This window comes from Trachemys scripta, chromosome 1, assembly GCF_013100865.1.
Source record: "Trachemys scripta elegans isolate TJP31775 chromosome 1, CAS_Tse_1.0, whole genome shotgun sequence".
Lineage (NCBI taxonomy): Eukaryota > Metazoa > Chordata > Testudines > Emydidae > Trachemys > Trachemys scripta.
This window is the reverse complement of record NC_048298.1, coordinates 217669554-217741642: the sequence shown is the minus strand read 5'-3', so window position 1 is coordinate 217741642 and position 72089 is coordinate 217669554. Positions and strand designations below refer to the sequence as shown.

At 43.3% G+C, this 72089-nt stretch overlaps 2 protein-coding genes across 15 annotated transcripts in view; one reads left to right on the top strand and one right to left on the bottom strand.

Annotated features, from left to right (window-relative positions):
* TBL1X (transducin beta like 1 X-linked) overlaps positions 1–4772 on the top strand; it is a 256261-nt gene extending 251489 nt beyond the window's left edge. For all 8 annotated transcript variants that reach the window (XM_034757315.1, XM_034757332.1, XM_034757327.1 and 5 more), the window contains 2 exons: positions 488–589; positions 1136–4772. In XM_034757315.1, coding sequence (XP_034613206.1) covers positions 488–589; positions 1136–1162 — 129 coding nt within the window. In that variant the 3' untranslated portion in view covers positions 1163–4772. The remainder of the gene's footprint in view (positions 1–487; positions 590–1135) is intronic.
* Positions 4773–21220: 16448 nt separating this feature from the next.
* GPR143 (G protein-coupled receptor 143) lies at positions 21221–71557 on the bottom strand. 7 transcript variants are annotated; one of them, XM_034757307.1, is made up of 11 exons: positions 71267–71557; positions 70274–70441; positions 65317–65564; positions 63585–63694; positions 57212–57306; positions 54036–54128; positions 51598–51707; positions 46233–46341; positions 43291–43408; positions 40572–40824; positions 21221–21871 (listed from the first exon to the last, which is right to left on the bottom strand). In XM_034757307.1, the coding sequence occupies exons 3-11, from the start codon at positions 65555–65557 to the stop codon at positions 21792–21794; spliced, it is 1209 nt and encodes a 402-aa protein (XP_034613198.1). In that variant the 5' UTR covers positions 65558–65564; positions 70274–70441; positions 71267–71557; the 3' UTR covers positions 21221–21791. The 7 variants fall into 7 exon arrangements, with proteins under 7 accessions (XP_034613198.1, XP_034613197.1, XP_034613200.1 ...); XM_034757306.1 differs by having other exon boundaries at positions 71275–71557; XM_034757309.1 differs by lacking the exon at positions 70274–70441.
* Between the last annotated feature and the right edge of the window lie 532 nt (positions 71558–72089).

Sequence of the window (72089 nt, the reverse complement as noted above, 5' to 3'; positions counted from 1 at the left end):
AATGCCCAGAAAGCTTTTGGGGCTCATAGTGACTTCCTAGCAGTGCTTGCTCCAGGAACAAGCTGAATGATTTGAGCTATGCTTGTTTGTACACAGCATTCTTTTTTTCCCCTAAGAAGTAAAAATGTTCAGGACATGAATTTTCAATATTTCTTTCTGTATTAGAAATCGCAGGGACCCTCCTGGCAGTGAAACTGGTGTGGTTCCCACCAGTCGGTGGGGATGGTGGATTTGGGATGGGGCTACAGACAAGTATGTATACACGATGGATCCCAACTCTTCAGAGGACAATTGGGTGAAATCCTGGTCCTATTGAAGTCAATGGCAAAACTCTCATTGACCTGAATAGTTCCAGGATTTCACCCCTGGTATTTGTGCCTCACAGTGTAGACACCAATGCACCTCATAGCAAACCCACAATCATAAGTGCCCACATAAAAATAAAATATCTTAAAAGTCAAATCTTGCAAATTGGTTTGCTTTCTAGAGCGGAACTCTAGTACATAGCTACAGAGGCACTGGAGGGATCTTTGAAGTCTGTTGGAATGCGAGAGGAGACAAAGTGGGAGCAAGTGCATCAGATGGATCGGTAAACATTTGTATTCATTCATTGTAAATATTTTGGGGAAAATCCTGTGCCGAGGCCAACACAAGTTCTGTGCCCTGTTGCCTTCTCTGGACAAAGCTCAGAGGTGGGTGGGTGTGTTCCCTTATTTAGGGCCCAGTTCAATGCCCCATGAAGTAGATGGTGTCTTTCCATTTACTTGAAGGGGCTTTATATCAGGCCCCTCAATGCACAGTTCCTTGATTGCCACCCTTTATTTGAAATATGTTTATGATTAAAGAAACACAAACACTACTGTTTCTTTCTCCTCCATGACCCTTGAAGTGTAAATCCTGCAGATTATCATGCAGAACCATAACAAGTAGAGATGAGAAACAACTTTTACATCTTCCAGCTCATTAGCTGGTGAATGCAGAATTCTCCCCCAGTCAGTATTCCATGATGCATTATCTAACTTATTGGTAAATTACTTTATTATAAGATTAGAATCTGAGCATGCACACATTAAGAATCCAGAATACCCTTCAGAAATGTTTCTAACTCTTGGGTCTTTTCTTTCTACACCTCTAGGTTTGTGTTCTAGATCTGCGGAAGTAAAGGTGAAGTGTTTTAGAAGAAATTTCAAATGGACCAGCAGTGAATGTGTGGGGAGAAGCACTCTTCAAAACTATTCTTAACAGCTCCAGAACTGTACAAACTTGAAAAAAGTTAGTGTGTACAATGAAACCAACTCTCCCTGGCCACAGAAGTCTAGTATTTTGCCCATAACCCACATCAAGGAGTAAAAACACAGTCACTTCAAAGGGGGAGAGTATGGTTTTCACCTGGAATATTCAGCCTTGGAAGCATGAAGCCACCAACTAGAGACTGCACTGTTTGGTTTGCATCTGAGAACTTGCTTTGATGGCTGAAAAAAAAAAAAAAGCTGTGCCAAAAAATAATAATAAAGAAACAAACTAAGCAAAATGCTGTGATAAACCAAAAGGGAAAAAAAAATCCTCCTCCATGTGGTGGTGTATTTTTTTCCTTCCAATTTGGACACTACAGTTGCTCTCCCAAAGGACATTCAAAGACCAGTTTGTACTGATGACATGCGCAACTTTGTAATCACAACACTTTCTATTTTCTAGACTACTTTTTTGTTCAGTGGTTTTTCTATCAGCTGGAATATTATGTCCTGGAGTATCCCGGGCTTAGGTTGGAACTGATTTTTTTTTCTTTTTCTTTTTCCTTCCCTTTTCCTTCTTGTTTCTCTCTCTCTCTCTCTCTCTCTCTCTCTCTCTCTCTCTCTCCCTCCTTCCCCCTCCTGTGTGCCCACAGTAGATGCAGCCAGTTGGACATGACAACAAAAACTTTCGACAGTCTGCTTCTCCTCTTTCTCCACCCTCCCTCCTGCCCTGCCTATTTTTTTAAAATCCTCCATGCTTCAGATCTTAGCATCTCAAGGGCACTTTCAGCAAATTGTGTAATAAGTGCTTTATAGAAGAATGCAGTGCTGGGGAAGATTTTTACAGGCGAAAGATGACTTTTAAGAGAAAGAACCCAGTGTATTTTTGGAAAAAAATATTTTTTATGTTAAACATAATTTTAAAAGCCTAAAATAGCCACCAAACGTAGACTGCTTTGTGTAATTCAAGCAAAAGAATGACTCAAGTGGAAGCCAAGGTACATTAAAGATGCAGTATCATTTTCCTCTCCTTTGTCTCATAAAGTGCTGTAAGAAAATGTCATTTCATACAACAACTATCAGGTTTTAAGCAACAATAACCTCTTCCTGCAGCCAGAAGTTTACATGGACTAATTTTTATTTTTGTAGTGGTATGATTATGTACATTTATTAAAAGAATACAGAAGTTTGAGGTTATATATACAGAATTCATATATTTGGGTCCATATACCCAAATACCTGTAATAGTTAAAGGAAAACAATTGTGTATGCTCTTTCCTGGAGAAATGGTCCCAAATTCATATTAATGCTGCATTCTGTCACTCTCAGTCATGTTCATAGGAATGGAAGGGATCTTGAGAGGTCATCTAGTCCAGTCCTCTGCACTCATGGGAGGACTAAGTATTATCTAGACCATGCGGACTAGTACCTCATTCCACTAGTCATCACATTGGGCTGATCCTCTTCCCATTAAGTCAATGGGACTTTTACCAGAGATTTAATAGGATCACTCCTTCCCCTTTGGATTCCCCTCGTGTAGGCACTGCAGAAGACAGCTATCGGATTGCCTTCTGGGATGCTTTGCAAATCATGATGACAGAGGGCACAGGGTTGGGGGGCAGAAAAGATGTGCCGTGGGCAGGGTTGCAGCATACGGTGCTGTGGAGATTCCCGGCAGTGCTGTAGACCATGGAGCAGCTCAAGGAGGTGGCCATAACTTAGACAGGCCCTAAGAGCTAAACCATGCCAGGGCCCTCTCCATCCCGTGGAGTAGCCCAGGATCAGAACAGTGCAAAAGTGGCTTAAAGCCACCATAGCACCTCCATAGCGAGTTGAGTGCTGTGCCTCTCAAGAGGTGCCGCACAGAATCTCACCCGTTTCTTTCAGTGGGGCTGCCCAACAGGAGTAATTTGTAAGACCCTGACCCATAATGCTTGAAGTGGTGTGAAAATTCCCAAGTTACTTAGTATATGGAATTAATATTTTATTTCATCTGAGGTTTTTCTCTCTTTACTATGACACACTGACAGTATCTTGGCCTTTTCACAGGAACTAACCACGGCTCACACATTGCAAGCCCTGTGATGTACCATTGGAGATCAGAAAGTACTTAAAAGAATTAAACTATTAAGATTTTTCAGTGCTGAAGTAGAAACGTTTATGTGGAACATTGGTTATTAATTGCTATTGCTCCTTTTTACCCCCAAAGAATGGAAGGTGGGTTCTTTTCCTTGCGGTAATAAAGCCGTAGAGAATTAGACTTTAGGATGCCCAGATGACATTTTTGAACTGTTTTATAATAGCTGCCTAGGCTGACCTGTTTAAGCTCAAGATAGGAAAAAGAGTACTTGTTAGAGAATTACTCACTAGTGGCATTGTGTGTGTTTATGGTTAGCATTTTAAGCCTGTGTCTATGATGCCCGGTAGCCTTGGGTTGAATTTTCAAGGATAACAGGAAAGCAGCATCTGTTTTGCGGGGCTGCAGAAGACATGCTCAGAAGTGTGCTTCTTTTGGGTCTGCAGTTTGCGTGACTCTTGATCCGGCCAAACATCAAGATGTGGTGATGTCAAGATAGGTGATTTTAGTTCAGTTGCTTTTGTTGCCTGGCTTTCTTGCTACACAGACATATCTAAATCTGATGGAGCCTGTTCCAGGAATTTTAACTGGGAGATACTTTGTGGGTGTCAAAAAAGCATGTTTCGTTTTTGAAATCATCTGAATTAGCACCATCTTCTCTCTGCTGAGTTACATAAAGGAAAGAAGGCAAGTAAAGCACAGTTTCAGAATTTGGCAAGTATCAAATTCTCACATGTGAAAGGCGCTGTTGTCCCAAAGAAGAATTCTGTATACATACACATTTTGTTAGCCTTCTGCAGCCTGGCCCATTAACCTTCCTGGAGGCTTACAGGAATTGTACCTTTACTGGCTGCATGGAACTGGCCTTGAGATAAAATGGCAACCTTTGAATACGTGCTCAAGCTCTGCATCTTTAATGTAGGTTACTGCATCTTTAATGTAGAAAACACTGGGTCCCTTGTGGGGCATTAAAGGGCCTGACAGTTACAGGGTTAAACACGCACTAACCCCATGCTACATCTTAGGAATTTCCTTTTGATTTGTTTTTAAAAAGAAAGAAAAAACAAACCTAGGTAATTTTAGAGCCAAGTGAAGTGCACTTTGTCAAATGTAAGGGTCTGCTTTGGTTTTGGGGTTTACTTTTTCTTTTTCTTTTTTTTACTTTTTTTTTTTTTTTTTAATTGTGGTTCTTTGTCAATTGCAGAAATGTTCTTTCAGCCACTCACTGAAATTTTGAATTCTGGCTTCTGCAGTTTTTATTGTCTGTGTCAGACTTGCAGCCAGACTTGGTTCTCATTTCAGCATTTCCCAGATTCCGTTGAAACAACATCAACCCCTATTTTGTTTCCCCTCCACCTGCACTCTCTCAGAAATCACCTTGTGTATTGTAGCTCATTTGTTTCAAGGAGAGAATCAACAGATCATATTCAGTGTCTTGAATAAATTGCTATATTTTGATATTAGAGAACTCTGCGCGTGTTGTTCCTTTTTCTTTCTTGGCTATTAACTTTTTGCTTCTCACATTCAGGAGCTGGGAGGAATGTGTCAGAATGCAGCATATTTATTGTAGAATTTTGTTTTCCCCAAATGGCCCTTCTATTTAAAAAACACTCTATTTCAAAAGGGGCATAACTAAATATTGAGCAGTCCAGATGGTAAAGAATCAACTTAAGTGAAATGCGTATAAAGCACTTTTATACCAAAATAAGTGTCCATAAAAAGGGGGTAACTAAATCAATGTGGTTAAATTGTATAATTTTCTCACATAGACAAGGCTTTAAATCCACCACGTTGCTTGAGGTGAGGCACCACAACCAGTATAGATGTCATAAATGCAGATGGGACATGCCCTTGACTACAAGTGCCAGTTGAGGTTTTCACAGCTCTCTAGAACATGTAGACAGACATCTTACATTAGTTTTAATGTTTGCAGTGTTGTTGTAGCCGTGTTGGTCCCAGGATATAAGACAGACATGGTGAAAGAGACCAGCTTTTGATCTCCATGGACTTGAAGAAGAGCTCTGTGGCTCTCGAAAGCTTGTCTCTTTCACCAAAAGAAGTTGGTCCACTAGAACATTTTATCTTACTCACCTTGTGTGTCTCATTAATTTTAAGAGAAGATGTGTATAAATCCCCTAGATGATTTAAAAAAATGTAACCACAGTACTTAAGTTCATGCAGTAAGCATGTAAATTCTTTTCTGTTAGCGATATCTAGACGTGGCTAGCAGAGCTGTTTATTAATCTACCCATCCCTACTGTGTTAAAAGCATCTTGGTGCTCCTATGAGCGTGGTCCTCAAGCAAAGTGGAGTTGTTCTGATCCTCCTATCAGTTCCTTCTAATGATTCTCTTAGCGGCTAACCTATGAGGGGTCCTATATGTTAACCCATCTGGGTTTTCCGAATATGTAGAGTGCCTTAAAATGTACATATCATAGCTAGAGTTCTGGGATAGTAAAAAGTTTTATACCATGCAAGCTGGTATCTGCAGTGCACATAAGATGCCCCGTGTGACATATGAGAACATAATCAATAAAAGATTTTGCGTGACAGCCTCACTGCACTGTCTGTTCACTCAAGCAAAAAGTAGGATATTGTCAGAAGCCTCCAAAGGAATTAGCTGCCTAACTTATTAACTCCAGCACCAACAACTCACAACCATCTCTAGCAGCATGCTCTATCATCTGGCCTGTCCTTGGTTACCTAATATTCTCTATCAACACATTGTCTAGTCACTGGAGGAGGCTACACTTAGTGGGCATGGTATGCATCTTGGTCATAGTCCATCATCACTTCCATCTTACCCTAACTATCATGCCCAATGATCTCCTTTCACAAGTTACATCCTTCCTGGGCTCTGGTTTTGATATAGTGTATTTTCATAGAATTATAAATGTTGGGCTGGAAGGGACCTTGAGAACTCATCAAGTCCTGCCAGCTGCACTGAGGCAGGACCAAATAAGCCTAGAACATCCCTGACCAGGTGTTTGTCCAACCTGTTCTTTAAAACTTCCAATAACAGAGATTCCACAAACTCCCTTGGAAGCCTATTCCAGAGCTTAACTACCCTTACAGTAAGAATTTTTTTGTAATTTTTATTTTTTTTAGTAGACACTCAAGAAAAGGCAAGCGATGTCCTCAAACATTTTTGTTACATTGTTTTTCGTGCAGTTTGTTTCAACCCACACTAAGACGTATACTGTGAGTTAAAACTAGAAATGTATTAATTTGGACTACTAGTGAAAATGAGTTCAGTGGGTCTCTCAGAAATCTTGTTAGCAGCCAATAGTCTACATAACAAACACTCCTCCAAACATTAGGCCTAACTGCCATTCTTGATTCAAGAGAGGACTGGTAATGTAACATCTGGGCAGGGTGGAAAGTTTGGTCTGAATCTGTAATTTGCAGCAGTATGGAAAGTTTGACTAATACCTGTTTGCACTATAGTTGGTTCTTTAGTCAGCACTGTATTACATTAGTACTTTTTTGAGCAACAATTTCAGAGAAATTTTAAGAAATTAATTACTATTAAGCTAAAAATGTAATTTGTTTCTGCTTTTCCATTTACTTAGCAAGAAAAATACCATTTACAAGTAGCACTTACAACAATGAGCCCGCATAAAAAAGGTACTTCTGGCAGATGCTCATATCTTTAAAGCAATAGAATAAAAAATAAAAGGTGTAATTTATGATACCTATGGCTATGAATATGTAATAGTGCAGCTGTCTCATTCCATGTAGTGGCCTTTCCAGAGCCACCCCTGCTTTCTTCCCAGCCCTGTATATACATCCATTTTCATAGTTCAGTAAACACTAGCAATGAAAGGACAAGAACATCTTCACCCATTAAGGTCTCATGCAACTTCATGGATAAAGACTCAAGCTACCCAAAAGCATCTTTAAAAGTTTTAAGGCTCCATCCCAGGTTCTTACATGAGTAAATGAGTCACTTGGCAAGGAATTTGTCATTTTTACAGCCTCCCCTTGTTCCTGACAGAGATATTTCTTTTGTTACCAAAAAGGGAACACCTGGCAAGAAAAGAGACCAGCCTTTCATGTGAAAAACTAAAATCTGTCCAAAAGATGACAAAAATGTTCACAAAAAGGCAAAGAACAAAATCTAAAAACAACAGGAAAAGAAGTAACAATCCATCTAGGTCCTATTTTCCTGCCATCAGCTCTAACGCCTTTCTCCAGAAAGCAGAACTTTTGGCTTCAGCCCATAATAACACTGAGATAGAAGAACAGGAAGAGGTTTTTACACACAGAGAGAGATGTGTTTGAACCCATGGGGAAGAAAGTGATGGGTGCTACTGCTATCTAGCTAGAGAGAACAAGTGGCTAAAGACCACGGCAAAAATCTCCTATCAAGAACTGAGACAGAATTCGCCATCCCTCTACACCACTCCTTCAAAGAGGTCTTTAGAGACGAGTGTATAAATGCACAACAAAGGGGAGAAGGCTTAGTTGATGAGCCCTGAAATCCTAGCATCCGAGAAACCAAAGATTCTCTCTCCACCCTGAAAGTGTAGACTAGGGCTATTTCCCCCCTCAAAGATTCCAGGGACAGAAAGATAGAATTCAACCAGAGAAGGGACTTGGAGGCTTCCGGAGCAGCCTCTAAAGCCATAATGTCCTGGTACAAAGACCTAATAAGCCTGACTAATTCAAGTCACCACTTTGAAAAAAGATACTCTGAACTACTGCATTTGACATGGACTGATTCATGAACTCCGTGAGGCTGGCAGTGAGAGCCCTGATAGAAAATTCAGTGGCCAGGTGTCAGCCCTGTTTTAAATTCTGGACTGTGGATAATTGAACAATGCCTCAGTTCTCAGTTCGATCCTGTTTGGGGAGAAATTCGAGAAAGTGGTGCTCAATAACACGGACAGGCCAAATCATCTAGCCTCCATTCCAGCAAAAATCCAAGGACTACGAATCCTACATACACAAAAGATCCTTTTGTTCCTACCCACAACAAAGGCAGCAGAGAAGGGTCTCCTCTTTTTCCACAGTTTTGACCTGGACCTGCTACACCAGAGGGCAACACAGAAGAGTTACAGAGCTTAGGTATGGGTCCAATCACCGCTTTCTAAATTGCAACCAGCCCTGCTTCCATCCAAGTGTAGGCCTGTATCAAGAAAGTGAAATATCCCATTTCTCAGATGAGAAACATCACATTTTCTTGAAGGAAATCTCACACCTGCTAAAGGTAGGGGCAATAGAGCTTGTCCCTCAAGACAAATGATACATAGGGCTTGAGTCCATCTTCAGAGTCAGAAGAAGACCAAGAAGAGTCCAGGGTATCTCAGTTCAATAAAGGGTGAGCCAGAGAACGAAGAAAATAAAATTCAGGATGGGAAACTATCTTCTGCTATCACTACAGTCTCTTCATGAGACCTCACATTGATGGAGCTGACAAAAGATTAGCTGCATATTCCATTCAAGCTCTGTCACCAGCAATTTCTTTGGGTCACCTTTGGAAATTGTCACTATCAGTACAAAAGTTTACCCTTTAGCCTGTTTTGTGCCCTATCATGTTCACAATAGTACTGATGATGACCACAGCCCAGCTGAGAAAACCAAGGGACTCCTGTGTATCCATTCTTACACAGAGCATGGTCCCCTGAGATTTCATAGGAAATTGCCCATAGGAATTTCTCCACACTTCAGGCACATGGGGATGTGATAAACTTAAAAGAAGAGACCCCCTGATCCACTTCAGAGGATTGTATGCCTGCTGTTCTATAAATGAAGAATACCAGCCACTGGTAGGCTGATTCCAGAAGAAACCAGAGCCCATAGAAGTATCCCTGGCAGAAAGGGCATCCATCACCACAGAGGAAATCTTTAAAGCTGCCTTCCAGCAACATTTTCTAAAGCAAAACATACTTGACATTCATTCTTATGCAGAAAGAACAGGAGTACTTGTAAATTTGTTAGTCTCTAAGGTGCCACAAGTATTCCTGTTCTTTTTGTAGATACAGACTAACACGGCTGCTACTCTGAAACCTATTCTTATGCAGAAATATCCTTCAGCAGGGATGTATCCAAAGAACTGCACCCAAAATTACCACTAATTTGACAGAGGGATGAACATTTTGCCTTCTGTCCTACTTAGGTCTCCCACACAACTAATATTTTCTTCCTCCTTGCTATTCCTCATTTGTCATGGGCTACGTGAGAGGTTATGATCCAGAATGAACAGTTTACCTGATTTATTTTCTGGGGCTGACCTCTCTCTCAGTCCGCTCCTCCTGATACAAGTTCTTTGGGTATCTTTACAATGGCCTCTTCAGGGGCCATGTATAAGATTATCACAGTGCTGGTAGAAAGTGTTTTTTGTTGAACACTGGCCTTTGGAAAATGAGAATTTTCATGATTCAGCATCAGCAATGTTATCATCTAGTAAGTCGTGTAGCTCACTTGAGCTGTGGATTTCAATGGTGCTAGAATCAGTAGCTAGCAAAACAAAAGAGAAAGGCCTGTGTTTTATTGAGAGGTATGTGGAAAAAAAATTGTTGTTGAAAAATTGGTTGTTAAAAAAAATAATTGTACAAGATACATAAGGTGGTACTGTTCCTTCGAGCAACTATTTTGTTATTTTTGATATCAAATTGTCAATAAAAATGTTGAGTACAAAATTGAAATGGCACAAAAATGAAAATGGCATAAAAATGTGCCATTATTTCAATCTTTTTTCTCAACATTTTGATTAACATTATCGAAAAGGCTATTACAGTATTTTGTTTATCAAAAATTAGGCTTTGGGTAATATTAAATTTTTATAATCTCAATATTTTTATTAAAAAATTAAATCTGTGAAAAAATCATAAAACATTTTAAAAAAAAACTTTGAAATCAACTTTGAAATTTAGAAACTTTAACCATCCCTTGCTAACTCAGTTGAATAAGGTTGATATGGTCAAGAAATGTAAAGTTAATCAAAAATAAATTGTATTGTGTTCATTCAGCTTTGGCAGTACTCATCCTGCAAGGGAGAAGAAGGGGGGAGCCCAGGTTCTTCAGCACCATGGACAAGTCTGAAGTGTCCTGTTTTTTGCACAAAAAGAGGCGTAGTCCAAATATCCTGTGTTTGGGAGACAGCTCAGTTGCACAAAGGAAATCATCGGTAAGGCTAAGATTTTTGTCATGGATATTTTTAGGTAAAGGCAGGGACAGGTCACAGGCAATAAAGAAAAAGTCACAGAATCCCATGACCTGACTTTTACTAAAAATATCCATGACGAAATGGGAAGGGACTGGGCAGCTGCAGGGTGGCTAGGAGCATTGGGACCCTCACCACCCGTGAGGACTCAGAGCTCCAGGATCCCTCTGCCCCCAGCAGCGGAAGGGAGCAGCAGGGTCCCCCTGCCCCCCCTCCAGCAGGGGGGAGCTGTGGGAATCCCCCTGCTGACACCATAGTGGGAAGCTGCCTGAGTCCCCTTGCCCCATCCTGTGGTGGAGGGGAGCTGCCAGGTTGTTCTCCGCCCCCCCCCCCCCCCCCCCCGTGGTGGAGAGGAGCTGCTGGAGTCCCGCTGCCAGGGTCCCCGCTGCCCCGGACCCCCCTGTCCCCTGCAGAGGCCAGGAGCTGCAGGGTACCCCTCCTGCCCATGGCGGCTGGAGCTTGGGGGCCCACTGCCTCAGGTGGTGGCAGTACCTTACATCTCTCTGCCACTGTGGGAGGCAGCGGGACCCTGCAGCTCCCAGCCTCAGGGGGCTGCAGTCATGGAGGTCTTTGGAACCATGGTGACCTCCCTGACAAAATTGTTGCCTTAATCATGGGGTTACAAATTCTCCATTTCCCGCTGTTCTGAAACATCTTATCATGCATCACTGCTGGTATGGGCGGCGGGTATCATAGGCTGGGGGAGGCTGTGCCTCCCCAAATAGCCTGGTGTGGCCCCACCCATGCTCTGCACACAGGCCCCTCCTGCCATTCCCAGTGTTCTACCGTGGTCCAGGGGGGCTTGGGCTGGGGCTGGCTGGCCTGCTGTGGGGACTTGGGGCAGCTGGTTCTTGGGCCGCGCCGCCCGGCTGCCCAGTGCACTGGGCCTGGGGGCCACGGAGGGGGTGCTCTGGGATCCTGAAGGGGAGAGGGCGGGAGGGGGAGGGGCAGGGCTTTGGACAGAAGGGGAGGGGCCGGGGCTAGCCTCCCACAACCGCTGGATCATGACTGCCCATGACTTCTGAGCTGATTTATTTTGTTGGCTTATAAAAATGTTGTAAATGCTGTTAAAATCCAGTGCAAGATGAGCTAGAAGTTTTCTCGCTACTCCATGAAACAAAGGCCCAAATGAGGAAATACTCTCCCTTTGTATAAATACTTATTCGGTTATTAAACAGCACAGTGGCGACTATGCTAGCAACTCCAATGCAAGGTTTTTTGTTTTTGTTTTTAAAGCCCTTAAATGATTTATATAGGGCACTGTTTAGCTGGATAATACAGCTACATGAAGTTTGCTACTTAAAACCAATATTCTGAGCTTTTCCAAATGGTGTCAATTGTCTTCTCATGCCCATTTCTCTTAGCAGACCCGGCAGACAAAAAGACCAGACAAACTTATACTCAGAGATACAAATGTACAAATGTAGGCATGTATAGATAAGCACTTACATTCATATTTTGAGAACAATCTGTCACTTTTTCTTTCTATCAATTTAGGTGCTTGGGTAGCCCCCCTTAATGTACCATGTGAGCACCTTGCAAATGTTAATGAACCAATTCTCACAGCATGTCTAAGAAGTAAGGACATTTTATCCCCATTTACGGATGGAGAACTGAGGCACAAAGAGTTTAAATGTTTTCCCCAAAATCATGCCGAAAGCCTAAGGCAAAATGGGAAATTAAGAACATAAGAATGGCCATGCTGGGTAAGACCAATGGTCAGTCTAGCCGGTCCCAGCATCTGGCAGTCAGAGGCTTAGAGACACTCAGAGCTTGGGGTTGCACCCAGACCATCCTGACTAATAACCATTGATGGACCTATCTTCCATGAACTGGTCTAATTCTTTTTTGAACCCAGTTATACCTTTGGCCTTCACATCATCCCCTGGCAATGAGTTCCACAGCCTGGCTGTGCATTGTGTGGAAGAAGTACTTCCTTATCTTTGTTTTAAACGTGGCGGCCTATTCATTTTATTGGGTGACCCCTGGTTCTTGTGTCATGTGAAGGAGTAAATACTTCCTTATTCACTTTCTCCACACCATTCATGATCCCCCTGTAATGGGGTGCACACCGTGCCCCTTCGGCTAGGCCCTGCTCTCCCTCTTCTCAGAGACCCTTCAGGCTGGTGCAATACCCGTCCTCTTACAGCTTACAGTCTTACAGCTCCTGCTAACGAGGCTGGCAGGTATGGTCAGTTACCAGGCAAGCGTCAGGCTACCTACCCAGTTCCAATTCAATCCCCCTGATTGGGGCTGGAGTGACAGGAGCTGATTAAGGCCTCTCTAGCAGCATCGTGCCACACCCCTCCTTAGTTATCTCTTTTCTAAACTGAACAGTCCCAGTCTTTTTATTCTCTCCTTATATGGAAGCTGTTCCTTATCCCTAATCATTTTTGTTGCCCTTCTCTGTACTGTTTCCACTTCTAATGTATCTTTTTTGAGATGGGGTGACCAAAACTGCACGCTGTATTTGAGGTGTAGGCATGCCATGGATTTATATAGTGGCATTATGATACTGACCATCTTACCTATCCCTTTCCCAATGTTTCTGAACATTCTGTTTGCTTTTTTGACTGCCACTGCACATTGAGTGGATGTTTTCAGAGAACTATCCACAGTGACTCCAAGATCTCTTTCTTGAGTGGTAACAGCTAATTTAGACTCCATCATTTCATGAGTATAGTTGGGATTGTTTTCCACTGTGCATTGCTTTGTATTATTTAACACTGAATTTCATCTGCAATTTTGTTACCCAGTCACTCAATGTTGTGACTCTTTCCAGTCAGCTTTGGACTTAACCTGAGTAATTTTGTATCATCTGCAAACATTGCCACCTCACTGTTTACCCCATTTTCCAGATCATTTATGAATATGTTGAATAGCATTGGTCCCAGTACTGATCTTTGAGGGATCCTGCTACTTGTCTCCATTGTGAAAACTGGCCATTTATTCCTATCCTTTGTTTTCTATCTTTTAGTCAGTTACTGATAGATGAAAGGACTTTCCCTTTTGTCCTATGACTGCCTACTTTTCTTAAGAGCCTTTGGTGAGTGAACTTCTGAAAGTCCAAGTACCCTATATCCACTGAATCACCTCTGTACACGTTTGTTGACCTCAACAATTCTTATAGATTGGTGAGGCATGATTTCCCTTTACAAAAGCCGTGTTGACTCTTCCCCAACAAATGGTGTTCATCTATGTGTCTGATCATTCTGTTCTTTACTATAGTTTCAACCAGTTTGCCTGGTACTGAAGTTAGACTTATTGGCCTGTAATTTCCAGGATCGCCTCTGAAGCCCTTTTTTAAAAATTGGCATCACATTAAGGCTCTGTAGTCGTTTGGTACAGAGACTGATTTGAGCAATAGTTTACATACCACAGTTAGTAGTTCTGCATTTTCATATTTGGAGTTCCTTCAGAATTCTTGGGTGACTCCCATCTGTTCCTGGTGACTCGTTGCTGTTTAATTTATCAATTTGTTCCAAAACCTCCTCTAATGACACCGCAATCTGGGACAGCTCCTCAGATTTGACACCTACAAAGAATGGCTCAGGTGGGGGTAATACATGTAATTTGATCCTTTACTGTGGTCTTTTTAAAAAGTTTTCATGCAGTTTGCAGACATGTCAGGCTTGTGAGTGTTCCTTTTAATTTCTGTTTAGCTGGCCTTATTTTTGTGTAGTTCCCCTTTTTGAAATTAAATGCTACTGTGGTGAGTTTGTTTGGTAATTTTCCCCTACAAGGATGTTAAATTTAATTACACTATGGTCACAATGACCAAACTGTTCAGCTATATTTACTTCTTGGACCGATCCTGTGCGACACTTAGAACTAAATCAAGAATTGCTTCTTCCCTTGTGGGTACCAAGACTAGCTGCTTCAAGAAGCAGTCATTAATGGTGTCTAGAAATTTTATCTCTGCATCCCAACCTAAGGTGACATGTTCCCTTTGAGATCCCCCATTATTATTGGGTTTTCTGGTTTTGTAGCCATTCTGATCTCCCTGAGCATTTCACAATCACTGTCACCATCCTGGTCAGGTGGTGAATAGTATATTCCTACTGCCATACTCTTATTATTCAAGCAAGGAATTTCTATTCATAGAGAGTCTATGGTACCGTTTGATTCATTTAAGATTTTTATTATATTTGACTCTGTGCTTTCTTTCACATATAGTGCCTCTACCCCACCAACACAACCTACTCTGTCATTCCTATATATTTTGTACCTGGTATTACTATGTCCCATCAATTATCATTCTTCCATCAAGTTTCTGTGATGTCTATTATTATATCAATATCCTCATTTAATTCCAGGTACTCAAGTTCACCTACCTTAGAATATAGACTTCTTGAATTTGTATACTTATAAAATTTGTCAATATTTAGTTGTCTGCCGCCATGTGATGTAACTGAATGGGACTTTTTCATTCAACTTTTTCTCTTCAGTTCCTATCTGTACTTTATCAACTTCTATCATCTCCTCTTTATTGGGAGTATCCCCTTTAATAACTGCTCCCCTAAGGGATATATGTCTGTCAGAATCATCTTCTCCTCCATACCTGTCGGCTTCCTCCCTCCCCCAGGCCTTAGTTTAAAAACTTCTCTATGGCCTTTTTAGTTTTACATGCCAGTGATCTGGTTCTGTTTTAGTTTACGTGGCGCCCATACTTCCTGTGAAGGCTCGGCTGTTCCCAAAAGGTTCCCCTGTTCCTAATGAAGCTAAATCCCTTCTCTGAACATCATCATCTCATCCAGGCATTGAGACCCTGCAGTTCTGCCTGTCTAACTGACCCTGTGCTTTAATCTCTTACCTAACCATCTAAATTTGTCCTCCAGAACCTCACTCCTACCTTTCCCTATATCACTGGTACCTACATATACCATGACCGTTGGCCCTCCCTAGCACTGCACATAAGTCTGACTAGATTTCTCGAGAGGTCCATGACCTTTGCATCCAACAGGCAATTCACCATGCAGTTCTCTCAGTCATCACAAATCCAGTATCTATATTTCTAATAATTGAATCCCCCATTACTATTACCTCTCTTTTCTTAATAACAGCGATCCTCTTCCCCAGAGAGGTATTCTCAGTGTGAGAGGTTACCATGACGTCATCTTGAGAGAGAGTCCCAACTATGGATTGTTTCCCTCTGCTCCAGTTGGATGTTCTCCTTCCCTGAGACTTTCATCCTCCTCAACAGCACAGAGGCTGTTAGACTAGGGATGGGACCGTTCTATTGAGTCCCTGAAAGTCTCGTTTATGTACCTCTGTCTCCCCGAGCTCCTCCAATTCAGCCACTCTGGTCTCAAGAGCCTGTATTTGGTCTCTGAGGGCCAGGATCTCCTTGCACCGAATGTACACCCATGCCACCTGCCCATAGGGCAGGTATTCATATATGCTGTGTTCAGTTCAATAAACTAGATAGCCCCCACTGTGCTGCTGCCTGCATTATTTTTACTCTTGCAGAGGTTTTGTTTGTTTGTATGTGAGGAGGAGTTATGGGGGGGGCAGGGAGGGTGTTATTTGTCTACATTTAGAGAATGTTTATTAGGTGTATTTCGTACTCACATTTTCTCTCTAAACTCACAAAACTCCCCTGCTCACTAGCTCTTCTGGTCACTTAGGAGCTGGCTTTTTAAACCCCTGTTCTTCCTGAATTAGCCCCACCCCCTAGTCAAGGGATCCTAAAGGGACTAGAGATCAAAGGATGGCAGGCTAGAGCCTCACTAAGAAGCTCTCAGCCTTGCCGAAGGAGGCTGCTCAACACACAGCCCCCCCAAACAGAGCACATTATAAACGTCAATCCAATAGGCACATGAGGGCAAGCAAACAAGCACACAACAACAAACAGACAGACAATAAACTCATTCCAACAGTCACATATTTGCTTCTCCTTTACCTGGAGAACTCCCTCATTCTCTAGCTCCTTTCATCGCTTAGGAGCTGGCTTTTTAAACCCCTTTTGTCCCTGAGTTAACCCCACCCCCTTGGCAATGGATTCTAAAGAGATTTGGGATCAAATTGGAAATTCTTCTCCTTCTTTCTTTTTTTTTTCTTTTCTGACACTTTTCCAAGTGAGGGTCATGGCAGCAGCATGGAGAGTAGGGAAGATGAGACCTCCTTTTCCTCTGCAATAGGTTCCAGCTCCTCCTGGGGGGTTCCCCAGCATTTCCAGGCCATCCGGGAGATATAATCCCTCCAGCGTGTCCTGGGTCAGCCTCGGGGCTTCTGCCCAATGGGATGTGCCTTATCAGGTGCCCGAACCACCTCAACTGGCTCCTCTCGATCCGGAGGAATAGCAGCTCTACTCTGAGGCTCTCCCGAATAGCCGAGCTCCTCACCCTGTCTCAGAGAGTAAGCCCAGCCACCCTGAGGAGAAATGTCATTTCCACCGCTTGTACCCATGAACTCGTCCTTTTGGTCATTACCCAAAGTTCATGACCATAGGTGAGGATGGGGACGTAGAGTGACCTGTAAACACAGAGATTCATCCGAGAACTGAGTTCTCACTTTACCACCACGGATCGGTACAGTGCCCTCCTCACTACCGCCGCCACACCCATCTGCCGGTTTAGATTCCGCTCCCACTTGCCATTATTTGTGAACAAGACCCATAGATACTTAAACTCATCTACTAAGGACCGCTGCTCCCCCGTCACCTGGAGAGAGCAGTCCACTTTCTTCCCAGAGAGGACCATGACCTCTGATTTGGAGGTGCTGATTCTCATCCCAGCCGCTTCACACTCAGCAGTGAAACGTTTGAATGCACATCAGAGATTGCAGTCTGAAGGACACCATCTGCAAACAGTAGAGATGCCACCCCCAAGTCCTCACCCACAGCTTAGCTGCACCCTGATATCATGTCCATGAACATAACAAACAGGAGTGGGGACAAGACACATCGTTGGTGGAGTCCAACACCCACCTTGAACAAACTCGAGAATGCTGAGAATAGGAATGCAACTCTCACTCCGAGAATAGGGGGACTGGATAGCACGCAAAAGCAGCACCGGCACCTCATACTCCCACAGCACTTCCCACAAGACATACCTGTGAACGCAGTCATATGCCTTCTCCGGGTCTACAAAACAAAGGTAGACCGGATTAGCAAACTCCCACAACCCTTCGAGTTTCTGTGAGACAGCCAAGAGTTGGTCCGGTGTTCCATGGCCAGCAGGGAATCTGCACTGTTCCTCCTGAATGTGAGGTTAAACTAATGGGCATAACCTCCTCTCCGGCCCCCTGGCATAGGCTTTGCCGGGGAGGCTGAGGAGTGTGATCCCCCTATAGTTGGAACACACCCTCTGTTCTCCTTTCTTAAAGATTGGGACCACCACCCTAGTTTGCTAGTCCAGAGGTGCTGCACCCGCCTTCCACGTAACATTGAAGGGGTGTGTTAAACATGACACCCAAATTGGAATTAAGCCTCCTAATTAGCCCAGTGCCCTACCTAGAAAATCATCTTTCTTTCTGCTATAGTGTCTAAGTGCAGGTAAATGTATCTTCATTACGATGACCCAATGGCTTTTGCAGAGAATTTAGATCTTATCACATCCAGGTTTTAGGACATTCTGTGTGTGTGGTTTATTTTTGTCCTTTCCTGAATTTGATTATGTATCAGGAACACTTTGGCAAATACATTTGTTTTGAAGCATGGCTTCAGTGAGAGCTGTAGGTGTTTCTGGAAATCAGCATCCTTCCATTTAGGTACTCACATTTGGTACTTCCATGCATATCAGCTGCTCATAGGCTAAAACCTTCTACAGTTTGAAAGAATACTTTAGAACATCAGTCAATATTTTCAATTTCAAAATATGTTTTTGTTGTAGATAATTTACGTCTTGATATTAATTAGTATTTACTCCATTTTGAGGATCTGTGGCAGGCTGATCTCCATTTGGCAAACTTGTCGTGACTGAGAGGAACATCAAGTAATAGGAATTTGTTATATGTTGAGAAGTTTCTGCACATTCGCTGCAAAGTTTACTGCAACACACAGTCATACAGCTTTCTCCCTCTTGACCATTTCAAAAACTACTTTTCAGTAAAGAAACAGACACACGGATAATGTGAAACAACTCACTATTAATCATTTGTATTATGGTAGTTGCCAAAGGTCCCAAACCAGGATGGGAGCCCAGTACAAACACAGATGAATACACAGTCCATGCCCTGGAAAGCTTCAAATGTCTGCCATTCTGACAGGAGTGTAATAATAATAATTAATGGAGATATCCCATCTCCTACAACTGGAAGGGACCTTGAAAGGTCATCGAGTCCAGCCCCCTGCCTTCACTAGCAGGACCATGTACTGATTTTGCCCCAGATCCCCAAGTAGCCCCCTCAAGGATTGAACTCACAACCCTGGCTTTAGCAGGCCAATGCTCAAACCACTGAGCTATCCCTCCCCCCATGTTACAGTATGCCTCAAATTAGTTTTTTAACTGGCTTTCTCCAACCAGTGTCATTGGTAGATGACCTTAAGCTGTCTTGTGCAGTGACTAGGTGCCTATTTTAAGTACAATTTGTTGAAGAGAAGCTGTATATTGTTTTTCAATCTGTGGAAGTGAATTACTTTTTCTCTGATCTTCTCTACAGCAGTGGATGGATTACTTGTTGATGAAATACTTCTGTTGAGGCACTGTGAATCTGAGGACTTTCTACATCAACCTCTGGTAAGATTCCAGGAGGAGAATGTCACTATTCCAGTTATGTTCAGTATTTATCTGTATAAAGTACTGCTGAGCTAAAATCAGTGTGGTGATTTCCAGTGCAGATTACAGATGGTTAGGGATTAACCTCCTCTTCCATCCCACTGCAAACACTCCTAAAATGAATACACTACTCAGATCTTGGGAAAGGTATATTATCTCCTCTGCCTCTACACCAAGAAGTGTTTCCCCAAAGAGTTCTTTCTAACATCACAAAGTAACACCTACAGTAATTTCAAATACTCATTTGGTTGGTTAGGGATATGCTGCATTTGAGGTAAATGAAAAAAGCAGCTATTGGCTTTTTCACTTCTTCCTGAGTCAACCTATCCAGAAAGGAAAAAAATGTCCCTTCTACTCAGCCAAAAGAATGGTTCCTGTCATAATCTGAAAATATAACTATCTTCAAAGAGGAGTCCAAACTCAATACATAGGGCCAAATTCTGTCTCTGTTACACCAGAGTAACTCCACCCACTCCATCAACTCTACTGAGTTACACTAGTGTCACTGACAACACAATTTGACCTATAGCTCCTTCATCTTTATAAGGTTCAAAGTCTTAGTGTGAACATTAAAGGACAATACATACATAAAAGCTGCAGTTAATTTTATAACAACCAATTAAAAGGACTTTAACCAGAAGGAATGTCTCACTGAGCCAGATCTTCAGTTGGTGTAAATTGGAATAGCTTAATTGATTTCAAGATGAAGATCTGGCCCATGGCATTTTAACAAAACCAAAAGAAGCAAAGCTATATCAATAAAAGCATGGCATTTTCCACCAGCAGGAAAGGTACCATACATACAGTGCATGAGGTACAAATTCAAATTGACCAGATTTTTCCCTCTAAAAATACACCCAGCTTGTGCCAGAAACCATTTTTTTTACAATCAACCAGTATGCTGAATTAATCAGTCACCCTAAGACAACCTAAATCATGCTAATCTAGATTTGACAGGAATTTGCATTAAATTTCCTTGAGTACATAATCATAATCATAATTACATCCATCAGTCTCAACATCAGTCTTCTATTTTTTATTTTTTTGGCAAATGAATCATCTCTTTGGACCATGTGGACCAAATTCAGAGATGAGTTTAAGTAAATGAAGAGGGAGTATAAGTGAGTATAATTTACATCCAGCCCTTCAATGTGTATGTTACGCCAACTTAGATTCCATCTAGACTCCCTTGATTTACTTGCTTGGACTTTCACCACTTTATCATGTAATTTACAGGTCCCTTTGCACATCACCTTAGAATTTGACTCAAAGGGAGTCTAATTTGTATAATGCACTGTACTGGGATGTGCACTCCACACCAGCCCTCCTAGGGTTATCAAGGGTCTGAGAGGCCAATTAGTTACCTGGCAAGACGCAGGGCCAGGGTTAGTTAAGAGTGAAGTCCTGCTGGGGAAGGATTGGGACAGCACTATAAAGCCAGGAGGCTGAAAGCAGAAGGGAGCTGCAGGGGAAGGAGTCTGCAGTCACTTCCTGGAGAAGGGAGACCATCAGAGACAAGGAAGAAGTCCAGATAGAGAGTAAGCCTGGAGATCCTACCCTGGAGTAAAGAGTCTGGCAAGAGGCCAGGAGTAGTGTAGTAGCCACAGGGAATAGAGTAAGCTCCAGGGGTAAACCCAGAAACAGGCAAGACAATAGAGAGGCTGGGTAAGAAGGAGCCCAGAGAAACAGCAACAGGGACTAGGCCTGAGCAGATCTAGACTGCTGGTTGAAGAATCCCTGGACTGGAACTTGGTGTAGTGGGCAGGCCCGAGTTCCCCTGTAGCCACTGGCATAGGGCCCCAAGCTGGGGATGAACACCCTCAGGAGATGGCATTTGGATCATTTGTCCTGTTGGATTTTGTAACCTTGGAAGTGGTGGCGGGGAGGGATAGCTCAGTGGTTTGAGCATTGGCCTGCTAAACCCAGGGTTGTGATTTCAATCCTTGAGGGGGCCATTTAGGGAACTGGGGTAAAAATCTGTCTGGGGATTGGTCCTGCTTTGAGCAGGGGGTTGGACAAGATGACCTCCTGAGGTCCCTTCCAACCCTGATATTCTATGATTGTATGAAATGGTGACCTGGCCAGAGGGCCAAGTTACAGAAGCAACTTGCAGACCAATGCGCAGCAAGGAGGCACCGGATGCAGTGAGAGCTACATTCCCAGACCTAGACACAAGGAAGCACACCCTGTTACGTTTACATACTAAAGGGTGAGAAGAGAGAGCTGAACAGAGAAAGCACCTCATAAGTAGGTGCTTCTTCTGTATTTTAACTTACACTTTCTAGACTTCCTGGCCATGTATGAGGAAGAGTGAATGTAAAGGATCCTAACTCACACCACCGTAAACATTATCTCTGAATCTGGCCCTCTATGTCTAGTCCACAGCTCAGGCCATTTAAATCTATCAAAAAAAAAAAGTGCTCTTTCAATTTGAATGCTAGAAAATTGTTAAGAGCAAGTGACATGTACTGAAGGTGTTGCTGGGGGGCAAGGGAGAAAGATACGTGCATTATAAAAGAGGGAAAACAATCAGGCAAATCCTTGAGAACGTCTTTGTGTCTCCAGATACCCATTTTATGCCTTCCACAGTTTTCCAGTTATTCAGCATCAGGATCATTATCCTCTAAGTCATGTAGCTCACTTGGGATCTGGATTTCAATTGTGCTAGCATCAGAACCTAGCAAAACAAAAGAGAAAGGACTCTGTTACTTTCAGAAATAGGTGGAAATAATTACTGACTGGGTCATTTAAAAAAATAAGATGGCAAGGTGCTAGTTCTGTTTAACCTTAAACAGTAGGAGGCCTGGTCTACACTGCGACTTTAATTCGGATTTAGCAGCGTTAAATCGAATTAACCCTGCACCCGTCCACACAACGAAGCCATTTATTTTGAAATAAACGGCTCTTAAAATCAATTTCTGTACTCCACCCTGATGAGCGGAGTAGCGCCAAAATCGATATTGTCATTTCGAATTAGGGTTAGTGTGGCCGCAATTCGATGGTATTGGCCTCCGGGAGCTCTCCCACAGTGCACCATTGTGACCGCTCTGGACAGCAATCTGAACTCGGATGCACTGGCCAGGTAGACAGTAAAAGCCCCGCGAACATTTGAATTTCATTTCCTGTTTGCCCAGCGTGGAGAGCACAGGTGACCACAGATAGCTCATCAGCACAGGTAACCATGCAGGCCGATAATCGAAAAAGAGCACCAGCATGGACCGTACGGGAGGTACTGGATCTGATCGCTATATGGGGAGAGGATTCAGTGCTAGCAGAACTTCATTCGAAAAGACGAAATGCCAAAACTTTTGAAAAAATCTCCAAGGGCATGATGGAGAGAGGCCACAATAGGGACTCAGATCAGTGCCGCGTGAAAGTCAAGGAGCTCAGACAAGCCTATCAAAAAACAAAGGAGGCAAACGGTCGCTCCGGGTCACAGCTGCAGACATGCCGCTTCTATGCCGAGCTGCACGCAGTTCGGGGGGGGCTGCCACCACTACCCCACCTCTGACCGTGGATTCTGAAGTGGGGGTAATCTCATCAGCTACACCTGAGGATTCTGCGGACGGGGAAGAGGAAGAGGAGGAGGAGGAGGAGCTTGCGGAGAGCACACAGCACTCCATTCTCCCCAACAGCCAGGATCTTTTTCTCAGCCTGACTGAAGTATCCTCCCAACCCTCCCAAGCCAGTATCCAAGACCATGACCCAATGGAAGGGACCTCAGGTGAGTTTACCTTTTAAAATATAAAACTTGTTTTAAAAGAAAGCGTTTTTTAATGATTACTTTGCCCTGAGGACTTGGGATGCAATCGCGGCCACTACAGCTACTGGAAAAGTCTGTTAACGTGTCTGGGGATGGAGCGTAAATCCTCCAGGGACATCTTCATGAAGCTCTCCTGGAGGTACTCCAAAAGCCTTGCCACAAGGTTTCTGGGCATGCAGCCTTATTCCGTCCTCCATGGTAGGACACTTGACCACTCCATCCTAGTAGCAAGTAATCTGGTATCATTGCATGACAAAGCCTGGCAGCGTATGGTCCTGGTGTTTGCTGGCATTCAAGCTGCATCCGTTCTTTATCTCGCTGTGTAATCCTCAGGAGAGTGATATCGCTCATGGTAACCTGGTTGAAATACAGGAATTTAATTAAGGGGACAGAGGTGGCCGTTCCTACTGGTCTGTTTGCCTGTGGCTGAAAAGAAATCCTTCCCTGCAGTTAGCCAAGCGTGGGGGGAGGAGGGGGGAATTGGCCTTGAGCTTTTCGCGTTTGGCTAGCAGGGATCTTCCCTGTTACCAGCCACGTGGTGGGGGGAGGGGTACAGCAATCATCGCAGATAATTCATGGCGGGCGGGGGGTTAGTTTGGTTTATGCAGGGATCTTCCCTGATACCAGCCACGCAGTGGGGGGAGGGATAAAGCGATCACCCCAGAGAATTGGATGGTGGGGGGGGTTAGTTTGTTTTCTGCTGCTGAAGGTTAACAGGAAAACCGCAGCAGTCAACGGGCTTTGCTTGGTATGTGGGAAAGGAAGGCGCAGAAGCCGAAAGACAATGGCTTACCATGGCCGCATGCAAGCTGAATTCTGTTGCCCGGACCTGCGTCTGTGATCTCTAACACCAAAGCCACAGGCACTCAATATTAAGATGGAAAATGCGACCTTGTCCTGAAATCACATGTGCTATGTAATGTGAATAGTGTTGTTCACTATGAAAGAGTATAAGCATTGTTCTGTAAAATGTATCATTTTAAAAACGTCTCTCCTTTTTTTCAACCCTCCCTCCAGCAGCTGCAAATTTTTCAAGACTCCCTCCTCCATCCCGAAGGCTATCTCAGATAAGGCGGCGGAGAAAGAGGATGTAAGACGAGATGTTCTCAGAAATAATGGAATGCACCCACAATGAAAGAGCTCATTTGAATGAGTGGAAGGACAGGGTATCTAAATACAGGAAAGATGCCAGTGAGTGTGAGGTCATGAGGGACGCTCGAGATGAGAGGTGGCAGGCTGCAACGCTGGGGCTGCTGCATGATCAAACAGACATGCTCCAGCATCTGGTGGAGCTTCAGGAATGGCAGCAGGATAACAGACTGCCGCTGCAGCCGCTGTATAAGCTCCTTCCCCCCTCACCCTGTTCCATATCCTCCTCACCCAGACGTGTAAGAACGCGGGTGGGGAGGCTCCGTGCACCCTCCCACTCCACCCCAGTGGACAACCCAACCAAAAGGCTGTCATTATATTGAATTTTTTCAGTGGCCTTTTACTTCCCTCCTATCCTCCTCCCAAACCTCACCCAGATTACCTTGTCGGTTCTCTCCCTATGTTTATAATCAATTAATAAAGAATACATGATTTTTAAACAATAGTGACTTTATTTCCTTTAAAAGCAAGCTGTGATTTAAGGGGGGAGGGTGGTTTGCTTACAAGGAATGAGTCAATCAAGGGGGCAGGTTTTCAACAAACAGAACTTTCACACCGTAGCCTGGCCAGTCATGAAACTGGTTTTCAAAGCTTCTCTGATGCGCAGCGCTTCCTGGTGTCTGGCTGCACATAATCAGCAGCCAGGCGATTTGCCTCAGCCTCTCACCCCGCCATAAAGGTCTCCCCCTTACTCTCACAGAGATTGTGGAGCACACAGCAAGCAGCAATAACAATGGGGATATTGGTTTGGCTGAGGTCTGAGCGAGTCAGTAACGATCGCCAGCAACCTTTTAAATGGCCAAATGCACATTCTACCACCATTCTGCACTTGCTCAGCCTGTAGTTGAACAGCTCCTGACTACTGTCCAGGCTGCCTGTGTATGGCTTCATGAGCCATGGCATTAAGGGGTAGGCTGGGTCCCCAAGGATAACTGTAGGCATTTCAACATCCCCAACGGTTATTTTCTGGTCCGGGAAGTAAGTCCCTTGCTGCAGCCATTTAAACAGATTAGTGTTCCTGAAGAAACGAGCGTCATGAACCCTTCCTGGCCAGCCCACGTTGATGTTGGTGAAACGTCCCTTGTGATTCACAAGTGTTTGCAGCACCATTGAAAAGTACCCCTTGCGGTTTATGTACTGGGTACCCTGGTGCTCCGGTGCCAAGATAGGGATATGGGTTCCATCTATCGCCCCACCACAGTTAGGGAATCCCATTGCAGCAAAGCCATCCACTATGACCTGCACATTTCCCAGAGTCACTACCTTTCGTAGCAGCAGCTCAGTGATTGCTTTGGCTACTTGCATCACAGCAGCCCCCACAGTAGATTTGCCCACTCCAAATTGATTCCCGACTGACTGGTAGCTATCTGGCGTTGCAAGCTTCCACAGGACTATCGCCACTCGCTTCTCAACTGTGAGGGCTGCTCTCATCTTGGTATTCTGGCGCTTCAGGGCAGGGGAAAGCAAGTCACAAAGTTCCAAGAAAGTGCCCTTACGCATGCAAAAGTTTCACAGCCACTGGGAATCATCCCACACCTGCAACACTATGTGGTCCCACCAGTCTGTGCTTGTTTCCCGGGTCCAGAATCGGCGTTCCATGGCTATAACCTGCCTCATTAACAGCATGATCTCCAAAGCACCGGGTCCCGCAGTTTGATAGAATTCCATGTCCATATCCTCATCACTCTCGCCGCCGCGCTGCCGTAGCCTACTCCTCGCCACCTGGTTTTGCAGGTTCTGGTTCAGCATAAACTGCACGATAACGCGCGAGGTGTTTACAATGTTCATGATTGCTGTCTTGAGCTGAGCGGGCTCCATGCTTGCCGTGGTATGGCGTCTGCACTGTTCACCCAGGAAAAAGGCGCGAAACGGTTGTCTGCCATTGCTTCCCTGGAGAGGGGGGAGGATATACCCAGAACCACCCACAACAATGTTTTTGGCCCCATCAGGCATTGGGATCTCAACCCAGAATTCCAATGGGCGGAGGAGACTGCGGGAACTATGGGATAGCTATGGGATAGCTACTCACAGTGCAATGCTCCGGAAATTGATGCTAGCCTCGGTAAATGGACGCACACCACCGAATTAATGTGCTTAGTGTGGCCACATACATTCAACTTTATACAATCTGTTTCCAAAATTCGAATTATATAAATTCGGATTAATCCCGTAGTGTAGACATACCCGGAGTCTTGGTACATAAGCTTTCAGACCACAGAGCTCTTTGGCCAGAAGCTTTATGTATTCAGACAGACAGTATGTGAGGGCAACAAAAGTTATCTTTATCTGCCCTGTGCCTTGTTGCTTTCAGTGTAATTGCATTCCTAGGGAAATGGTTGATTGCATTACCCAGTGAGCTATTGGGGAGCTAAGTTATTAAACTTAGAGTACTTAATGTGATTGTGGGAGAGTCTGTGAGCTTTGGCCAATAATTTCTGGTGCTTTGAGCAAAGATATTTGTTAAAGCAACAAAAATGCGGATCTCCCTGTCACATGGGGGCACATGATGGCGGAGGGTGGGGCGGAATGAAGTTCATGACATTTCCACAGAAACTGTGGTATTTTGTTGAACACTGTAGCCTGAAGGGAGATAGATGGCTTTTTAAAAGAAAGTTCACACAAGATCTGCTGTAGTAGGCTACAGAGCATTGCAGCCAGTTGCTTGTACATTTCCCTAGCTGAAATTAATGTCCACCTAGGTTCAGATATTGTTGTTAGTTCTGGTACTACTTGGGAGTGTGAGAGGTAGGACAAGAACACTTCATCTAGTGCAGGTATGATGGAATTTATTCTTTATGCTTCTTGAACAAAACTTCTCAGAACTAAATGATTTTAAAATGCTACCTTATTTTTAGAGAGAGAGAGAGAGAGAGAGAGAGAGAGGTTCTTTACACATTTCCATGGTTTCTCAGGATGCTGCAGAACAGATGTACAGGGGCCTTTGTCCACACCCTGTACATATCAGTGCTAGATTCTGCACCAGCTTCAAATAGGCCAGAGAAGACAAGAAAGGGAGCAAGAAGCTAGAATAGGAGGTTGGCCTAGAGATGGGGGATTGGAGATTGACTGTGTTTGTGGATCCAATGGCTACAGGTCCAACTCTAGGGGATGGATAGATGTTATGGTCTCTACTACCTGAAGCCTGGGATTTGGAATAATGGATCCAGAGTTCCACAGTTCCCCACCCACAGACTGAGATGAGGCATTACCTTTCAAAACCCACACACTATAACTGGTTCAGAAAAGAGTTAGATAAGTTCATGGAGGATAAGTCCATCAATGGCTATTACCTAAGATGATCAAGGATGCAACCCCATGCGCTGGGTGTCCTAAGCCTCTAACTGGCAGAAACTGGGAGTGAACAACAGGGAATGGATCACTAGATAATTGCCATGTTCTGTTCATTTCCTCTGACACATCTGTCATTGGCCACATTTGGAAGGCAGGATACTGGGCTAGATGGACCATTGGTCTGACCCAGCATGGCTGTTCTTATGTTCACACTTCTCCTGCTCAAAGCCCATTAATCCATGCTTTGAGGTGAGGTAAATTTTACCCAAAGGAAATACTCTCTTTAGGTAAGCATTAAAGGTACTCCTACATTCTCAAAATACCATCAGCCCCATTATCCAGCACATGCCACCTGAGTAGTGCAAAGTAGTTCTGAAGTCAATTAATCCAGCCACTGGAAGATTCCCACTGTAAAAGTGCTCTGTTTTGTTGTATTTCCTACTACTAGATAACTTAACTGTGGCATTGGAGTTGCAACAATATTCCTACTGCTAAAGTCCTAGCAAAAAACGTGTTTTGTGGGGTGTAGGGCATGATAACATTTCCTCTTTGGCCACCAAAAAGGAGGGCAGCAGCATCTTGCAAACTAACTCTCTAGTTCATGTTTAACTAGATCTTCACATTTATAAATGGAAGATGGAGGCTCCTTTCATACACAAAACTTGAAATAAACCTTTCTGTGGCACTTAACAGTATTGTTTGTTGCCTGAATACCATAGAAAAACAAGCTCTTGGGTTTATTTTTATTGACAGTTACCTGCAATCGATATAATTTCTAAATCAAACCAAGTTTTGTTTTTATCATTATTTTTACCATTGGCCATGAAAAACTAAATCATTTCCTTTCTCTCTGGGCCAAATTCATCCTGGTGTAATCCATCTTATGTATCTAAGTCTGTTGTGGTTTGAGGTTTTACTCACGCTAACGGAATACCATACTTTAACTTGGAAATGTAAGTAAGAGAGTGATTTCCATTCAGATGAGAGAGAGGCACAAATGGATGTTAGGAACATTAGCTTTGTTAACAGAATGCAAACCTCCAAGACTTCATAACAATTAAATACTTCCAGTTGGAACCACTAGGAATTCCCCTTAATTCTAATGATTGTCAGTCAGCTTCTCCCATGTGACCCAGAGCAAAGCAACCTTATCTCCTGTTTCTTTAAATGAATTTAGTGCTCATGAAGTTCCCAAATTAACATCTTGGAGACTGTTCTAATTATCTGCAGAGCAGGTATAGCCAATTTTTCCCTTCTAGTGGGCCTAATCCCTGACCCAAAGGGCCAACTGCACAAGAGTTAGAGTGTAGATCAGACTCCATGTCTTTTCAATTCTTGACCTCTGCTGAAACTTTCAATAAAGATGAAAATGGATTACCTCTGCAGTGGTCATTTTTGTGAAGTTGATACCTGTGATCTGGGAACTAGGCTAAGGCCACAAACTAATTTCACAGAGGTCACCAAAATGCCATTGGAGGACAATTGCTTTAGACCACTACTGACCTGGATTTGGATTCATACCACCCTTTTAGGGGCTGAAGATCTCAATAATCCATTCTCTTGAACCAACCCAATCCTGCACTCCTCTGTCCTATATGAAAAGTCTTCTTCCTGTTTACCCAAACCAAATGGATACGTGTATTCTGAATGCTCCTGTGCAATGCCTCTTGGCAAAGCTGCGTTCTTTTCTCAAACTTTTCCTTAAGAGCAGTGTTAGGATGAGCTCCTTCCTAGCCTAATGGCAAGATGGAATCTGTGCAGAGATGACTGGTACCTCCTGACATTGGGGGGAGGGGCATAATTTAAAGGTTTGTCCCCTCCCAAAACAGCTTGACTCGCAGCTCCCAGCTGTTTGCTGCTCCCTCTCCCCTGGGCACAGCTCCAGGAGCTGCCTCACAGAGTGGGGCACCTGGCTGGCAAACCCTGGCAGAAATCCGGGGGGTGGGGGGTGTGGAAACGTGTTCCCCCCTGCCCCCCACACATGTCACCTCTGGTTGCAGGAGAGAAGCCATTGATGTATAGTTGGATAATTCATCTACTTTTGCTAAGGAACTGCAAAAGATCAGGTAATGTCAACCAATCTACTACTAAGCATTCCATTTTACAGTACTTTATGATTCAATGTGATCACAAAGTTGTACTAAAACCCACTGAATATTCTGACTCAACAACCTCACAGACACAATCATGTTTATTTTTATTGTTATTTTAGATTAATAGATTATAAAGATAGGCTTGACTACTGTGATCATCTAGTCTGATCTCCTCTACAACACAGGCCATAGAACTTCCCTGAGTTCATTTCTGTTTGAATTAGACTACATATTTTAGCAAAACATCAGTCTTGATTTAAAAATTGCTCATGATGGAGATCTATCACAACCCTTGATAAATTGCTCCAATGGTTAATTACTTTAAAATAAATACATTTGTGCCTTATTTCCAGTCTGAATTTCTCTAGCTTCAACTTCCAGCCATTGGATCTTGTTCCACCTTTGTCTGCTGGACTGAAGAACCCATTATCAAATTTTTGTTCCCAATGTAGGTACTTATAAACTATGATCAAGTCACCCCTTAATCTTCTCTTTGTTGAACTAAATAGATTAAACTCCTTGAGTCTCACTATAAAGCATGTTTTCTGATTCTTTAATCATTCTTGTGGCTCTTCTCTGAACCCTCTCCGATTTCTTAACATCCTTCTTGATTTGTTGACACCATAACTGAACAAAACATTCCAGTAGCAGTCTGTTTAACTCTATTGCTATCTGTACCTAGATACCAGGAATGTCATTTCACCCTAGTGGAAGCCACTGTATCAGGAAGGGAGGACATTACAATTCACTGTGGAACCTTGAGTGCACACTAGGAGGGCCCACATAGCCAGTTAGTGCCAGCAAGCTAGTGTGCTCTACATTCACACCCTGGCTTGCCATGCACTAACTAGTTATGTAGACAAGCCTTTAGGGAAAGTCCCCATGCTAAAATATTTGTTTCCTGACTCTAAACACATAACTTCCCAAAGAGGGAATGCATTCTCTTATATATATTATATATAAATCTTTTCATGGCTAGCATTCTTGTTTTCTCAACATTTGTCAAATTCACTTCAGCCTGCAGCTCTGAGACCTTTATGTAGCCTTTTCTCCTTCCTCTCAACCCAGAGTACTTTCACAAGCAGGTCACTTTTCACACTTAAATGTTGGTCCTATTTCCAGCATATATTATACCTTCTCCTAAAAGTAATCATACTATTTCATATGGGTAGAGAAGGCACCTATTGTAGCATAGAAGAGTAACAGGCATCTTTTTCCAGTAGCTCTTGAACTCAATACATCTGCATCTTCATCTCTTATTCCAATTCTAGTCTTCTTATGCCTCTTAAACAGGGAGTTAGACTTGGTCTTGCTGAAGGCAGAGTCAAGCCAAAATTGAGCCAAATCACAAGCTGGCTACACACAGATGAAAAAGAAAATACATCCAACAGAGTGTTATGATCACACCGTGATCAACTGACTCAACTCACTGAGTTTTAGGGCACATCTACACTTGCAAAGTTACAGCACTGGCAGTTACAGCGCCGCTCAGAGAGTGCCGAAGGAAAACCGCTGTTGTGTGTTCACACTGACAACTGCCTGCGCAATAGCATATTCACACTTGTGGCACTTGCAGCACTATTGAGAGCGATGCACTCTGGGCAGCTATCCCACAGAGCACCTTTTCTCTTTTGTCGCTAAGACTTGTGGGAAGGCGGAAGGGGTCATGGGGCATCCTGGGTCCTGTCCCAATGCCCCATGACGCATTGCTTTGCATCCCAGCAATCCCTGTGCTTCCGTCCGCATTTGGCACCATCTTTCAACGGTTTGTGTACTGTGCGCCCTGCCCTGCCTCTTTCGGGCTGCTGGAATGGATCCCGAGCTGTTGACTAGTATGCTGCTTGCACTGACCAACCTGTCACGAGTGACAGTAGAGTTATTCCTTAAACTACAAAGTCAAGAGGAGTGTGACATTGATCTCGCCACGTGTAGTAGTTACAACACAAGGTTGCTTGTGGCATTCATGGAGGTGCTGACCACAGTGAAACGCCGCTTTTGGGCTCAGGAAACAAGCACTGAGTGGTGGGATCACATCTTGATGCATGTCTGGGATGATGAGCAGTGGCTGCAGAACTTTCGCATGCAGAAAACCACATTCATGGGACTCTGTGATGAGCTCGCCCCAGCCCTGCAGTGCAAGGACACGAGAATGAGAGTTGCCTTGCTGTTGGAGAAGCGCGTGGAGATTGCACTGTGGAAGCTGGCTACTCCAGACTGCTACCGATCGGTTGCTAATCAGTTTGGAGTGGGAAAGTCGACCGTTGGAGTCGTGTTGATGGAAGTGTGCAGGAGCATTAATCGCATCCTGCTCCAAAAGACTGTGACTCTGGGCAACGTGCGTGACATTGTGGATGGCTTTGCACAAATGGGCTTCCCTAACTGCAGAGGGGCGATCGATTGCACACACATTCCAATTCTGGCACCAGACCACCTAGCCACCAAGTATATTAATCGCAAGGGGTATTTCTTAATGGTTCTCCAGGTGCTTGTGGATCACTATCGGCGTTTCACAGATTTTAAGGCAGGCTGGTCCAGAAAGGTGCATGATGCATGCATCTTTTGGAACACTGGCCTCTTCAAGAAGCTGCAAGAAGATCACTGTGGGGGAAGTCAAAATGCTCATTGTGATCCTAGGAGACTGCACCTACCCCTTAATGCTGTGGCTTATGAAGCCATACATGGGGCAACTTGACAGCAGCAAGGAGCGGTTCAACAGGCTGCGCAAGTGCAGAATGACTGTGGAGTGTGCATTTGGCCGTTTAAAAGCCCACTGGCGATGCCTTTATGGGAAGCTGGACCTGGACAGTGACAATATTCCCATGCTTGTAGCCACATGCTATACGCTCCATAATATTTGTGAAGGGGAGGGTGAAAGCTTCACTGGACCACAGAGGCTCAGCACCTGGAGGCTGAGTTTGAACAGCCGGGACCAGGGCTATTAGAGGGGCACAGCACAGTGCCATAAGCATCAGGGATGCTTTGAGGCAGCAATCTGAAGCTGAAAGCCACTAATATTTGTTACTCGGGATTGCAGTGCTTGTAATGCTAGGAGGTGATTGGTGCACATGATGCAAGAAGGGGCCTTAACATAATTGTATGTTGCTTTGCAGTGCTCTTTTTGCTTTCACTTAATAGAATAAAGATTGCTTTCAAACAAACACAATTATTTTATTGAAAGACAACCACCAGAGGAGAGAGTCAAATGAAAAAAATCATCAGCAGGGAGGGGGAGGGGGGAAGGGAAGGTCTCAAGAGGAGGAGGGGTCCCGGGATGGCTACAGATTTGTGTATGTCCAGGGATCATACCCAACCAATCTCCTTTGGAGTATGTTGCAGTGGGTGCTGAACTTCAGCAGAGCCAAACTGCAGAGGAATGGGTGTTGATTGCAGTGAGTACTGGGACTCCACACTGCTGGACTGTGAGGGGGAGGAGTGGAATGCTGCGGGTAGAGAGTGGAGCCAGGAGGTTGATAAGAGTGTGTTGGCAGTGTAGGGGGGATGCATGGGAAACAGTTTTGCGAGGGCGGGCGCAGAGCTGCTCGGTTTGAAGAGCTAGTATCACCTGGAGCGTGTCTGCTTGGCGCTCCATAACTGTTAAGAGCCACTCTGCGGCTTCTTTCTGGTGTGCCGCATTCTCCTTTCAGTCCCTCTTCTTGCTGTCCCACCACTCCTTCAATTCTTTTTTCTCGGCAGCGGAGTGCATCATAACCTCATGCATAAAGTCCTCCTTAGTTGTTCTTGGATGATTTCTAATTCTGTGCAACCGTTCTGCCGCTGATAACAAAGAGGGAGCTCTGCTCCCAAGCTCACCTCTGTGAAGTTTAAACGCAACATTTTACAGAAGCAGTATTGTTTGCAACACAGACAACACTGAGTCAGTGAGTTAAAACACAGCCAGTACTCACACACCTGTCACTAACTGGCTGACCCCAGGCAAGCACACATGAGACACAAGACCCCCAAAATGGTGAGTAGTCACAGGGGCAGGGAAAATCACTCTTCCCGGACCCTGCTGTACACTGGCACATGGCTCTTGGGGAGAACCAGCACTGTAGGGGATCCTAATAATCATTCCTGTCCCCACACTTTCCACAGGAGATGATTATTATGGAAGATATCTCGCTACTGAGGGTGAGCAGGGAATAAAGGGAGGGTCTTCTCCAAGCCTGCGACTTCCACCCTGATGCTTATGCAGCTAGCCTGTGTGAAGCAATGGTCTCCCAACCCGTCAAGGCAAAGTGGCGCGGGAAAGTTACCATTAATGGACAAAACAAAGCAGCTCTGCTGAGGAACCTGTGGCAGCGGATTTCTCAGTATCTCCACGAGAGTTTCCTGGAGATCTCTGAGGCAGATTCCCGTGAAGTGAGGGAATGTATCAACAGCCTGTTCCACTGCTCAAACTAGGCATGAGCTGGGAGACAAGCCTGCTTTCTGCAACCCTCCGCCCCCAACAACTCGCTTCAGCAATTCCAAATTAGATCCACTTACCAGGGACCTTCTCTCCTGTTTGTGCTTTGCCAAGCTCCGACTGCTGTGACTGGGTAGGCTCCTCCAGGGTAGAAGAGAGTTCCTGACTGCATGCATCTCTGGCCTCTGAGTCATCCTCTGTCTCTGGGTCCCCCTCCCCCTCTTCATCCAAGATTGCCTCCTCCTGGCTCAGTCCACTCTTGACTGGCACACAAGCCAATGAAGTTTCCACAGGGTCTTTTGCAGTGGAGGTGGGGTTGCCACCGAGTATCATGTCCAGCTCTTTGTAGAACCGGCAGCTCATGGGCGCAGCATCGGAGCGGTGGTTTGCCTCCCGCGCTTTGTGGTAGGCGTTCCACAGCTCCTTCACTTTGACCCTGCACTGCAGTGTGTCCCGGTCATGGCCCCCTTTCAGGTTCAAAGTGCATCTAGAAATCTGTCCGTAGGTATCATAATTCTGATGGCTGGAGTGCAGCTGTGACTGCACTGCCTCCTCTCCCCAAACGTCGATGAGGTCCAGCAGCTCAGCATTACTCCAAACACGGAATTGCCTGGTGTGTGGAGCAGGCATGGCCACCTGGAAAGATGCGCTGAGACCGCTGCACGCATCACCAAGCAAACAGGAAGGAGACTTTCAAATTTGCAAAGGAATGTATGGGGTAGGGCTAGCAGTTGGTCACCTGAAGGCAGGGTGGTACAGTTCAAACCGATGACCAGAGAGGTGAGAACAGGCATTGTGGGACACTTCCTGGAGGCCAATTGCAGCGCTGTAATCACCACGGTGTCTACACTGGCACCGCAGTGCTGTAGCCCTGGCGCAGAAAGCTCTAGCGCTGCATCTGCGCAGTTTCTGCACACTAAGTGGCTTGGCAGTGTGTACACCTTGGGAGTAAAGCGCTCAAAGCTGCTTTACTGCGCACAAACTTGCCAGTGTAGATGGGGCCTTAATGTCTTAGCTGTTGCTTAGCACATAGTAACTTGAAGACACACAGTGACATGCAAATCAAATCAGTTTTGTTTCATTACCAATTGACTCATTCATGATGGAGAAGTACAGAATAAATTTTCTATCTTCTCAGCGTACAGAACCCTGGCCCAATTCCTAGGACTCCAACCATTGAAGAAGTTCAGATCAGGATCCAGATCTGAGCTTTGTAGCTTGGGTCCATCGCTACCTCCAAATAATAAATGTGTTTGTGTTCATTTTCTGCAGTATTCATTAGAAACACATGCTTTTCTTCACTTGAATTACCACACTTTTGTTCTTGCTGCAGTTTCTATTGTATTTTGTTTGACCAAATTTCACAGGGCTGTCTCTATCTGTGTTTTGGTGATCTCATGCATTCCATCTGCCTTTGAACACTAATGATGCTATCAGATGTGAAATGTCCTCTAAGGGGCTTCATTTGAACAACAAAGAAAAAAAAGTCTTAACACTTGTTGCTCCCTACTTGCAGTTGATCTTCTGTGTCAATTTACCAAACAGCAAGTCTCCTAGCAATGACAGGTTTAAACATGCCTGGCAGGGGGCATGGTTAGGATTAAGGCTAGGAAAACATTCTAAACCAGGTGACTGCTGTGGGTCTTGATGATGTTACAGTGTTTTTCTTTGTAGTTAAGAGTCTGAGCTTTCTAGGAGTCCTTCCAATCTCTACAGTACCAGCATGCAAGCAGGTGGGCCTAGGGCCGGGGATCAGTTAGTTTCACAGTGGAGATTGTTTGTTTGTTTTTTAATGTAAACTCAGTCAATCGGTGAATTTTCTCATGTCTCAGAACTCCTGCTGAAGGAGTCTTTTGAAAATGTGACCCACAGACACTCGAATGAGTGCAGCTTTCTTTCTGTGTAAACAGAAATGTGTGTGATCCATACCTACAGAGTTTGGGAGTTATATGTTTATACAACTGGCAACATTCTAGGGGAGCAGTAATTGGGAGACAAAATAAACAAATGCCTCCAGGGGTTTGACAGTACTCAACAGCTTGTTTCCAGCAAACCTAGTGCTTCCCCAACAATCATCCTGTACATATATGTATATATAGTCATGCTCTTTAACAGGTGAGTGACCAAACCACCATCCGGATTCATCCGGACTTTCCCAACATGAGGTTATCTTATCCACCCTTTGCCCTAGTAATCCCCATGTGTAACTGCTGTATATTTGATCTTGATAAACCCTTCCCTTGTCAAGGTCAACTGAATCTTGGAAGATGACTCCCCTCTCCTCACATACATATTATGCTGCCTTCAGGAGTACTTGTTGTATGGCAGAAGAAGTAGGCATCCTAGACTAAAGCCATGCTAAGCCTTTTAGATTCTAATGCCTCTTCAGTATATATAATCAGGGAGATCAGAGGAAGGATTTAGTTAGAGATGTACAGAACACTTAAACATTTGACAGCTAGGGGAACCTCAAATGTGTAGCTTTGGTGTGCAAGAAATTTACCTCTTCGCATTTCAGCCATGCAATTAGCATGAACATCTACCCAGATTGAATACTAATTAAATGTATAAAACTGGCTGGGCAAAATGTAGCCCCACTCTACTCTGATGGATAAATTCAGGCTGGTCTGGAAAAATGCATCCTATGGTAGCAGGGGATAAGACACATTGTGTTCCTGACAGTTTACATTTTACTGTTATAATTAACACAACCTAAAACCAAATGTCAAGTTTGTGCAGAGAACATATATTGTGTGTTTGTGTTTAACAATCCAGCTTCTTACTGTCGTATAGCTTTTGGAACATACTTAGTTTAATCACGTACCATTACGCACAAATACTTATATCATGAGGATTCCATTGCATTAATGGTTTTATTCAAAATTATGTTCTAGCTTTGTTATATTATTTATATATTTTACAATGTTATTTCTTCAAGTATTCATGTAGCTGAATGTGTGCAAAATGTGATCATGTACAATTAATAATGGGTATGTCCCTAACCCATGTTATCTGAGCTGAATGTAACTTGCTGGACAATTGTTTTGAATGTATAAGTGCTCAGTAATTCTGCCCATGACCTGATCACCATCTCACATCTACCTTTCAGCTGTGAGTCACGGACACCTCACTGTCCCAGAGAAAAGTGTGGACTGGCCAGTAAACTGTAGATATTACTATTAATTAGAGCCCAGACTGTCCTGCCCCGACATGGTCTATGGCAGAAGCTACATCTCATGTATGTTCCACAAGACCCTGACTCAGGCTACTGTCCTACTGTGGATTGGATTCTGTCTCCACTCTCCCTGAGCCACCTTCCCAATACTAATTTGAGACCGAACACTCTAGGCTAGCAATAAATATTTCCACATTCAACCTGTAAAGACTCCCAGTATGTTCCCAAATTGAGCTTCAGATAACCCCCTACCCGATATAGTCTGGCTGTATGATTTACCATCATAAAATCCAAGACCATACAACTGTAATTCATCTACAAAATGGGGAAGAAAATTCCTTGTCATGTGATAACTAGAAGGGGGTCTCCTACCCACTGAGAGTGGATAAACAGAGTTCAGGTTGGTGTTAAAACATAGCTGTATTTCCTGACTTGCTGGGAGGTAGGTGTTTTACACTACTGGTCCCACATTCTAGCTTCCTGACTCTCAAACATTTGTTGTTAATGTTACCTTTGAATTTCCTTCTAACTACATATTTTAATAGCTACAATGATCTATTGTTTTACATGAATAGTTATGCCTTTCCAAACGTAAGTGTATCTTACTGAAGACTTTCCTCTTCTAAATACGTAAATCAAATACCTGCAGAAGGCTAAGGTAAGTTAATGCAACACTTTGCTTGTAACAAACTGATCTGGTGCATGGTAAGGGAAGGAGAGCTATTTTCTTATGGTCTGCTTGTGTAACCCACAGACCTTCTGGGTGTGATGTTCTGTCCCATCTAGTGGCACCGAGACCATTTAGAAAGAGTTAAATGAGTTTGCTCTACAGCCTTAGCCAATAGCCATGTAGAGCATGGCTTTTAGCTCATGCAGTAGAGGCTCATGCACTAAGCTCCAGAGGTTGCCGGTTCGATGCCAATGACCGGGGTCTGTCAGTATTACACATGCAGTAAAATTGAATGTTGACTGGGTACAAATGTGCAGGACACACAGTTACCCTTCCGTTTTTGAACAAAGGAGGAATAGCTCAAGTACACATGCCACAGGAATTGACGAGTGGTAACACTTTCCTCGCCATTAAGTTTGTTTTTAAATTAAAAATCACTGTTGCTTTACCCCCAGCATACAGTATATGTATGTCACAAGGCACCAAAATTAGCCTAGTCATGGAAGCCAGTGTTGTCAGAGCAGCAAGAGGCTTTCATGAAAGGTTTGGGTTTGGTTGTCTTATGATAATATCCTGCACAGACTGGCAATGTGTTAAAGCACCACTCAGCTCTCAAGTCTGATTTTGAAAAACTTTTTGGGGCAGATTATGGCCAGCTTTTTGTGGATGAAGGAAGTGGGAGGGCGAGAGAGTAACGGGATCTTGCACAGGTGTTAACCACATTGTAAGTGGGGAGCAGAGCCATTGTTCTTTGCTCAGGGTCAGCCGTGGCACTAGTCTCCCCAAATGGGGTACAGCCAGGCTGCGGAGTACAAGGGGAAGGGACTGTGAAGTGGTCATTTTCCCCTTTCAGATGTGCTCGGCAACTCTGATGCATTGGAGCAGAAGAAGGAATGCTGGATTAGTTAACCAGACTTCTAGGGCTTCTCACTACAAACTGTCACTTTGCAAATCCATCCTCAGCACATGGCTGTGCCTTTGAAGGCATGATCCGTTTGTTCATTTTAGGGGTTTGTGCTGCTGCCCACGACAGTAGCATCTGAGAGAAGATTAACAACAATTCTCTCTACCTGTAATAGTCTTGTTTTCTTTCTGCTCCTAAAAATTACTTGGACTTACATGAAAACAGGATCTTTATTTTGTAAAGATTCATTTAAATCTGCTCCAGAAATCTTCATCCTCTGTCTGTGACATCACTATTAGCGTCAGTGGAAATGACCAGTTTTACAAACAAAGGATAAGGACTTCTGGAGCAGAGGAAATTAATTCTTACACAATAAAATATCCTGTTACATGCAAATGGCTCTAGTAACCAACCAACCAACCAAAAGAAAAGGTGTGGGGGTGGGAAGGAAAAAAGATAGACATGATTGTTTTTAAAGACTGTGATTTTAAAGGTTTTCTACAAAGCAACTGCAGCTCTTTAAAGATCAATCCCAGCATTTATCGATTTACTGTATCACCCTTTTAATGATTATCGTAAGATCAATTGTTTTTTTAACTCCAGCTGCACCTGGTTCTCTGACCTTCCTGGAACTCTGAGCAGTATGGCTGTTATCATTCTACTCTTTAATTTAAAAAAAGTTACACAGGATTTCCATGGGATTTGACAATCTATTTATGCTTAAACATGGTTGTACCAGAACCAATTATAACACAGTTTGGACAGCCAGTACAAAATTGTTTGAATTGACTTAAAGATTTGTTCTAACCTATGCCAGGACTAGCATGTTTTTTAAAACGGGTGATCAGTTTGGGCTGGTCAATATAGGCTTGTCAAACCACACTGTAACCTAGGTTACCCTTGTTTAAACCATGCATAAGCACTGTAGACTGAGCCCCAATTGCTAGTTAACGATCATCCTGTTTTAACAAGTATTTGGGCACAGGTGCTTAGACGCCACAGTGCTGAGCACAGTAATTAGGGAAGGAAATAAATATTGTTGTTTGAATTCCCTTGAGTTCAGTAAACCAGGATATAAAATAGAACATTCCTCAGAGAAAGGACTGCAGATTACATTTCACTGTCTTTTGATGAGATTTAGGCACCAAAGTCATTTAGATGACTAAAAATTATACCCTGCATCCCTTAATGGTATAAATACCAGACTGCACTGTACTAAAAGACTATATTCCTATTAATTGCAACCTCATTTAGATAAAAGCACACTTAAATATCCCACTAAAATTCAAATGGGTAGGGTAAAAGAAGAGTTATTAAGCAGGGTTCTATATGCAAACAATGCAAATCCATATCTGTGTCACAGTTATGTCTTTCCAACATTTGACCATTGTTTTAAGGATGACAATTTTGCATCCCTACAATTCTAGTGATAGAATTCCAGATATAGAGCTGCACCTCTGGAAAGTCAGGCAAGAGGCCAGAGTTAGAAAAACCCAACACAATAGTAATTTGTTTATTAAACAAAAGAATATTCTGCTGAAGTACAGGTGGCAAGAGAGGTTAAAACAAAAATGTACAAAAAGAAATCAATGAGGTTAATTAAGAAACATTGAGCTTCGAAGAGACTGCTGCCAACACAATGGAAAGCAATCAGGCATTAATCAAACAATATCATCTTCTCCCACGCTCCCTACAAGAGGACTGAAGACATAAGCTATCATTTATGCCTCCAGGAAATATATAGGATGTGACAGATGACAAGGCCCCAACCAAACCCTGGAGCAAATAGTGATGCACTCCATGCAGTGGTTAATCCAGGGTCATGGCAATGGGAGAGGTAACATTAAGCTTTATGCAGATGCAAACTACCAGCCCTGGTAGATAGGAGAGTTTCTGGATAACCTGTCATCATTGGTAGTGTTACCTTCAGACAGCATGCTTAAGGCCTCGTCGGTCTGCTGGCTGCTGGCTGCTGTTGTCTTCTTCGAGTCGTGGATGTTGCTTTGGTAGTTCACAGAGGAGCCAATGGCAGAAGGGTAGCCATTGTCAGCAACAGCTGATGTGGACATTGATTCCCACGGTATTTCTCTCTTTTGCCACTTGAGGTTCAGTTTCCACCCGGTCCAGCCATAAAAAGTGAGTGTGAAGAGAAAGCCTTGCATTGGATTCAGCACTCCCTGGAAGAGACAAGAAAGGAGAATTGCAATGGGAATTAAAATCAACAGAGTGGTGAATTTCAAGTACAGTGAAACCATTCCTGTGCATTAAGGCTACATCTACGCGGCAAAAAAAAATTCACGACACCAAGTCTCAAAGCCTGGGTCAGCTGATTTGGGCTCGCAGGGCTACGGGCAATACAATTGCAGCATAGACATTAGGGACCAGGCCAGAGCCTGGGTTCTGAGATAGCCCCATAGCCCACACCCCACAAGCCCAAGTCAGCTGGCCACGGGTCTTTTATTGCAGTTTAGACATACAGACTTTCTTCACAGTGAACAATTGCTGCCTTGAGAGATGTTGTAAAACTCACCCATCTGCATCCAGATGAAAGTACATGTTATGTTTCTTCTAGCCACAAGCAAATCCAGGGAAGAAACCAAAGCCCTTGTTCTGGTACACAATAACTCTGAGAACACAAGGGGTCAAAGGCTTGCCTGGTTTGACTTCAGCTACTCAGTGGAGTTGTATCAGGGATAAATATGGCCCTCACTGTGCTTTAACAGTCTCCACTGTGTCTTATGAATTTTATTTTGCATGAGCAATTTTTCAGTGAAAGCAGAGCCAAACATACTGAGAGCAGCCACTCACAGATAACCAAGTTCTTAAACAGTGATCAATCAGTTTGTAACTGCTGCTGACTCATGAACAAGTCCATCTTGGTTGGATTAAAAAACTGGGCAGCTGAGACAGTCTCTCAAAAATCACCTCTGTCCCCACTTCCTTGGATATTTGGCAAGTAAATGCTTCGGATGTTTCTATTTTTCTCGTGGGAAATCAGCACTTTATTTTCATAGCCAGCTTACAAACAGTTCAATTCCTAGACTTGACCTCTTGCCCTCCAGGCCAGCAAGAGCTGAGAGCTGTGTCACGTGAGTGTGTTCAGCCCTTGGGAGAGAAGGGGGTACCATGTGAGTGGCATCGCTTAACCCTTTAATACAGGATGAAACCTGGAAATGGAGAGGTAGGTACTTGGGGGTGCCTGATTGCTTGTCAGAGGGTAGCAGAGTGTGCTGGGGGAGTGGGAAGAGGAGTAATTTATCCCTTGTAACACTAATGTAGGATAAAATCTGGAAAGAGAGAATTAGGTATGCAGAGATGGAGGTGTCAGGGTATCGTGTGTGTTCTGGGAATGGGGGAATATTCCATGCACAGGAGATTTACGTTCATCCATAATACTTCTGGCCAGATTAGCCAGGCTCAACTGCAAAAATTGAAAGGTTAATACTGATGCTCTACTGACTGGTAGATTTAGAAACAATGTTGTAAAGAAGCCCCGGCGAGTCCTCTGTGGGCAGAGGGCTGTAGCCAAGGCGCACATACAAAAATAGAGGAGACTGTTTTAAGAGAAGAAAAATTGGTGGTAACATGGGTTAAACTTGCAAGAGAAGCAGTGGATTCTCCAGCTCTTGACATCTTCACATCAAGACTGGATGCCTTTCTGGAAGATATGCTTTGGCCAAACATATTATTGGGCCCAGTACATGGATAACTGGGTGAAATGTAATGGTCTGTGATATACAGGAGGTCAGACTAGATGATCGAATGGGCCCTTTTGGCCTCAAATTCTATAAATCTCTATAAGTTTCCCAGAAAGTGGGAAGGGAGGGAATTATTCACAGCTAGAGCTATGCCATAACTCCAACTAAAAGAGTTTTAGTGCCCTTCATGTGTTTAATGTTCACTTAATTAAAACTCTCATCCAAATATACCCTTGACCCTCCTCTAGAAAATTTTTCTGTCATTTCAAAAAGAAAAACAAAGAGCATGTTTTTACTAAGAGGCTTTGCAGATATTTAAGATCTCCCTAAAGAAGCTACCTGCATCATCAGCTCCAGAATATCCTCTTTTGACTATTCCAGGAACATTACATTTATGGGGTGATAGGGAAATTACAGTCCAGTAATGGTCCAAAATACTTTAGTAGTGTTCCTACAGTATTTTGGATCATTGCTCTGAAATATCAATATATTTTTTTCTCTGTATAGACAGATGTTTTCTACATAGCGGCTTTAAAGAGCAAAGAAAATAATCTTAATTACAAATACAGGCTGAAATTGTTAGTAAGCACCCAAGTTGTTAGCCTGTATTCAGGAATCACTGGTGAAAACTCTGTAGTCTGTTATTAAGGAACACACAGTAGATGATCATAACGGTCCTTTCTGGTCTTTAAAATGAATGAATCACTTTGACTTCAGTAGGGATGCACAGAGGGTCAGTCAGGGCAAAATTTATCCCTTAGTTCTTCTTGCAGAGTTTCATATGAAGAATAGTTCCTGTAATTTTGAAAATGTTCTCCCATTTATTTATTTTTTTGTATCGAGGGGAGATTATATTTTGAAAGAAATAAACACTCAGTACATTGGTGCTGCTGCCTGTCATACAGAAGCTACTTCCAAGACTAATAAAAATCATGGTTGACCTACCATTATAATCCATGTGATCAGTGCAGCATTTCTAACATTTTTCAGGGGGCTTCCATTGATATCTGGCTGCATTTCAAGGTAGAACAACAGGCTCTCATTGATGATATTCGGTAACCAGCTGTTGCAGGGATAAAGAGGATGAAAAGAAAAAGACAGATTTGTTTGTATATACAGTGGTTTTGTTACCAAAGCGTAATTGTGGTGATTGTTGGCAGGGAGAGGGAGAAGTCTGTTTTTTAAAGCTTGTAGCCAACAATTTGAAGGAGCAGCAGGTTTGGGAGAATATGATCAGGAAACAAAATCCCTTTCCTAACCCAGCCTGAGACAAAGAAATAGACATAACCAAATGGAATGAAATCATAGCATTCCAGCCTACTGCAGGCTGATAAAATGCAGAATTAAATCAAGTTGATTAGCAAACACAAGACTAGAATGTACTACAGTCTACAATGGGGAATGTCATCATCAGCACCTTCTTATATTTGCAGCCTCTGACGTGGTGTACCAGGCATTTGCTGCTTCTTGCCAGAGGCCTCACTGCCTTAGCAGACCCTGCAGAAGAAGGTGCCTTGCCAGAAGGGAAGGACATTGATTTCAAACATTTATGGATTGCCTAGAGCAGTGTTTCCCAAACTTGGGACGCCGCTTGTGTAGGGAAAGCCCCTGGCGGGCCGGGCTGGTTTGTTTACCTGCCCCATTCGCAGGTCCGGCTGATTGCGGCTCCCACTGGCCGCGGTTCGCTGCTCCAGGCTAATGGGGGCTGCGGGACGTACTGGCTGCCACTTCCAGCAGCTCCCATTGGCCTGGAGCAGCGAACCGCAGCTAGTGAGAGCTGCGATCAGCCGGACCTGCGGACACGGCAGGTAAACAAACTGGCCCGGCCCACCAGGGGCTTTCCCTAAACAAGCAGAGTCCCAAGTTTGGGAAACACTGGCCTAGAGAGGTCTCCCATGATCAGCTACAGGCAAAATCAGAGAGAGTTGGTTCTCTGGCACCTACCAGGACTGGGAGCAGGTAGAGGCCAATCAGGGCCCAGCAGGCCAGATAAAAAAGCAGTGGCTGTACCTACTACAGGCCAATTCTGGATGAAGCCAGGAAAGGGAAAGAAGGCTTTTCCTGCCCTAACCCAAGTAACCTGGCCCAGTCAGAGGCCCAACCTTGACAATGTTGGGTATCTATGAAGGATTAGTGTTTATATTGTGGGCTTTAATGCCCAGGTGGCTATTTTGAGTTAAGATTTAATTTGTGTTCTGTTAACCCTGGAAGGGGACTGGACTGAAACCTGACCTGGCCAGAGGAGCTGGCCACTGGGCCATGGAGGCAGCTGACCATTGCAGACCTGGGACAACAAGGGGTGCTAGAGAGGAAAAGTCCTTGCAACACTATGTCCTGACACTAGGGGGGACTCTAGTATCAAGAGCACATTATAATACGGCATATAAATAGAGTTGCAATGTTCATACATACACTAAATATATATAGCATTGCTACATTGCTGCACATCTTTCCCTAAACAACCACGAACTCTGAAATTGCCATAACATATCAATAGTTCTTACCAATAAGGGCAGCTCATGGTCAGATAGCAAACATCAAGTTAAATGAATCAATAATCTTCAGCGCCAAAGAGAGGGTATGTCAGAAAGCCCAGATTTTAGCCCCAGTGAACAGACCTTAGTGCAGTTTCTCTGTATTTCTCCTGCATAGTCAAATGGGTCATTCCCATTCTATGTGAAAACCTCATGTTTTTCTCCCTCCACCTTGCTCCCCTCACACTTCTTCCCTGTTCCATTCCCCCCAACCAGTCCACTTTAACAAGCTGCTCCCACGCATGACCTAAGGCAAGCCACATCCCCTCTTTGACACTGTTTCCTTTCCTACCCTATTTCTGTCTTGTAGGTTTAGACAGCAAGTTCTCCGTGACAGGGACCATCTGTTGCTATGTGTTTGTATGGTGCCTTGCATGATGGACCCCCAGTCTCATCTCAAATGTGTTCGTGTAATACAAATAGCAAATAATAATTTCTTCCTCCAAAAGGATCCTCTATTTTTGTTCAGCAGTTTGTGCCGAGCAGTCAACACCTGTCACTCCCAGTAGTACTCCAGAATCTTTTGTACTAGCTGCAACATGCTTTAGAACAGGGGTAGGCAACCTATGGTACATGTGCCGAAGGTGGCACGTGAGCTGATTTTCAGTGGCACTCACACTGCCCGGGTCCTGGCCACTAGTCCGGGGGACTCTGCATTTTAATTTAATTTTAAATGAAGCTTCTTATACATTTTAAAAACCTTATTTACTTTACATACAACAATAGTTTAGTTATATATTATAGACTTATAGAAAGAGACCTTCTAAAAAGGTTAAAATGTATTACTGGCACGCAAAACTTTAAATTAGAGTGAATAAATGAAGACTCGGCACACTGCCTCTGAAAGGTTGCCGACCCCTGCTTTATAAGGAAGCTGCCACTGCAGAATGGCAGTTTTATTTGGGACACAGTTTTGCCTAAGGATACCATATTGGAGATGGGAAAAAGTGGTCTGAAATTCCACAGCCAGACCATATTGAGGCGACTCTTGTGGAGAGTGACCATAGCAATCTTTGTATTTTTCAGACTATTGCTCTAGGCAGCTATCTACCCAGTCAATGCCTACTTATCTTTTTTATCATTTTTCTTTGAGGCTTGTGTTTTCATGTTGCTCAAACTCCCCCCCCTCCCCCTGCCCTGTATATTCTGGAACTTGTGTCACAGCTGCAATTGGCAGCTTAATGCTTCAGCTACTAAGAAAAATCATTTAGAACATTTTCCTTTCTAGACAATTCCTCCCCTTGAAACTGTCAGGTTGACAAACAAATAGAGCAAGCCCGCCAATGCCATTCACACACCCCACCTTCCACAGTTGGGAAGTATTCAGAGTTTTTTAAAAAATACGCCTCCTACCATATAATGAACACCAGCATAATTTTGAAAAAGCGGAGCTGAATCTCCGTCCCCAGGCGTCTTTCATTCTCTGTGTAGATTCCTTGTCTTCCTTTGAGCAATGAGGCAACTGGAAAGTACAGAACTGTATAATGAGTACATGGCTATGGGGTTTTTTTTATTTACAGGGATCCAGAGAGTGGGAAAGGGAAGAGGAGAAGCTGTAGCTCAGGTTCCTGCTGTGATGGGACTTGATTTTAACCAACAGGGAAGAATTGGTAACAAACAGAAGGTGAAAGGCAGTTTGGGTGAAAGTGATCATGAAATGATAGATTTCATGATTCTAAGGAAAGGGAGGAGTGAGAATAGCAGAATAAGGACAATGGACTTTTAAAAAGGCAGACTTTAACAAACTCAGAGAAATGGTAGGTGAGGTTCCCTGGGAAGAAAATCTAATGGAAAAAGGAGTTCAGGAAAGCTGGCAGTTAATCAAAGAGACAATATTAAAGGCATAACTGCAAACTATCCTAATGCATAGGAGAGAGAGAAAGAATAGGTACAAACCAATATGGCTCAGTCAGGAGCTCTTTAATAAGCTGAATATCAAAAAAGGAATCCTACCAAAAGTGAGAACATGTACAAATTGCTAAGGAGGAGTACAAAAGAATAGCACAAGCATGTAGGGACAAAATCAGAGAGGCTAAGCACGAAAAGGCAATAAGAACAAGTTCTTTAAATACATTATGCAGGAAAGAAAGGGGCAGGAAAGTGTAGGTCCTCAACTTAGTGGGGAAGGAGTGCTAATAACTGACTACATGAAGAAGGCTGAGGTGTTTAATGCCTGTTCTGCTTCAGTCTTCACTAAAAGGATTAATGGTGACTGTGGTGGGGCGATTGCCCACACTCAGAGAGGGTAGGCTGCAGCAGGTCTAGGCGCCTGCGCAGCCGCCCAACCAATCAGGAGAGGGCTTACTGGGAGCCAATAAGAGGGCAGATTGGAGCCAGCCAATCAGAGCCCGGCTTAGCCATATAAAAGGCTGCCCAGAGCAGGAGCAGTCAGTCTGTCCCAGGCCTTCAGAGGGGAAGGTCTGTCTCCAGAGCTGAGAGGCCAGCACCACGGACAGCGCAGTGCAGGCCAGCCTGAGCGAGGGGGAGAAGGCCCTACTCCATAGCCTGTTAGGCGGCAGGCCTGGGAGGAGGATGCCTAGCGTAGTGAAGGGCTGTTGGGGAAGCGGTCCAGAGGGATAGTCAGAGGAGGAAGGAGAAGGAAGACAGGGAGACTGTCACCCGAGGGCCTCTGGACCGGGACTCAGAGTAGTGGGCGGGCCTGAGTCCCCCCCCCCTTTTTCCCCCTTGTTTGCTGTGCTGTCCCACGCACAGCCACGGGCCGCAGGGAGCGGCCGGTCAGAACCACACCGGGTCCTGGACTCTGAGGATCGGACTCGAGGGTGTGGGACTGTTGTTTAACACCACCCCCCGGAAGGGGGTGTGATTGGACAGAGGGGCACTGTCGGAGGGCAGTGCTCCGGAAGAGGACGCCGACGTCGGGAGCAACGCAAGTCCGTGCACCCCACAGAGGCGCGACGACAGGCGGAACGCCACCCAAGGAGGGCGCTCTACTGGCACAAAACGAATTCCCTGAAGCGGCCAGGAGGAGGCGCCACAGCGGTGAGCTACCGACGCTGTCACAGTGACCAGATTGTCAAAACAAAGCAACAAGGGGGAAGGAACAGAAGCCAAAATAGGGGAAGAACAAGTTAAAGAATATTTAGATAAATTAGATGCATTCAGGTTGGCAGGGCCTGATCAAAATCATCCTAGGGTACTTAAGGAACAAATTGAAGCAATCTCGGAAAGGTTAGCAATTATCTTAGACAACTTCTGGAGGACATAGTTATGGTCCCAGAAGACCAGAGAAAGGCAAAGCACCTATCTTTAAAAGGGGGAACAGAGAGGACCCGGGAAACTATAGACTAGTCGGCCTAACTTTTATAGCGGGAAAAATACTGAAACAAATGATTAAACAATCAATTTGTAAGCACCAAGAAGAAAATAGGGTTATAAGGAATCGGCAGCAGGATTTGTAAAGAACAAATCATGCCAAACGAACCCTAATTTCCTTTTTTGATGGGTTTACTGGCCAAGTGGATAAGGGGGGAAGCACCAGACACGATAGATCTTGATTTTAGTAAGGCTTTTGATGCAGTCCCATGTGACATTCTCATAAGCAAACTAGTTGAAATACTATACTCAAACAGTAGCTATCAGTGGTTTGCTGTCAAACTGGTAGGGTGTATCTAGGTGGGTCTTTCTGGGGTCAGACCTTGTTCCAGTTCTACTCAATATTTTCACTAATGACTTGGATAATGGAGTGGAGAATATGCTTATAAAATGTGCAGATGACACCAAGCTGGGAGGGGTTGTGAGCACTTGGAGGACAGGATTAGAATTAAAAATGACCTTTAGAAATTGGAGAATTGGTCTGAATTCAACAAGATGAAATTCAATAAAGACAGTGCAAAGTACTTCACTTAGGAAGAAAATAATCAAACGAACAGCTACAAAATGGGGAATAACTGGCTAGATGGTAACAGGATCTGGGGGTTGTAGTGGATCACAAATTGATGGAATCAACAATGGGATGCAGTTGCAAAAAAGGCTAATATTCTGGGGTGTATTAACAGGAGTGTTGTATGTAAGACACAGGAGATACTTGTTCCACTCTGCTTGGCACTAGTGAGGACCAGCTATTATTATTGTGTCCAATTCTGGGCACCGCCCTTTAGAAAAGATATGGACAAATTGGAGAGAGTCCAAAGGAGAGCAATAAAAATGATAAAAGGTTTAAAAATCCTAACTTGTGAGGAAAGGTTAAAAAAACCTGGCTATGTTTAATCTTGAAAGTGGGCGTTGGGATCTTTATAACAGCTTTCAAGTCTGTTAAGCGCTGTTTTAAAAAGAATAATTGTTCTCCATGTCCAATGAAAGTAGGTGGACAAGGCAATGGGCTTAATCTGCAGCAAGGTTAGATATCAGGGGGAAATTTTCTAACTAAAAGGCTAGTTAAGCTCTGATATAGGCTTACAATGGAGGTTGTGGAATTCCCATCAATGGAGGTTTTTAAAAAAATAAGTTGGGCAAACACCTGCCAGGGATGGTCTAGCTTTATTTGGTCCTACCTCAGCGCAGGGGGCTGGACTTGATGACTTCAAGGTCTCTTCCAGCCCTACATTTCTATGATTCTATGCAGGATAGTTTAGAAGATGGAGGAAAGCTCATTAAATAATCTCCTTTATCCATTTAACAATTAAAGAAAATAGTGTCATCCAAAAGTGGGTGGTGACATCAGAACTTGCCATTGGCTTTCTATCAACCCCATCTAAAATGAGAAGTAACAGGAGGGGTCATAACTGTTTTACCTTTTAAAAACGTAAAATGAAACAAGTGTTTCGATAGTGTGTTTAACTATGCAATTGTTATGCCTTTGTTTTCTGAGTTCTGCACCTATAAGTCACTTAGGACTCCCTCTGCAGAGATGGGCAGCTAGGTTGTGTGCAATACAGACATTCATAGGGGACGCAGGCACACTTTGCGCTCTCTCATGAAGACTTTAGTCTTGTTTGTTGCTTTTGATTGATGTAAAATAGGGAGACTGAAAGGATATGGCTGCTCTAGTCATCAATATTGGTTCACTTTACAGCACGGAAGCTAGGGTGCAGCCTGAAGTAACCCTTATTCACTGAAGAGAAGATAAAGAAGTGTAGCCTCTATATACCTATAGGACTGCAGGTACCAAGGCAACATCAGAAGAGCCTTCCTTATTGGCCCTCAATAATGTGCTTCATCACCTTAATCAAGATGTAGCTGCTCCTGGATGCCCAGGTAGCTGCAGTTGCCAAGTCAGTCATCTGTGCTTGGAAAGGGGTTTGTCTCCTTTTATTTGCTTATTATTAGAGAACAGTTTACATCTGTGCTCTGCTCTGACTACCAGCAGATTTCTGGGTAAAGTCTAAAGAGTTTTTGACCTTATAAAGGCTTTGGCGGTCAGGGAGAGAGAGAGAGAGACTCCTTTTCTTCTCATATGGTACCATGGCAACTATGATCTACTAATAAGCTGAGATCCCCCTCCTCATCTAAATGGACTGTGGTCTTGATGAGGGCTCTTGGCTCTGACACAAACTTCCTACTGTATATGTATATATATGTATATATATCTTCCTACTGTATTTTCCACTCCATACATCTGATTAAATGAGTTTTAGCCCACGAAAGCTTATGCCCAAATAAATTTGTTAGTCTCTAAGGTGCCACAAGTACTCTTCGTTGTTTAAACTTCCTACTGTGGTTCACCAGAACCCTGGTATGATGGATATGGGGGAACTGTCTTTTTGTTCTGTGTGTACAGTGCCTGGCACAATGAGGTCTTGGTTCTGGCTGGAGCCTCTAGGATATAAACAATACAAATTATTATTTTATTGTTATTAAAAACCTGTCTGTTTTCTCAGCCTTTTTCTTGGAAGTGGGGATTAAGGAATGAGGGAAGGAAGGGAAGATGGGACAGAGATTGCATTTGTAATGGCATTGGGGGGGTTTCAGGAGTTTTTTATATATATTTTAGTATGTGTATATTTTAATGCAAACTTGTGGATTTATATTATGTAATACACTGAGCATTGGGTGGGTGTAATATTAAATACAAAACTTGGGATTGTTTGGCTCCAAAGTTTTATTTCAAGCTCCTCTCTCGAATACATGTAGATGTGGTCATCAGGCCCCTGAGGAAGTTGTGTACAAGCCCAATTTCAGGCCTTTGTTCCTAAGATCAAAGTCATGAGTAACCAAATTCCAATCATATTTGACCACATGTAAAACTAATATCTGACTCCATGTGCAATTAATGAGAGGGCTGCAGAGAAGCCAATTTCATTACAATATCTCAGTGACTTAGACCTTGTCTACACTAGAGAATAATCCTGACTTCAACTCTCAGTGGCCAATGATAGCTGCACCAGTTCAAGCCCCTAGCATAGACAGTTCAGTCTGTTATAAGTACCAGGGCAGCTTTGCTAAATTTCGAGAAGATGCAATGCAGTTTTGTCCATCTACAATAGTGTTTTTGAACCAGCACAGCTACGTTGATGGTGTTGTTGGCCACCAATGCCCATACCTGGAGCAAATCCCCCATGTAGACAGAGCCCTGCTTTTGGTACCTAGCTGTTATGCTAAAAAATCCTGGTGCATTTCTTTCCCTTGACTAGTTGCATCCTTACATGGCCTTGTTCATAAGGGACTCCCCCACAGATCAGGATATACAGACATAGCTTTTACATTACTATTATTTTTTTACATCACATATACTAACTAATGTTAACATTTAAGAACTTACCTCCTGTTACTGTCCTTCTAAAGAGGATTGGATTGGCCACCAAAACTAGCAGAAGTGGGGCATAGGTAGTGATGTAATGAGGAATTGCATGCTGCAGGCCATTTTCACAACTGAGAAGAGACCATTAAAAGATTAATTCTTCTTCACACCTTGTAGTCTTGGCTATTCTACTTACATCACATTTAGCTAAAAATATGGAATGAAATAAACAGATCCAAAAATGTTGTGACACATTGATTCTGGCCAGCTCAAGTGAGTCACAAAGTAGACTATTGAAATACAGTCGAGTTTCAATGCTTCCTTCCAACAATTTGGGTGGAAGGGAAAAAAAATGAAGCTAAGACAGGGTGAAAGAAGAAGGGATAATAGGATACAGAACTTCTTTGGCATGATCTTCTCCCTCTCTAGGAGCCTGTGGAAGCCTTAATCCTCCACTTTCCATGGCCATGTCAGGGATGGGCTATGGGGCAAGTAAGCACCCATTTTATGTGGCATGTTTCTCTCTGGTCCTGGCAGAAACTCAAGCAGATGACTGAAGGGTCATATTGGTTATGTCTATACTGCAGCTGGGAGATGTGATTTTTTTCAGCACTTTGAACAGACTTGTGCTAGCCCTGCTTGAGATAGCATGCTAAAAATAGCAATGAGGGTGTGTGCCCCTACTGCAGTCTACACCGCTATTTTTAGCATGCTAGCTCATGTCTGTCTACCTATGCTGGGAATCATGCCTCCCCAGCTGCAGTGTAGACATACCCATTGACTCTGAGTTATGTGTATAAATTGTTTTATTTGGAACTTACCAAAGTTAAGTTATTCATAAGAACTTAAGAATGGCCCTACTGGGTCACACCAAAGATCCATTTAGCCCAGTATCCTGTCTTCTGACGGCAGTCAGTGCCAGGTGTCCCAGAGGGAATGAACAGAACAGGTAATCATCAAGTGATCCATCCCCTGTTGCCCATTCCCAGCTTCTGGCAAACAGAGGCTAGGGACACCATTCCTGCCCATCCTGGCTAATAGCCATTGGTGGACCTATCCTCCATTAATTTATCTAGTTCTTTTTTGAACCCTGTTATGGTCTTGGCCTTCACAACATCCTCTGACAGGGAGTTCCACAGGTTGACTGTGCGTTGTCTGAAGAAATACTTCCTTTTATTTGTTTTAAACCTGCTGCCTATTAATTTCATTTGGTGACCCCTAGTTCTTGTATTATGAGAAGTAGTAAACAACACTTCCTTATCTACTTTCTCTACAGCAGTCATGATTTTATAGACCTCATTCATATCTCCCCTTAGCCATCTCTTTTCCAAGCTAAAAAGTTCCAGTCTTATTAATCTCTCCTCATACAGAAGCCGTTCCATACCCCTAATCATTTTTGTTGCCCTTTTCTGAACCTTTTCCAATTCTAATATATTTTTTTTGAGATGGGGCGACCACATATGCACACAGTATTCAAGATGTGGGCATACCATGGATTTATATAGAGGCAACATGATATTTTCTATCCTATTACCTATCTCTTTCTTAATTATTCCCAGGATTCTGTTCGCTTTTTTGACTGCCACTGCACATTGAGCAGATGTTTTCAGAGAACTATCCACAATGACTCCAAGATCTCTTTCTTGAGTGGTAACAGCTAATTTAGACCCCCTCATTTTATATTCAGTGATCAAACCATACACAAGTATAAGAACATCTTTGGGACATCACTAGTTGTTTGTTTTTCAGTGGTTGGGACCCAAAGTAGGAGTAGATGGTCCTGGTGCATAATCAGTGATTGAAGGAAACGTGAGTTTTGAGGAGGAATTTAAAAGAGGAAGGGATCACACAAGCAAAGGGAGGCTGTTTCAGGCATAGGGGTTAGCCTGATGCTAAAGTAGAGAGTCATGAGTAGGAGAAGAGTTGGATGGACAGAGTAAAGGGCATGAGAGAAATAGGATATGGTATTTTTAAGGCCATGCCTACTCTACCACTTATGACGGCAAAACTTACATTGCTCAGGGGCGTGAAAAAAATGCACACACACCCCCAGCGACAAGTTTCCCTGGCATAAGTGGTAGTGTGCACAGGGCTATGTTGTCAGGAGAGTTTCTCCCACCAACATAGCTACCGCCGCTCATCGGGGGGTGGTTTAACCATGTTGATGGGAGATCTCTCTCTTGTTGGCAGAGAGCGGCTACACGCGAGATCTTACAGCAGTGCAGTTGCATCGGTACAGCTGTGCCACTGTAAGATCTCTAGTGTAGACATAGCTTAATTCACTCAGGGCCAAATTTGCTCTAACGTTCCTTACTGTAAATCCGGAGTAACTTCATTGACTCCAATATTCGGCATTTACACTCTTGTAATTGGGGTAAAAACTTGACCCCCCATCTCCAAAACTGACAAAGTCATTCAAGTAATCAGAGAGCTAGATTTTTTTTTAATGTCTTGCTTACCTAGCAACGGAAGGGTAGTAAAGCATGGCAATTCCCTCCACACACAGCAGGATTGCCAGGCCCCATGTCATCATGTGGTACAACACAATTGTACTGGAAGCACATGAAATGGAAAAGCAGCTGTTAATGTCACCCATCATGTGCATTTGGAATTGCTTTAGAATTTCACATTGCAACCATTCAAAAGAATTGTACATATATGCAGGTAGAACAACATCCCACTGGCAGTATAGTAACTAGGAAAAGGTAAAGCGGTTTGGGAAAAATAAGAGCTGGGCTAAGTCAATGCAATTGTTCAGATTGAGATAAGAGGCCCTGCCTCTGTCTATTCCTGTCAACAGAGCTGTAAGTGACTCTTGCCCACACAAGCCTCTAGGAGTCCCCCCAGGCTCCCTCCCTTCCTGTGACCCACGGAGGTGGAGCTTGGGGTGGGAAAAGCTATAAAGAGAAGGAAGAAGGGCTCCCCAAACAGCGTGAACAGTCACATAAACTTCAGCCCTTTCGGGGATTTGGAAATCACAAACTTTAACAGTTATGATCGGATAGCTCAGTGGTTTGAGCATTGGCCTGCTAAACCCAGGGTTGTGAGTTCAATCCTTGAGGGGGCCACCTAGGGGTTTGGGGCAAAATCAGTACTTGGTCCTGCTAGTGAAGGCAGGGGGCTGGACTTGATGACCTTTCAAGGTCCCTTCCAGTTCTAGGAGATAGGATATCTCCATTAAAACAAAACAAAACATTTTGCTTCATCTACATCAACAAGGGCCTGATCCAGACCCTGCTGAAGTCAATGGGAGTTTTTCTATTGACTTCAGTAGGCTGAGAGTCAGGACCTGAAAGTTTTGCGACTGATTTTGGTGGGAGCAGAATCAAGCCCATATTGCGTCAGGCTAGAGTGGTGTGACTTACATATAATGTCTCTGAACACTTGAATCACTGCCCATAGGAAATAATATGAATGTCATTACAGCACATAGCCTTGTCTGACACAGGGAATTTAGATAACCTTGATGGAAATAATTAGGGTAAAATATGTGAAGAATTTTCATAATATACACTAGAAATCACGTAGTCTAGCTTTTTACTGCTTAACAGTTCCATAATTCCTGGGCATCAAAGCTTCACTATATATGTAAAATTCAAGTTTGTCCTATACAGGCCAGGGTTAATACTAGTTTAAATTGGGGACTTTTGTACTTGTTCTGGAGATGCACATAACAACATCTGCCAATTGCACTGTGTCTCCAATATCCGATTGCTCAATATTGTCTGGGTATAATATCACATAATTCTGTGCTCAGTACTGGCAAACTGAAGGTCTTTTTGTTCTTCTAACTCCAAAAATGGGCAGCCAATTTAGAAAAATCTTTATATTTTGTCTCTAGTATAACAGCATGGCCATTTATCAGAGGGGTAGCCGTGTTAGTCTGAATCTGTAAAAAGCAACAAAGGGTCCTGTGGCACCTTTGAGACTAACAGAAGTATTGGAATGCAAGACTTGCATCTGAAGAAGTGAGGCTCTTACCCATGAAAGCTTATGCTCCCAATACTTCTGTTAGTCTCAAAGGTGCCACAGGGCCCTCAGCATGGCCATTGTACTCAAAGAGTAGTTATCAATGGTTGGCTGTCAAACTGGGAGGGTGTTTCTACTGGGGTTCCTCCTGGGCTCAGTATTGTTCAATATTTTCATTAATGAGTTGAATAATGGAATAGAAAGTATGCTTAAAAAATTTGCAGATGACACAAAATTGGAGGGGTTGCAAGCACTTTGGAGACCTGGTTTAAAATTCAAAATGACCTTGACAAATTGGAGAATTGATCTGAATTCAACTAAATGAAATTCAATAAAGACAAGTACAAAGTACTTCACTTAGGAAGGAAAAAATCAAATGCACCACTACAATATGGGGAATAACTGGCTAGGTTGTGTTTCTTCTGAAAAGGATCTGAGGATTATAGTGGACCACAAATTGAATACGAGTTGTGAATATGATGCAGCTGCAAAAAGAGACTAATATGCTGGGGTGTATTAAAAGGAGTGTTGTATGTATAACAAAGGAGATAATTGTTCTGCTATATTCAGCACTGCTGAGGCACCAGCTGGAGTATTGTGTCCTATTCTGGGTACCACAATTTTGAAAAGATGTGGACAAATTGGAAAGAGTCCAGAGGAGAGCAACAAAAATGATTTAAAAAAAATTAGAAAACCTGACCAATGAGGAAAGGTTGAAAAAATTGGGCATGCTTACTCTTGAGAAAAGATGACTGAGGGGTGACCTGATATGTCTTCCAATATGTTTAGGGCTGCTATAAAGAGGATGGTGACCAACTGTTCTCATGTCCACTGAAGGTAGAAGAAGTAGTAGTAATGGGCTTAATCTGCAGCAAGGGAGATTTAGGTTTGGTATTAGGAAAATCTTTCTTATTATAAGGGTAGTTAAGCTCTGGAATAGGCTTCCAAAGGAGGTCATAATTAGAAGCGTTTGAAAACAAGTTGGACAAATGCCTGTCAGGGTTGGTCTAGGTTTACTTGGTACTGCCAGAGCACAGGGGACTGGACTCGATGACTTCTGGAGGTCACTTCCAGCCCTACATTTCTATGATTCTATTAGTGCCAGAGAGTTTAGATACGCCAGTGACGGGCACTATAGAAGACATATAATACATAAGGTTATTTTTTTCTTTTCTTGAAAAAATGTTCTATAAAATGAAAACATCAACAGGACACTAACAACAGCATTGAAAAGAAGATAAAACCTCAAATCCTGAAGCAAAAATTGTAGGTGTATTTCAACACTTTTTTTTTTTTCAGAATAACATTTTATTGCTACAAGTTTCAATTCATGGTGTAGATTAGGGACTGGAGTGAAATCTTGGCTCCACTGGAATCAATGGGACTTATTCCATTGACTTCAACGGAGGTAGGATTTCACCCCAGATTTTCAAAGTTTAGGTGCATGCAACTGCATGCAAGTTTGTAATCAATAATGGATCATATTCATGGCCCTTTAAGCACCTAGCATACTAATATGTGGTTTGCATATGCACATCAGATGTTTGTGTATGCTTCATTTGTGTGCCTGAATACATGCATACAAAGATGCACACCTAATGTAGAAAGTAAAGCTGTAGATATTTAATTAGTTAAAATTAAAAATTAGTTAATTTCACTTTGGTACCTTAGCCCTGCTGATCTTCTAACCACCAAGTAGGAATCTACAGCATAGCAAAACAGCCACCAGAAGCCAGCACTGTACAAGAGCTGGATCCACATCTGCAGAAGGAAAAGATTACGTTGTGTCACAGCCGCTGACAAAGTCTCTAATGGTATGTCTACACTACCCGCTGGATCGGCGGGCAGCGATCGATCTAGCGGGGTTCAATTTATTGCGTCTAGTCTAGACACGATAAATCGATCCTCGAGCACTCTCCAGTTGACTCCAGTACTCCACCACCACGAGAGGCGCAGGCGGAGTCAATGGGGGAGCGGCAGCAGTTGACTCACCGCAGTGAAGACACTGCAGTGAGTAGGTCTAAGTATGTCGACTTCAGCTACGTTATTCACGTAGCTGAAGTTGCGTAACTTAGATTGATTTCCCCTCCTCCCGCCTCCAGTGTAGACCAGGGCTAAGTGACCAGGACAAAATAAAACTCTCTGTGACTTCTAGCCCTGATGAGACCACATTCAAGCATGTTTAATGGAATGTGTGTGGTTTTGTAACAGAGATCCATGAGGGGCCAAATCTTGCTCAGAATCACAGGAGTAGTCCCACTGAAGCCAACTGGTCTATTCATATGAATAGGTTGAGCAGAATTTGGCCCCTTTTGATAAGCTTGCTTTACTCCTGCCCAGAAGAGATATTAACCTTGCCTAACCTTAACTCTGAATTTTACATGTGCATCCAAAAGTAAAACATTTTTGGTTACATTCATAAAGAGATTTATAGTGAGAATGTTTGAAATTACTGTATTTGCACATTAGTGCCTCTCCTGTAGCTGAGGGCTTGTCTAAACTTACAGTTAAATCAGCACTGCTGCGATTGATGCAGGGGTGTCGATTTAACAGGTCTGGTGAAGGCAAGCTAAGTTGATAGCAGAGTGCTCTCCTGTCAACCTCTGTACTCCACCTCTCTGAGAGGCAGAAGGTATGTCGGCGGGAGAACATCTCCTGTCAACACAGCGCAATGTAGTCAGTACTGTAAGTTGACCTAAGTTATGTCGACTTCAGTTACATAATTTATGTAACTGAAGTAGTGTAACTTAGGTCGATTGACAGCTTTAGTGTAGACCAGCCCTGAGACGTGAGAGAAGGACTTGTATCTCTTAATCATTGTAGCTATATTGTACTTCATATTCTGGGAAGTGAATGTAAAAGGAAATTATTATGTGTAGTCAACAATCTCTGTTCCCAAGAGAAACAGCAACAAAAAAGAGATGGGTGGTAGTGAAATGTCCACACTTTAATTCTGATGTTTTTTTTCAGTAATGACCCAAAGTGCTGTGCACAGGTTTAAGTCAAGCTACATTCCACTGTATTTGACAGTTGACAATTCTCATTTTTTCTCATGAGTATACATAAAGATATCTGACCTTTTCCTCTGTGTTTACAAATTCCAAAATTCTTTCCCTGATGAGCTGGTTCTTTACAGCATACTTTCCCCCACTTTTTAATTAGTCTGAAACATGTTTACTATTCAATTTAATGTTCCTCTGAGCCCCTCTTTCATTTTGGCTCCATTTTCATCTGAATATCCTTTGCCATGGTTCCATAGTAGCATCTCTTTACCAGGCAGAGACCATGATGCATCAGTGATGGCTACAAGTCTGAAAACAAATCCCTGGTATTCCCTCCTCCACAATCTGAAAATACTCCTTTTCCCCAGAGATGTTGATCCTTGGCCCAATCACTAAAGCCATCAATACACCTTCAGGCTCCAATAATTTCATCACTGGAATGCACTTTATTCAAAGCATTCAGTGTATAACTTGAGCTTAGTTTTAAATTTTTTTTCTTTGTAAGATGTCCATTTGAAAAATAATATTTAAAAAATTCCATTTAAAAGAATCTGTGGGCTTGATTCACTCAAGATCTGCACTGGCTTCTTCCACCTCATTAGGGAAGATAGAGCTAGTCAATACTGCCTCAAACAGATTTGTGCTTCATCTGTCCAAGATGGGGTATTAGTAGGTGTTTGCTACTGACCACCAAATCACACTTGGGAAGAGACTGACTGGCTCCTTATGCACCTATCTGTAATGTGTAGGGGGAAAAAGCAGTGTAATCCTGGGGGAATTCAATCAGAGTGACATATGTTGGAGGTCAATGCTACCAGAACTAAAACATCCTTGGGATTTCTAAATACTACAGATGGCAAAAAGTGTGGCATCCAACATAGGAGAATTCTATTTTAGACCTCATTTTGACAGATACAGAAGAACTGATCACAGAAATAAAAATTAATGGTAACTTAGGTACAAGCCTTGATCATCTTTATTATGTGCAAGCAGAATAAAGTCCAGACCAATTATATTTATAATAGGTGGTTTAAAAGGATCAATTTCACAAAGCAGAAAACTATTATGATCCAAATAAGCTGGGAGGAAGAATTTAATCAGGAAAAGATTAATAATAATTTGTAATTGTTTAAGAATGCCTTACTAGATGGCCAAAAAAACACAATCCCACAACTAAGGAAGAAGGCCATATTGGTTGAAAAGCCGACCTGGTTTAGAAAGGAAGTGAAGGCAGCCATTTTATATATTAAAACAAATAGAAGAAAAGGGAAGTTGATAGTAATGAATACAAATCAGAAGTTAGGAATTGTAGAAAACTGATGATGGAATCAAAGGGACTCAAGAAGAAATCTATGGCCAGCAGAGTTAAGCACAAAAAGAAGAATTTTTAAAAATATATTAGGAACAAAAAAATCCTTACATTACTAGATGGCAATGGTAGAAATATCAATAATAATATAGAAAATGCAGAAGTGTTTAATACATATTTTTTCTGTATTTAAGGAACAAAGCAGATGTAGTCATCATCTTATAATACTCTTTCCATTCCACTTGTATCTCAGGAGGATGTTGAACAGCAGCTAGTAAAATTAGATATTTTTAAATCAGCAGGCCCAGATAAATAGCATCTAAGAGTTTTTAAAGAGTTGCCTGAGTAGCTAAGTGGAATGTAATGTTTATTTTAAATAAGTCTTGAAACCATGGGGAAGTTTCCATAGACTAGAAGAAAACCAATGTGCCAATTTTTAAGAAGAGTATACGAGATGACCTGGGTACTTATAGGCCGGTCAGTCTGACATCAATCCTGAGCAAGATAATGGGGCAGCTGATACTGGACTCAATTGATAAAGAATCAAAGGAGGGTAATATAATTAATGCAAATCAATGTGGATTTATGGAAAATAGATCCTGTCAAACTAATTTCATCTTCTTTTTTGATGAGATTACAAGTTTAGTTGATAAAGGTAATAGTGTTGATGTAATAAACTGAGACTCCTATAAGGCATTTGTCTTGGTACCACACAACATTTGTTAAAGAACTACAAGATCAACATGGCACGCATTAAATGGATTAAAAACTAGCTAACTGATAGGTCTCAAAATGTATTTGAAAATGAGGAATCATTGACCACAGTGATTTGTTCTTGGCTCTATTCTATTTAATATTTTTATCAATGACCTGGAAGAAAAATATAACATCATCACTGATAAAGTTTCCAGATGACACAAAAATTGGGGTAAGTGGTAAATAATGACAATGACAGGTCACTGATTCAGAGAAATCTGGATTGTTTGGTAAGCTGGGCGCAAGCAAACTATATGTGTTTTAATACAGCTAATTATAAATGTATTAATCTAGGAACAAAAAAGTAGGCCATACTTACAGGATGGGGGACTCTATCCTGGGAAGCAGTGACTCTGAAAAAGATTTGGTCGGGGGAGGGTGGATAACTAGCTGAACATGAACTCCCAGTGTGGTGCTGTGGCTAAAAGGGTTAACATGATCCTTGGATGCATAAACAGGAGAATGTGTATTTAGCACTGGTGTGACCACTGCTGGAATCTGTGTCCAGTTACAGTGTCCACAATTTAAGAAGAACGTTGATAAATTGGAGAGGGTTCAGAATGAGAACAATTAAAGGATTAGTGCCTTTGGTGTCCTGTTTTATAGTGATAGACTCAAGGAGTTCAATCTATTAAGCTTAACAAAAGAGAACATTAAAGGTATCAACATGGGAAATATATATTTGAAATGGGCTCTTCAATCTAGCAGAGAAAGGTAAACCACAATCTAAGGGCTGGATTCAGAGGTGCCAGAAGAGGGGGGGACCAGGGAGCCATGGCCCTCCTACTTTCCACCTGTCCACTTTTTGCCATGGGCTCCACCCCAGCCTCTCCTCTTCCCCCCGAGGCCAAGGGTCCATGGCTCACAGCCCGCTCTGGCTTCTGGCTTGGCCAGGGGCGGGGACTTGGACAGAAGGGGCAGGGTGAGGGTCCCTGGCCCCTCAACTTTTGGAAAGGCTCTGCTGCCCCTGGCTGGAATCTGAAGATAGACAAATTCAGATTGGAGATTGTTAAAGATTTATGCCTAATGAGAGTAATTAACCATTGGCAAAAGTTACTAAGGGTTGTGTTAAATTCTCAATCCTTGGCAATTTTAAAATCAAGATTGGTGGTGGTTCTTCTAAAAGATTTGCTCTACGGTGGTCCCTTCTGGCCCTGGAATCTATGGGGGAAAAAGTCAGCAGGAAGTAGATACATCCTCGTTCTACTCATCCCCTGGGTAGTCTCTGCTGGCTGCCAAGTAGAACTGCCAGTCCTGGTGGAAACCTCTGGGAGTGTGGCATTGTAAACACAATCTGTTCTTTCTTGGGGGTGTATCTACTTTGGAGTCAGTTTTCCCTGCTTGTATGGGGGGGTGTCTCCCAAGGCGATGAATCAAGGCCTATTTGGTTTAAGGCCAGAATGCATGGCATTTTGTTTTTTAAACAAAATCAAGAAAATACATTTTACATGACTATAAGTGGTTTCATGAATTCTAATGAGAATAAGGTGGGAGAAGGGAGTAGGAAGAGGGTTATTTGTCATTTTGTTTTCTGAAATGTAAACATTCCCTTGCACTGTTACAGACACAAATATTGCAGTATTTTTCTAGAGCAAAAGAGCCAGAAAATGAATCTTTGAACCAACCCTGATGCTGGCCAGTCATATTTCATCATCCATGCTGGGATCAAGACAAAAAATAAACAGCATCAATGGTAAAAACTTTGTTTAAAATATTCATTCAATGTTAACATAGTGAAATTACGATGTTTTCAGAATTGCACTTTACTGCTGCAAAATTTTTATCTTGGCAAGTTTTCTTTCTTCTTTTTCTTTTTTGAAAAAAAATCAGGCTTGGACTATGATACAAGTTTGTACCCAGTGAACAAGGAATAATGTTTTTCCTTTGTTTTTTCTACTTGTACCTGGCAAGACTCAGAAGTGTGTGATGCAAAATAGAGAGGGATTAGAAAAGGTTGTAGTATGACTGATTTTTGGCTGTATGGTACGTATAGTTTAATGTGGAAATTGTCATTCAGATTTGTAGCAGTTGGTTACAGGTTTCTGTACAACACCATGATATTATGTCTTTTCAAACCTAATCAGATTTTTGTTTTAGTGTAAAAAAAGATCCTTAGCAACATTTAGATTGTAATTATAGTATTGTACATGCTTGATCGGAAATTCTTTGGGTACCCAATATTCCCACTGGCTTTTCATAAGTCTTTGTTCTGTCCTATTTGTCAGACTCCATATTACTGTAAAAACTGTGAATTGAAATGAATATTGGTCAGATATAGCATTTATATGCCATTTAAGTTTATACATCGCCCCATATTTGAACCCCATTCAAAGTATGAATGACAGTGTAATAAACCCCTGCAAACAGTTTTGTCACTTTGAAATTCCTGAGATTTGCAAGCACTCCAGAATTATTCAGGCCAACCATATTTTTCATTTAGCAGAAGGGGTAAACTCCCCACCCAAGATTTCCTGTCTGATTTTCAGCATACAGTATGTAATTACAAAGTACCTCACTCAGGGACCCATTTACCTTTGTCCCATACAAACCCAGAGCTTGATTTTGTCCTAAGTCATTGTACATCTGAATTACCTTATTGACTTCACTGGGGCTTGTGGGTGGTTAGGATCTCTGAAAATCAAACCATTCATTTAGATGCCCAGATATGATTTAAGCACCTAGCTTTAAGCACCCACATGTGAAAATTTTGGCCTCAGCTTTCAGGAAATAGCTCGCACTCCTCCCACTCTAAGCTGTTGCTGCATAGCAGGGCGTGCCAATGCTTGTACCTCGTGAGCAATTAATACATTTCTCTTGTTTTTTCGCTTGTAGGGCTTGGGAGAGGCAGAAACCCATTATACTTATAGATCTGAATGATAGTTCAATTTTCTTTAGATCAGGAAGAGTTTGTCCTTCAGGCTTCCTTTATCAAATTAGTGTCCCTAGCAAGAAAAAGAGAGTTTTGTACTTACTGCACTTCCCACACAGAAGGCAGAAGGCCACACATCAGTTCCATTCACCACAGAGATGTTTGCTATGAAGTCTGGGAAGCCTATCCATACAGTTGATCTGAAGATTATACCTAATGGGAAAATTCATTAGTGTTCTGAATGTGTTAATATGTTTTAAGTCACATACTTGCACAGTTAGCCTGGTTTTTACATGTGAACAAAGCAAGGACTGTGCTTGAATTGAGCACAAGACAACTCAATTATTTAAATTTCACCATAATCTATCAGTGAATGCTGTACCAAAGTTTGAAGTTGCTGTGGTCTAAAATGCTCTGTTCTATTTAAAAAAAACTTCATTTCATTAACACTGACACACATTTCTCTAAAATGAACTAGATAACATCTCACAGGCTGTCATCAAATGAAAGTAATCTCATAATTAAAGCATTTTCTTTTTACTTCTTTTCTCTGTTATATTTGCATATATCAATGTTCTTACATTCATTTCTCTTTAACTCTTTACATTTTAGTATTAAAGGTATTTTTATACCCTTAATCTATTCTCATTTTTGCAAACAACTCTTTTCCTCTTTTTCAAATGAATGAAACAAATAACATTCTCAATACTGCTTTAAAAGACATCACAGCTTGCAATCAGTGAAGATGTCTATTCTTATTACAATGTGATAGCACTACCCATGATGCTTTATATACCATTTAACGAGAATTGATCCCTGCCCAGGAAAGATTACAAAGGGTCTCAGACAAAGATGATACAAGACAATTGGTTTTGATTTGTCAATATAATTAAAACAGAAAAACCTCTGTCACATTTTTGACCTCATCAAATTAAAGGGCTGGCTATCCAGATTCTTATATAGGTGCTCTTTACTGTATCATCTGAGCAAATCTCAAAGGTAGAGAACAATACCTATAGGTGTCTCACCCTTCATCCCAGCCACAGGACTTCAGATTATATTATTTATTATTATTTTATTTATTTATATTATTTATTTCATCATTTTATATAAAATGTGAGAGTAAAGATATTGCAGCAAAGCCTGGATGAAGAGGAAGTTCTGCATTTAGCTCTGAACATGGTGCAATTAGTGTTAATTTATACTTTGGCAGCACGTTTCATAGTCTGGCAGATTAGAATTAGACACCACTTTAGTTTTGACACATGGGTGTTCATGCATATTGCCTCATTCTTCCTCTTCCTCAGCCTGTTCTCTCCTTGTGACCAGGCAGGGCATTGGATGAGGAAGATTCTTATAGATTTCAATACCCTATCTATAGCACAATCTAAAGCAGCCCTCTTGGGTTTGTTGCTCATGCGATTTGCCCAGTTGAGTAGCTGGCATTTTCATAATGCTACAGCCTTTGTTTGGAGTGTTTAAGGATCAGAAGAATGTTTTTAAAAGCTAGTCTTTATGGACAATTACGTTTTGGATCTGTCAGCCATTGAAAAAACTTCCAACATCTGTCTGCTTGGATTTTGTTAGTTTTAGGTGCAGATTTTGAAGAGTGCTTGGTTTTAAATGTGAACTGTTAAACCTAACATTCAAAAAAATCTCTCTTCCATGAAGACCCATTATTTCCTAGCATCCCTTAACCCAAATCTACCAGCAAAACAGAAACAATATTCTTCCATCCCAGAGCGCTTTAGGTTGCTACATGGATCCATTTAGCCACACTGCCTCCAGGCAGAGGGAATCCACTCTAGGGCAAGGCACAACAAGCTGGTCCTTACCTAGGCCACCCAGGATGTCACAAACGGAGATGAGGAGAAGAATGGTTGAGGATGAAGCTTTTGGCATCTTCCGGGGACTCTGTCCCTGCTTGGGAAGGAGCTGCAGGATGCTGAGCAGCAGACTGACTGTGGCACTGCCAATGCAAACTCCACAGAAAACCTCAGGCTGGAAAGTCAGCACCAGTTGCGTGGCTGCATCCCGGTTGGGACAGCAGTAGGTCTCTAGCCTGGGAGAAGCCATGGGAGGTCTGGTTGGTGGTAGAAGAGAAGGAGCAGAAAAAATTGCTGTTGCTTCTACAAGGGAGCTTTAGCTTTTACTTGATCCTTCCCATTAGCCTTCAGTGGTGAGAATCACGCGACTGATGGATCATGTGCTGCTGCTAGTGCTAAATCCCCTGAAGCTGCCTCTCTCAGCCTCTCCCTTGAAAGGAGATCAGATCAGAACAATACCATTGCAGTGTAATCTGAAACATACTCCTTCCCTGCTCTGAGCCATTGGCAACAGTTCACTCAAATATTTCTGCTTGTACAGTATGTGATGAGGGAGGACTAAGCCCTTCAGAGCACTGAAGATGGTGTAAAATGAATGAGGATAGAGGCCCCAAGGTAGGAGCATTAGATTTTAACTCTCATTTTAGTCCCATCCCACACATCGTACTTTAATTATTGCAAATTAACTTGAGCTCTGGGTCCAAACCCAAGCACTCCCAGACTTTTGGAAGAGGAGGAGGTAGTCTAAATCCACACCCAACTCCTGAGATCCACCTCTCTTGTTAAAATCAGAAATGCTAACTCATCAGGGAGGTAAAAACAAGGCTAAAGCTATTATTCTTATCTCATTTAAACTGTAAACTGTGAAGTTTTAACATACATGAAACAGTATATATGCTGTGGGCTGATCCAGCAGTGAAAAAATTGTGGGCTATGGATTTCTCATGAGCAGTTTTTTTATTTTTGCAAGGATTTGATGTGCCAGCTTCAGAATTTGAGCAGTATTGTTTGGTTTGACTTGCATAGATTACATAGTACAATTATGTTCCTTCTTTATATGATTATTGATTCATGTTCTTATGCAAATACTCACGTTTATGAATTCAGAATTAGCTTTCCCTGAATATTTGCTTAAAATTCCCCGTGTCAACCTACGTTCTTGCTGCTAACACTGTTTGTTAGAACATATGTAAAATGTAAACACAGAAGCACTACAAACATACCTGAAGTGACTTGGATTTTTAATGGTATGAATAATTGTGGAGTTTTTTTCCAGGATGGATGCCTTAATTTTTCATGAAATTGATATCCTTCATCTACATTCAAAAATTCTGATTAACTTTAGTGGTAGTGTTGTGTATGCAAAAAATACAGGATAAACTTGCATGTTTAACACCATGTTAAGGAAAACAATTACCAGTCCTGTGCTGAATGACAAGGCATTGTTACTACCATGGGCAGCATGTAATGGAGGTGGGGGGAGGGTAAGCCACCCCAAACCTCATGCCGCTGGGTGGAGCAGTGGCTGATTTGAGGCCCACGGAAAAATCTCCCCCTGCCACAGCCCTGAGACTGGAGGGACTGACCCACTGGACAGGGAGGGAAGAGGTGGCATGGGGGCAGAATGGGAGCAGGGCCGCAGGGGAAGGGGCAAAATGGAGCGGGATCATGGGCGGAAGGGGCATAACGGGGGAGGGTCTCTGAACTCCAGCCAAGCTCTCAGCCCCCACCCCAAGCTCTCACCGCACCCAGCCAGGGCCACGGGGTGGCTGAGAGCAGTGAGTAGGGGTGTGGTTTCGGCTGGAAGAGGCAGGGCCTCGGCCAGAAGAGATGGGGCAGGGGGCAAGCCTCCCCAAGAGGAAGCTTCACCCACTGCCCATGGTCACTTCCATACATACCATGGCTACTCCGAACTCACATGGTGGCAGCATGGTTATAATGCAGAAACCCCTATTCTAAAAACAGACACCTTCTAGTTAAGCTAAAGGAGAATCTTCATTATCTGTTGACAGTATGGGTCCCATGACTCACAGGTTCTGATTCCATCTAGCAGAGGGTAATGGTGCACATTGCCACTACCCTATTCACAGTAGTATGAAATGGTCACATATTTGGTTGGCAATATTTTAAAACCATAAAGTTATAAAACCAAATGAGTGTAACTCAGACACTGCTCCATACTTTCATCTCCAAATTAATATCTAGCAGCCAAATCCTGCAGTTCCCTAGTCAGCCAAAGCTTCCACTAAATTCGGCAAGTTTTGACGGAGCAAAGACTGCTGGATCTTCTCTAAAACTTCTGTGTCTTGTGCAATAGTAAATGTGGAGGCAAGTTGGAGAAATTAAAATGATAGTTAATTAATCTGCAAGAACAGAAGAGCTGGAATGTCTGTTAAACTAGAAACATTTTAAGAGCCGTTCTACAAAAACTTCATCCCAACCAAACTTTCAGAAAGGGTAAAAGACCAGCCTTCCATTGAAGTAAATGGAAAAACTAAAAGATTCCATTCAGGTGGATTCTCACTTAAACTAAGGCCAATTTACATTATACTAGCAATGTAAAGTGGCCTTACATTTAGTGTAAATATAATGTACTCCCAGGTTGATGTACTGTATTAATGTATAATGTACTTTGCATTGTTCTGGAAGTCTGAGAGCGTGAATGCAAATGAGAATCTGACTTTTTTTTTTTTTTTTTTAAGTGATGCAAGTTCTGGCCCTAAATGACAAGCATCACATTACCAGAATGAATTCTCATTGACTGGTCATACATTACTCCTGGGGGACTTCTTTGCTACTGTGTGCATGCAGAATTCATGTCCCCCATAGATTTTTTTGCTTCCCCACAGAAAAAAAATGACTTTCTGATAGGGAAGCCTCAAGAGCGGTCATGCACCCCTCCCCAGCAGGGCTGGCACATCGATTCAGGCATCCAGAGCAGCCAGCTGAGAGGTAAATCACTGCAGGGAGGAGGGTGTGGGACTGGGGATGTCCCAGTCAGTGGCTCCTATCCTGAGGTGGGCTCAGCTTCTCTTCCCCTGCAAGGAACATCCGGGGCCAGGTCAGACCCACCCCTAGAAATTTCCCCCGGCTGCAGGGAGCTCCACATCCCCCCTCTGCCATTGCTCTTCAGCCACAGGGGGAGGGGACACTGCACGAGGAACTGCTCCCTCATCTGCCCAACTCCCATGTATCTGAACGCCCCCATACCCACACTCCCTCACCGAGCCTCACCCACCCACCCACCCACCCACCTAGAATCCCTACCCAACCAAGCCTCACCTCCTCCATCTGGAACCCTTGCACCTGGATCGCACCTGGACCCCTCCCCAGGATCGAGCCCAACACCCTCTGCATTCAGATCCCTACCAAAGCCCTACCCACTGCACCCAGACCACCCTCCACTGAGACCTATCCTGCTGAGCTCCACCCCCTACACCTGGACCACCCCAATGAGCCCCCCTGCTCCTGGACCCCCCCCATTGAGCCCCAACCAGCTGCACCTGGACTCCCACCCCACCAAGCCCCCCCCCCCTGGCATCCAGCCCCCCCCCCCCACTGAGTCCCCTACACCCAGACCCCTCCCCCACTGCTGAGCCCCATCTCCCCAAACCCAGACCCCTCCTCCCCACTGAGCCTCAACAACCTTCACCTCAACTCCCCTGCAGAGTCCTATTACCCCTGCACCCAGAACCCCCCAACAAGCCCCTGTGCATCCAGACCGTCCACTGAGCTACCTGCACCCAGATTAACCCACACAAAACCCTCTCACTTGGATCCCCCAACACTAAGCCTTCCTGACCCCACACCTGGATTCGGGGGCCAGGACTGGGTGGGCATACATGTGAGACTCTGTCCCTCTTGCCTGCTTGTTGCACTTGGCATGGAGGGGTAGGGCCATGGGGTGTTTCTGGGGCAGGCCCGGCCCTTGCGCTGTGTCAGGGTCAGGTGCAGCCTCACTGCCGAGTCTGTGTCTCGGGGAGGAGGGGGCTGCAGGGTGATCTCCCACCTCTGTGCAGCCAGTGGCCTGTGCTCCCCACTGCCATGCTGGAGCCTCCACATTTATTTATTGACAAATAAAACTTGCAGGATTTTGCAGAATTTTAAAATATTGTGTGCAGATTTTTTATTTTTTTTATGCCAAAATCCTCAGGAGTAGTACGTTAAAAGCATAACACTTTTGCCTAACAACTTCTCAGCATCAACGTTCACACTTTAACCATTTTGTGGATATCCTATACAGCAGAAAAATGAACAAGGAAAAACAGATCCATTATATTCCACTTCAAAACAGACAAGCATCTTTCCTGTCAGAACAGCAGCAGCAAAAGACAAACAGGAGAAATTATTTGGAGGAAAAGGAAATTTCAAAAGAAAGTCTATGTAATTCTTATGTGTCAATGTACTGACAACTTTCACAAGCAGACAGCTACAGTATATTCAAATCTAGCTTAGTCACTGTCAGAGAATAGCTACAATATACACTGCACATGTTCTGGGGAAAATGCACATCCTCTCCACAATTCAATTTCCACAACACTAGCCACATCAATTTTCACACAAGGTGTAACTATTTCTTTTTTGAACACCAGGTAAAGGCCATTTACTTAACATATAATCCAAAGGGCTATCCTTAGAGGGTTTTACCAGAGACCCACCCATCTGCCTGCTGACATTCTAACAGAGAATTACACAGAGAACAGAGGGAATTGTGGTCTAATAGGATCCTATTACAGGAATTTCTACTAATACTGACTGCTACAGGGGACGGGACAGAAGGATCCCAATTTGACCTCAGAGCTTCATCGCACGCGATGGCTTCCACTCTGAGGAATTACGAATGAGAAGCTCAGTTCCGTCCACACACCTAACGCCCAAATGTATAAGACAGAAATTCATTAACCGGTTAACCAAAACAGAACTAGACCAGAACCAGATAGTGTCTCCTTATCCTATTAAGACTTACCTTATCGGAGCATGAACCCCAGGGGCTGCGGTGAAGCAAAGAAAAGGGGCGAAACACCCTGTTGGCGCAGTTTCCAGTTCGCTGCAGCCATCCAGAGTCCAATGTCCGAGCTAGGAGAGTCCCGGCGGAGTCGCCAGAAACTGTCACCGAAATATCAGGTCCACCTAGCTGAGAGCCAATAACAGCCAGACAGGGATAAGGAAGAGTTGCCTTATTCTGCAGAAGAAAGGAGAGCCTTGCACCTTGGTACAAAGACTCTGTCTTACACACATTTTACCATTCCAATTATTATCCTGGGGATTTGAAATCGCATGCTTACTTACTCCTTTCCTTCGACTATGCCCTCAAAGTTTCCAACCTGTTTTCCAATCTCTCTATCTGTTGCCTGCCCGCTTGGGTCTGATCCTGCTTTTCTCGCTGAACCATCCCTTCCATGGGCACCGGCTTTTTCACTACCAATTTAGCTAGGAGGGTGGCTTTCTCAACTAGCCCCCACCCTTCCTGGTCTCTTCCCTTAAACATTCTTACTCACAAGGCTACCCGAGTCCTCCCTCATGAGGCTTGCCACCTGGGCAAAACACATGGCCCATTGGCATTTAACTATTCAATTTTCTCTTGTGTCAAACACACTGCTTTTATAGCATATACTGAGCACAAATAATTAAATTTTGACAAGTCCCTGAAGGACCGCTACTTGCTTAGCCAGTGCTTCCTTTTCTGCCTGGAAGTCCTGTCTCAAGGCTTGCAACTTGCCCTGGGCGTAGGGTTGAGCTGCTGCCTGGTTCATGATCTATGCTCTTAATTGCTCAATTCTAGTTATCAAGTACACAACTCTTCCCTTTTCTCCAACTTCTCTATTGCCCAGTCCTGCTACGACTGGGGTAGATCCACCTGACACCCTTCCCGGTCAACCGGGGTGGAGAGAGGAATGCTAAATCCCTCTCTGGTTCTCAGACTTACTGCGGCTGAGAGTAGGCACACTTTCATACTCACACACTTACATCCAGACTGGCCACGTCTGTATATAATGTTCAGAGAAGGCGCTGTGCAATCTCCAACTTGCTTCCTCTATTGGAAGGGCAGTACTTTTACGCCCTGGGGTCTCCTGGGGTGTCTTTTCAGTGATTCCAGTCCAGGCCGGCTGCCTGTGGCTTCTTCAGAGTCCCCAAACCACGCCGGCTTCAGGGTCGCAAAGGCAGACTGTTGGATCTCACTGGACAGTTAAGCTTTGCAAATGTAATCTCAGCACTGTAACTTGTATTGCCTTTGGTTTGACTATGTCTATATTTTTTCACAGCCAGCTGGGGCCGAAAGCAGTTTTTCTTTGTACTTAGCCTGGTCTGCGTTGATTCTTGACCTTGAACGCAGATTAACTTTCTCTTTATCTCTGGACCAAGCTGAATTTCAGATTAACCCGTTCCTTTCCTCAATAGACAAATTGCTCCCATTGAGGCTTTTTGGTGATTAAAAGCTCCTCTGAGATGTATGATCTTATCTAGATTGAAGGTATCTTCTAGTGGGCATTGTTTAGATGAATTTTCATGCGTGTAATGATTCCAATTCTCTAAATACCTGCAGGTTTTAGGACCATAATGTACATACATGAAATCAGATGGGGTACCCTTAGGGGGTGAGAGGGAATGCTTAGACTGTCTCCCACCCATTTTCCAATCACACACACAGGGAGGATGCCCGGTCCGCGCTAGCGGCACATAAACTAAGGATCTCTCCCTACAGGGTACTCACACAGGAGAGGCTAATGAGGATGGCCACGACCCTCCTATACCTCCCTTCAGCAAAGAGCGTCGGCTAGTCT

Coding starts and splice junctions, on each gene's coding strand:
- GPR143 (XM_034757307.1), bottom strand. CDS start 65,557: ATGGCTTCTCCCAGGCTAGAGACCTACTGCTGTCCCAACCGGGATGCA. Junction 43,409..46,232: donor ATGCTGGTGTTCATTATATG/GTAGGAGGCGTA, acceptor TCCCTGCAACAG/CTGGTTACCGAATATCATCA. Junction 21,872..40,571: donor CTTAAGCATGCTGTCTGAAG/GTAACACTACCA, acceptor TTGTTTTGCTAG/GTTCTGATGCTAGCACAATT.